Genomic DNA, 72,089 nt, shown 5'->3' with positions numbered 1-72,089 from the left:
TGGAGTGCTTTGAGCAGGATAAACTTATAATATACAGTGTTACAGTTATACAGTTACAGTATATAATATACAAATATAAAAATACTGCCATAAAAAAAACATAAAAAAAAAAATATATATATATATATATATATATATATATATATATATATATTAGAGCTGGGCCGTTAACGGCGTTAACGTGCTGCGTTAACGCTATACTAGTATCGCGCGATAATATAATTAACGCATTAATCTTTACCTTTATTTACCCAGGGTAGGTTCGCTGAGCACAGATGCTCTTTTTCAGGAACGCCCTGCTTCACATTCACACAGTTCCATTCACACCTGGGAGCTGCCCAGTACAACCACAGTTGACACCATTGGCCACTGAGCAACTCCACAGGAGCAGTTGATTCAAGCCATGTCACATAGTTCAAGTTTGAAATGATTCTTTCTGTTTTGCTCCTGAGAGTGCTAGATACTGTACTGTACTGGTAATATTATTTATTTGTGTTAACTTCTGAATAAAACAACTTATTAAACACAAGTACATCTTATTGAACATTATTTTGATATTTCATTACCAATTATCATAGCAAAACAGCTTTTTCAAACAGTCTGTAATGCATTTTGGAAACGGGAGATGGGCTCATGGTGTAATGGGCCACCTGGCCTGAGAAACATAAGGAGGAAAGAAAAAGTAAGGACTTACTTCTGGTCATTATTTGGGTAGAACACACATATTTTGAATGCCTTCGGCAGGTTTTTCTTTTTTTTTTTGAGCCATTTTAATCTAGATTAATCTAGATTAAATCCAGGATTGCAGATAGATTAATCTAGATTAAAAAAATTAATCTATGCCCACCTCTAATATATATATTTTGCAATAACTGAGGGGGGGTGCTGCAGCACCCCCCACACCCCCCCTTCCAACGTGCCTGGGTGTAGGTGTTCAGAGCAGGACAGAAGGAACAGAGCTGAGGCCCTGTCCCCCTGGGTGTAGGTGTTCAGAGCAGGACAGAAGGAACAGAGCTGAGGCCCTGTCCCCCTGGGTGTAGGTGTTCAGAGGACAGAAGGAACAGAGCTGAGGCCCTGTCCCCCTGGGTGTAGGTGTTCAGAGGACAGAAGGAACAGAGCTGAGGCCCTGTCCCCCTGGGTGTAGGTGTTCAGAGGACAGAAGGAACAGAGCTGAGGCCCTGTCCCCCTGGGTGTAGGTGTTCAGAGGACAGAAGGAACAGAGCTGAGGCCCTGTCCCCCTGGGTGTAGGTGTTCAGAGGACAGAAGGAACAGAGCTGAGGCCCTGTCCCCCTGGGTGTAGGTGTTCAGAGGACAGAAGGAACAGAGCTGAGGCCCTGTCCCCCTGGGTGTAGGTGTTCAGAGGACAGAAGGAACAGAGCTGAGGCCCTGTCCCCCTGGGTGTAGGTGTTCAGAGCAGGACAGAAGGAACAGAGCTGAGGCCCTGTCCCCCTGGGTGTAGGTGTTCAGAGGACAGAAGGAACAGAGCTGAGGCCCTGTCCCCCTGGGTGTAGGTGTTCAGAGGACAGAAGGAACAGAGCTGAGGCCCTGTCCCCCTGGGTGTAGGTGTTCAGAGGACAGAAGGAACAGAGCTGAGGCCCTGTCCCCCTGGGTGTAGGTGTTCAGAGCAGGACAGAAGGAACAGAGCTGAGGCCCTGTCCCCCTGGGTGTAGGTGTTCAGAGCAGGACAGAAGGAACAGAGCTGAGGCCCTGTCCCCCTGGGTGTAGGTGTTCAGAGGACAGAAGGAACAGAGCTGAGGCCCTGTCCCCCTGGGTGTAGGTGTTCAGAGGACAGAAGGAACAGAGCTGAGGCCCTGTCCCCCTGGGTGTAGGTGTTCAGAGGACAGAAGGAACAGAGCTGAGGCCCTGTCCCCCTGGGTGTAGGTGTTCAGAGGACAGAAGGAACAGAGATGAGGCCCTGTCCCCCTGGGTGTAGGTGTTCAGAGGACAGAAGGGAACAGAGCTGAGGCCCTGTCCCCCTGGGTGTAGGTGTTCAGAGGACAGAAGAAACAGAGCTGAGGCCCTGTCCCCCTGGGTGTAGGTGTTCAGAGCAGGACAGAAGGAACAGAGCTGAGGCCCTGTCCCCCTGGGTGTAGGTGTTCAGAGGACAGAAGGGAACAGAGCTGAGGCCCTGTCCCCCTGGGTGCAGGTGTTCAGAGGACAGAAGGAACAGAGCTGAGGCCCTGTCCCCCTGGGTGCAGGTGTTCAGAGGACAGAAGGAACAGAGCTGAGGCCCTGTCCCCCTGGGTGTAGGTGTTCAGAGGACAGAAGGAACAGAGCTGAGGCCCTGTCCCCCTGGGTGTAGGTGTTCAGAGCAGGACAGAAGGAACAGAGCTGAGGCCCTGTCCCCCTGGGTGTAGGTGTTCAGAGGACAGAAGGAACAGAGCTGAGGCCCTGTCCCCCTGGGTGTAGGTGTTCAGAGGACAGAAGGAACAGAGCTGAGGCCCTGTCCCCCTGGGTGTAGGTGTTCAGAGGACAGAAGGAACAGAGCTGAGGCCCTGTCCCCCTGGGTGTAGGTGTTCAGAGGACAGAAGGAACAGAGCTGAGGCCCTGTCCCCCTGGGTGTAGGTGTTCAGAGGACAGAAGGAACAGAGCTGAGGCCCTGTCCCCCTGGGTGCAGGTGTTCAGAGCAGGACAGAAGGAACAGAGCTGAGGCCCTGTCCCCCTGGGTGTAGGTGTTCAGAGGACAGAAGGAACAGAGCTGAGGCCCTGTCCCCCTGGGTGTAGGTGTTCAGAGGACAGAAGGAACAGAGCTGAGGCCCTGTCCCCCTGGGTGCAGGTGTTCAGAGGACAGAAGGAACAGAGCTGAGGCCCTGTCCCCCTGGGTGTAGGTGTTCAGAGGACAGAAGGAACAGAGCTGAGGCCCTGTCCCCCTGGGTGTAGGTGTTCAGAGGACAGAAGGGAGAGCTGAGGCCCTGTCCCCCTGGGTGTAGGTGTTCAGAGCACAGAAGGAACAGAGCTGAGGCCCTGTCCCCCTGGGTGTAGGTGTTCAGAGGACAGAAGGAACAGAGCTGAGGCCCTGTCCCCCTGGGTGTAGGTGTTCAGAGGACAGAAGGAACAGAGCTGAGGCCCTGTCCCCCTGGGTGTAGGTGTTCAGAGGACAGAAGGAACAGAGATGAGGCCCTGTCCCCCTGGGTGTAGGTGTTCAGAGGACAGAAGGGAGAGCTGAGGCCCTGTCCCCCTGGGTGTAGGTGTTCAGAGGACAGAAGGAACAGAGATGAGGCCCTGTCCCCCTGGGTGTAGGTGTTCAGAGCAGGACAGAAGGAACAGAGCTGAGGCCCTGTCCCCCTGGGTGTAGGTGTTCAGAGGACAGAAGGAACAGAGCTGAGGCCCTGTCCCCCTGGGTGCAGGTGTTCAGAGGACAGAAGGAACAGAGCTGAGGCCCTGTCCCCCTGGGTGTAGGTGTTCAGAGGACAGAAGGAACAGAGCTGAGGCCCTGTCCCCCTGGGTGTAGGTGTTCAGAGGACAGAAGGAACAGAGCTGAGGCCCTGTCCCCCTGGGTGTAGGTGTTCAGAGCAGGACAGAAGGAACAGAGCTGAGGCCCTGTCCCCCTGGGTGTAGGTGTTCAGAGCAGGACAGAAGGAACAGAGCTGAGGCCCTGTCCCCCTGGGTGTAGGTGTTCAGAGGACAGAAGGAACAGAGCTGAGGCCCTGTCCCCCTGGGTGTAGGTGTTCAGAGGACAGAAGGAACAGAGCTGAGGCCCTGTCCCCCTGGGTGTAGGTGTTCAGAGGACAGAAGGAACAGAGCTGAGGCCCTGTCCCCCTGGGTGTAGGTGTTCAGAGGACAGAAGGAACAGAGCTGAGGCCCTGTCCCCCTGGGTGTAGGTGTTCAGAGGACAGAAGGAACAGAGCTGAGGCCCTGTCCCCCTGGGTGTAGGTGTTCAGAGCAGGACAGAAGGAACAGAGCTGAGGCCCTGTCCCCCTGGGTGTAGGTGTTCAGAGGACAGAAGGAACAGAGCTGAGGCCCTGTCCCCCTGGGTGTAGGTGTTCAGAGGACAGAAGGAACAGAGCTGAGGCCCTGTCCCCCTGGGTGCAGGTGTTCAGAGGACAGAAGGAACAGAGCTGAGGCCCTGTCCCCCTGGGTGTAGGTGTTCAGAGGACAGAAGGAACAGAGCTGAGGCCCTGTCCCCCTGGGTGTAGGTGTTCAGAGGACAGAAGGAACAGAGCTGAGGCCCTGTCCCCCTGGGTGTAGGTGTTCAGAGGACAGAAGGAACAGAGCTGAGGCCCTGTCGCCCTGGGTGTAGGTGTTCAGAGCAGGACAGAAGGAACAGAGCTGAGGCCCTGTCCCCCTGGGTGTAGGTGTTCAGAGCAGGACAGAAGGAACAGAGCTGAGGCCCTGTCCCCCTGGGTGTAGGTGTTCAGAGGACAGAAGGAACAGAGCTGAGGCCCTGTCCCCCTGGGTGTAGGTGTTCAGAGGACAGAAGGAACAGAGCTGAGGCCCTGTCCCCCTGGGTGTAGGTGTTCAGAGGACAGAAGGAACAGAGCTGAGGCCCTGTCCCCCTGGGTGTAGGTGTTCAGAGGACAGAAGGAACAGAGATGAGGCCCTGTCCCCCTGGGTGTAGGTGTTCAGAGGACAGAAGGGAACAGAGCTGAGGCCCTGTCCCCCTGGGTGTAGGTGTTCAGAGGACAGAAGGAACAGAGCTGAGGCCCTGTCCCCCTGGGTGTAGGTGTTCAGAGGACAGAAGGAACAGAGCTGAGGCCCTGTCCCCCTGGGTGTAGGTGTTCAGAGGACAGAAGGAACAGAGCTGAGGCCCTGTCCCCCTGGGTGCAGGTGTTCAGAGGACAGAAGGAACAGAGCTGAGGCCCTGTCCCCCTGGGTGCAGGTGTTCAGAGGACAGAAGGAACAGAGCTGAGGCCCTGTCCCCCTGGGTGTAGGTGTTCAGAGGACAGAAGAAACAGAGCTGAGGCCCTGTCCCCCTGGGTGTAGGTGTTCAGAGGACAGAAGGAACAGAGCTGAGGCCCTGTCCCCCTGGGTGTAGGTGTTCAGAGGACAGAAGGAACAGAGCTGAGGCCCTGTCCCCCTGGGTGTAGGTGTTCAGAGGACAGAAGGAACAGAGCTGAGGCCCTGTCCCCCTGGGTGTAGGTGTTCAGAGGACAGAAGGAACAGAGCTGAGGCCCTGTCCCCCTGGGTGTAGGTGTTCAGAGGACAGAAGGAACAGAGCTGAGGCCCTGTCCCCCTGGGTGCAGGTGTTCAGAGGACAGAAGGAACAGAGCTGAGGCCCTGTCCCCCTGGGTGTAGGTGTTCAGAGGACAGAAGGAACAGAGCTGAGGCCCTGTCCCCCTGGGTGTAGGTGTTCAGAGGACAGAAGGAACAGAGCTGAGGCCCTGTCCCCCTGGGTGTAGGTGTTCAGAGGACAGAAGGAACAGAGCTGAGGCCCTGTCCCCCTGGGTGTAGGTGTTCAGAGGACAGAAGGGAACAGAGCTGAGGCCCTGTCCCCCTGGGTGCAGGTGTTCAGAGGACAGAAGGAACAGAGCTGAGGCCCTGTCCCCCTGGGTGCAGGTGTTCAGAGGACAGAAGGAACAGAGCTGAGGCCCTGTCCCCCTGGGTGTAGGTGTTCAGAGGACAGAAGGAACAGAGCTGAGGCCCTGTCCCCCTGGGTGTAGGTGTTCAGAGCAGGACAGAAGGAACAGAGCTGAGGCCCTGTCCCCCTGGGTGTAGGTGTTCAGAGGACAGAAGGAACAGAGCTGAGGCCCTGTCCCCCTGGGTGTAGGTGTTCAGAGGACAGAAGGAACAGAGCTGAGGCCCTGTCCCCCTGGGTGTAGGTGTTCAGAGGACAGAAGGAACAGAGCTGAGGCCCTGTCCCCCTGGGTGCAGGTGTTCAGAGCAGGACAGAAGGAACAGAGCTGAGGCCCTGTCCCCCTGGGTGTAGGTGTTCAGAGGACAGAAGGAACAGAGCTGAGGCCCTGTCCCCCTGGGTGTAGGTGTTCAGAGGACAGAAGGGAGAGCTGAGGCCCTGTCCCCCTGGGTGTAGGTGTTCAGAGCACAGAAGGAACAGAGCTGAGGCCCTGTCCCCCTGGGTGCAGGTGTTCAGAGGACAGAAGGGAGAGCTGAGGCCCTGTCCCCCTGGGTGTAGGTGTTCAGAGGACAGAAGGAACAGAGCTGAGGCCCTGTCCCCCTGGGTGTAGGTGTTCAGAGGACAGAAGGAACAGAGCTGAGGCCCTGTCCCCCTGGGTGTAGGTGTTCAGAGGACAGAAGGAACAGAGCTGAGGCCCTGTCCCCCTGGGTGTAGGTGTTCAGAGGACAGAAGGAACAGAGCTGAGGCCCTGTCCCCCTGGGTGTAGGTGTTCAGAGCAGGACAGAAGGAACAGAGCTGAGGCCCTGTCCCCCTGGGTGTAGGTGTTCAGAGGACAGAAGGAACAGAGCTGAGGCCCTGTCCCCCTGGGTGTAGGTGTTCAGAGGACAGAAGGAACAGAGCTGAGGCCCTGTCCCCCTGGGTGTAGGTGTTCAGAGGACAGAAGGAACAGAGCTGAGGCCCTGTCCCCCTGGGTGTAGGTGTTCAGAGCAGGACAGAAGGAACAGAGCTGAGGCCCTGTCCCCCTGGGTGTAGGTGTTCAGAGGACAGAAGGAACAGAGCTGAGGCCCTGTCCCCCTGGGTGTAGGTGTTCAGAGGACAGAAGGGAACAGAGCTGAGGCCCTGTCCCCCTGGGTGTAGGTGTTCAGAGGACAGAAGGAACAGAGCTGAGGCCCTGTCCCCCTGGGTGTAGGTGTTCAGAGGACAGAAGGAACAGAGCTGAGGCCCTGTCCCCCTGGGTGCAGGTGTTCAGAGGACAGAAGGAACAGAGCTGAGGCCCTGTCCCCCTGGGTGTAGGTGTTCAGAGGACAGAAGGAACAGAGCTGAGGCCCTGTCCCCCTGGGTGTAGGTGTTCAGAGCAGGGCAGAAGGAACAGAGCTGAGGCCCTGTCCCCCTGGGTGTAGGTGTTCAGAGGACAGAAGGAACAGAGCTGAGGCCCTGTCCCCCTGGGTGTAGGTGTTCAGAGGACAGAAGGAACAGAGCTGAGGCCCTGTCCCCCTGGGTGTAGGTGTTCAGAGGACAGAAGGAACAGAGCTGAGGCCCTGTCCCCCTGGGTGTAGGTGTTCAGAGGACAGAAGGAACAGAGATGAGGCCCTGTCCCCCTGGGTGTAGGTGTTCAGAGGACAGAAGGGAACAGAGCTGAGGCCCTGTCCCCCTGGGTGTAGGTGTTCAGAGGACAGAAGGAACAGAGCTGAGGCCCTGTCCCCCTGGGTGCAGGTGTTCAGAGCAGGACAGAAGGAACAGAGCTGAGGCCCTGTCCCCCTGGGTGTAGGTGTTCAGAGGACAGAAGGAACAGAGCTGAGGCCCTGTCCCCCTGGGTGTAGGTGTTCAGAGGACAGAAGGAACAGAGCTGAGGCCCTGTCCCCCTGGGTGTAGGTGTTCAGAGGACAGAAGGAACAGAGCTGAGGCCCTGTCCCCCTGGGTGTAGGTGTTCAGAGGACAGAAGGAACAGAGCTGAGGCCCTGTCCCCCTGGGTGTAGGTGTTCAGAGGACAGAAGGAACAGAGCTGAGGCCCTGTCCCCCTGGGTGTAGGTGTTCAGAGGACAGAAGGAACAGAGCTGAGGCCCTGTCCCCCTGGGTGTAGGTGTTCAGAGCAGGACAGAAGGAACAGAGCTGAGGCCCTGTCCCCCTGGGTGTAGGTGTTCAGAGGACAGAAGGAACAGAGCTGAGGCCCTGTCCCCCTGGGTGTAGGTGTTCAGAGGACAGAAGGAACAGAGCTGAGGCCCTGTCCCCCTGGGTGTAGGTGTTCAGAGGACAGAAGGAACAGAGCTGAGGCCCTGTCCCCCTGGGTGTAGGTGTTCAGAGGACAGAAGGAACAGAGCTGAGGCCCTGTCCCCCTGGGTGTAGGTGTTCAGAGGACAGAAGGAACAGAGCTGAGGCCCTGTCCCCCTGGGTGTAGGTGTTCAGAGGACAGAAGGAACAGAGCTGAGGCCCTGTCCCCCTGGGTGTAGGTGTTCAGAGGACAGAAGGGAGAGCTGAGGCCCTGTCCCCCTGGGTGTAGGTGTTCAGAGGACAGAAGGAACAGAGCTGAGGCCCTGTCCCCCTGGGTGTAGGTGTTCAGAGCAGGACAGAAGGAACAGAGCTGAGGCCCCGTCCCCCTGGGTGTAGGTGTTCAGAGCAGGACAGAAGGAACAGAGCTGAGGCCCTGTCCCCCTGGGTGTAGGTGTTCAGAGCAGGACAGAAGGAACAGAGCTGAGGCCCTGTCCCCCTGGGTGCAGGTGTTCAGAGGACAGAAGGAACAGAGCTGAGGCCCTGTCCCCCTGGGTGTAGGTGTTCAGAGCAGGACAGAAGGAACAGAGCTGAGGCCCTGTCCCCCTGGGTGTAGGTGTTCAGAGGACAGAAGGAACAGAGCTGAGGCCCTGTCCCCCTGGGTGTAGGTGTTCAGAGGACAGAAGGAACAGAGCTGAGGCCCTGTCCCCCTGGGTGTAGGTGTTCAGAGCAGGACAGAAGGAACAGAGCTGAGGCCCTGTCCCCCTGGGTGTAGGTGTTCAGAGGACAGAAGGAACAGAGCTGAGGCCCTGTCCCCCTGGGTGTAGGTGTTCAGAGGACAGAAGGAACAGAGCTGAGGCCCTGTCCCCCTGGGTGTAGGTGTTCAGAGGACAGAAGGAACAGAGCTGAGGCCCTGTCCCCCTGGGTGTAGGTGTTCAGAGGACAGAAGGAACAGAGCTGAGGCCCTGTCCCCCTGGGTGTAGGTGTTCAGAGCAGGACAGAAGGAACAGAGCTGAGGCCCTGTCCCCCTGGGTGTAGGTGTTCAGAGGACAGAAGGAACAGAGCTGAGGCCCTGTCCCCCTGGGTGTAGGTGTTCAGAGGACAGAAGGAACAGAGCTGAGGCCCTGTCCCCCTGGGTGTAGGTGTTCAGAGGACAGAAGGAACAGAGCTGAGGCCCTGTCCCCCTGGGTGTAGGTGTTCAGAGGACAGAAGGGAACAGAGCTGAGGCCCTGTCCCCCTGGGTGCAGGTGTTCAGAGGACAGAAGGAACAGAGCTGAGGCCCTGTCCCCCTGGGTGTAGGTGTTCAGAGGACAGAAGGAACAGAGCTGAGGCCCTGTCCCCCTGGGTGTAGGTGTTCAGAGGACAGAAGGAACAGAGCTGAGGCCCTGTCCCCCTGGGTGTAGGTGTTCAGAGGACAGAAGGAACAGAGCTGAGGCCCTGTCCCCCTGGGTGTAGGTGTTCAGAGGACAGAAGGAACAGAGCTGAGGCCCTGTCCCCCTGGGTGTAGGTGTTCAGAGGACAGAAGGAACAGAGCTGAGGCCCTGTCCCCCTGGGTGTAGGTGTTCAGAGGACAGAAGGAACAGAGCTGAGGCCCTGTCCCCCTGGGTGTAGGTGTTCAGAGGACAGAAGGAACAGAGCTGAGGCCCTGTCCCCCTGGGTGCAGGTGTTCAGAGGACAGAAGGGAGAGCTGAGGCCCTGTCCCCCTGGGTGTAGGTGTTCAGAGCAGGACAGAAGGAACAGAGCTGAGGCCCCGTCCCCCTGGGTGTAGGTGTTCAGAGGACAGAAGGAACAGAGCTGAGGCCCTGTCCCCCTGGGTGTAGGTGTTCAGAGGACAGAAGGAACAGAGCTGAGGCCCTGTCCCCCTGGGTGTAGGTGTTCAGAGGACAGAAGGAACAGAGCTGAGGCCCTGTCCCCCTGGGTGTAGGTGTTCAGAGGACAGAAGGAACAGAGCTGAGGCCCTGTCCCCCTGGGTGTAGGTGTTCAGAGGACAGAAGGAACAGAGCTGAGGCCCTGTCCCCCTGGGTGTAGGTGTTCAGAGGACAGAAGGAACAGAGCTGAGGCCCTGTCCCCCTGGGTGTAGGTGTTCAGAGGACAGAAGGAACAGAGCTGAGGCCCTGTCCCCCTGGGTGCAGGTGTTCAGAGGACAGAAGGAACAGAGCTGAGGCCCTGTCCCCCTGGGTGTAGGTGTTCAGAGGACAGAAGGAACAGAGCTGAGGCCCTGTCCCCCTGGGTGTAGGTGTTCAGAGGACAGAAGGAACAGAGCTGAGGCCCTGTCCCCCTGGGTGTAGGTGTTCAGAGGACAGAAGGAACAGAGCTGAGGCCCTGTCCCCCTGGGTGTAGGTGTTCAGAGGACAGAAGGAACAGAGCTGAGGCCCTGTCCCCCTGGGTGTAGGTGTTCAGAGGACAGAAGGAACAGAGCTGAGGCCCTGTCCCCCTGGGTGTAGGTGTTCAGAGCAGGACAGAAGGAACAGAGCTGAGGCCCTGTCCCCCTGGGTGTAGGTGTTCAGAGGACAGAAGGAACAGAGCTGAGGCCCTGTCCCCCTGGGTGTAGGTGTTCAGAGGACAGAAGGAACAGAGCTGAGGCCCTGTCCCCCTGGGTGTAGGTGTTCAGAGGACAGAAGGAACAGAGCTGAGGCCCTGTCCCCCTGGGTGTAGGTGTTCAGAGGACAGAAGGAACAGAGCTGAGGCCCTGTCCCCCTGGGTGTAGGTGTTCAGAGCAGGACAGAAGGAACAGAGCTGAGGCCCTGTCCCCCTGGGTGTAGGTGTTCAGAGGACAGAAGGAACAGAGCTGAGGCCCTGTCCCCCTGGGTGTAGGTGTTCAGAGGACAGAAGGAACAGAGCTGAGGCCCTGTCCCCCTGGGTGTAGGTGTTCAGAGGACAGAAGGAACAGAGCTGAGGCCCTGTCCCCCTGGGTGCAGGTGTTCAGAGCAGGACAGAAGGAACAGAGCTGAGGCCCTGTCCCCCTGGGTGTAGGTGTTCAGAGGACAGAAGGAACAGAGCTGAGGCCCTGTCCCCCTGGGTGTAGGTGTTCAGAGGACAGAAGGAACAGAGCTGAGGCCCTGTCCCCCTGGGTGTAGGTGTTCAGAGGACAGAAGGAACAGAGCTGAGGCCCTGTCCCCCTGGGTGTAGGTGTTCAGAGGACAGAAGGGAGAGCTGAGGCCCTGTCCCCCTGGGTGTAGGTGTTCAGAGGACAGAAGGAACAGAGCTGAGGCCCTGTCCCCCTGGGTGTAGGTGTTCAGAGGACAGAAGGAACAGAGCTGAGGCCCTGTCCCCCTGGGTGTAGGTGTTCAGAGGACAGAAGGAACAGAGCTGAGGCCCTGTCCCCCTGGGTGTAGGTGTTCAGAGGACAGAAGGAACAGAGCTGAGGCCCTGTCCCCCTGGGTGTAGGTGTTCAGAGGACAGAAGGAACAGAGCTGAGGCCCTGTCCCCCTGGGTGTAGGTGTTCAGAGGACAGAAGGGAACAGAGCTGAGGCCCTGTCCCCCTGGGTGTAGGTGTTCAGAGCAGAACAGAGTGAGTGCAGTTTATGCATGTAACTATGGTTATATGAAACAAGAGATACAATTAACCAGGTTTAAAGCTGCACTTTGTAAGTTTGAAAATAAAATTAAATAACGTGTGCACAAAAAGAGCACAAAAAAAGAGGGCCCTAGCCATATTTTCTGAAAATCTGCCTACAAGTACAGTACATACCCAAGTAAATGGAAGATTGCTCCACTTCTACAAGGCCCATTTGCATGGTTTTGGTATATTGGGACATCTATGGACCTCGGGGAATGTATTCCAAGTGCCAGGAATATTGTGTCTGTTACTATGCTTGAGTAAATTGTAATGAACAAAGGAGAATATCAATTATAATTATTATTTCTTAATTTTTTTTTATCATTGACAGTGAATAACACCATGCTAACATTGACCTGACGTGAATAATTGCCACTGAGCTCATTGAGCACCTTCTTGGGATCAAGTGTACAAAAGAAATCGAAGCAAATTAATGAAGGGCAGATGATTTACAGGAGGTTTTGTAGATACAGTAATGAATTTTGACATCCAATTTGAAATATGAATATAGAATATAGAATATCAGGCCTATAAATTACATTATTATGGCCAAGTCCTACATCTATGGATCGGGCCAAATCTCCTCTTGAGCAGTCGAGACCTCCAAATAAATAACATCCAGCAACGTCAGGGACCAGTTAGTTACTGTGAGCTTCTCAGGTTCTTTCCATCTCATAGCAATAGCTGCTGTAACGCCTGCCAGAATAATTATTTTCTGTTGCATGGATGTTGGTAGTAAAGATATAATGTTTAGAAGTAATTTTGCTGCAGTGAGTGGAATTGATATATTACAGAGAGTTTAGCTGCTATAGATTTCCAAAAATGGGCCACTGGTGGGCAATCGCAGACCATATGCATAATACGTGCCGGTGGCTCTTAGAGAGCATAAAGTGCACCGGGAGTCAGCCACCAGACATGACGGCTGATTCCTACGGTAAAGGGAGAGAAGAAGACGAAGAAGTTGTTTGTTTGGAGAATTTCTCACTCGCCGTCCAAATAAATGAGCGGTCGGCCATTTTGGACGAATTATTACCGATACAAGGATTACAAAAACATCTGTAAAACACACATTTTCCATGGGACTCTTATAAATGTTGGACCTGTACTGTAGATAAGACTTCAGGCTATGGAGCCGTTATGTTTACCAGCTCCTACCTCTCAGCTGGAACTCAAACAGGCATCTGGCAACAAGTCAACAAAACGTGAGTAAGCAAAACTTTAATTTTAGTGTGTTCAAACCTCAAACTCTATTACATCTAGAGCTGCCGCGGTATTGATGTTTTCCTTACCGCACAAATTTGCGAAATATTTGCGGTTATTACCGCACACACAAAAATTTGAATGCATTAAAAAAAAAATGTATATGTGTAAAATGTGTAGTCTATTCTTTATAGCATATAGCCTGCCTCTAGTCTAAATGTCTATCTTTAGAGGATGACTTTGCAGCATTAATATTGTTTGAGATTCGGCAAGCACGCATTCGTTATTGAAAGTGAAACACGGATTCGAAGTCTCCCCTCTGGTCGTGCACCGTTCACTCGGTGTCGCGGGCAGGGGTGGTAGTAGCGCCCGGCGGTTACCCCCCCCGACCCTTTCCTCTTATTATTATTATTATAACGTGTTAACAGATTCGGCAATGGGGCGACAATAATGTATACAAGAGGCATGGTATTCTATCTTTGGCCTTGCTCTGCTGGCAGCGGTTTATTTATCATGTAGTCTCATAATACAGCAGCACATATGATCTCCTCTCAGAAGTGAGAAGAAGGAACAGTAGGAGGGAACCAAGGTCTATATAGTCCCAACCTGGTGTAGACAGTAGACGCTCCGCCTACAGCGCCCTCTAGTGGATACAGATATACATGCAGTCATGAGGGCAGTAGAGAGCAATTACAGTCAGTTACAACCATACATACACCCTCTATGTTCAACACTCCCACTTGTGGTTGCTTAACATTCTGTATGGACTCTTCAAAACAATTGACAAAGGAAATAACACAGTCTTAGAACATCAAAAAGAGTATGGCATTCAATATTTACACACCAAACATAACCTCTGCAAATCTTTTACAATTTCAGTTTGGAAGCAGGTTTCGTCATAGCGTCTGCTACCATGTCATCTGTTGGACAATAAATCAGTGTTATTCTTTCTTCTCTGATGAACAGATCTGATGAAATGGTACTTTATGTCCATATGCTTACACCTCTGTCGGCACACAGGGTTTCTCGCAATCAGGGCTGCCTGGGAGAAATGCGAGGCCCTGTGCGAGATTTACGTGCAAGCTTTTTTTTTTTTTCATACAGTCAACATATTCTTAAATAATAGCGCTGCCCGAGGCTGGGCATGATACAGTCAACATATAGCAAGAGAGAGAGCGAGAGAGAGCTCCCGTTCTACAGTCAATATACAGTGTACAGAGAGAGAGAGAGAGAGAGAGAGAGAGAGAGACACATTGGAAAGAAATTGAAATGCTATTTGGCCCTAAACAGAGAGTACACAGTGGCAGAATACCTGAGCACTGTGACTGAAGATCCTTGACTAGGTACAGATTCAGCGAGCACAGCCTAGCCATCGAGAAAGGCCGCCATAGGCAGACTGTGTGTGTTAGAAAGAGAGAGAGAGAGAGAGAGAGAGAGAGAGAGAGAGAGAGAGAGAGAGAGAGAGAGAGAGAGAGAGAGAGAGAGAGAGAGAGAGCATGTGTGTTTGTCGTGTGTGTGTGTTAGAGAGAGAGCATGTATGAGAGAGATAAGCAAATATGAGCCCCTAAAAGATATTCAACTTTTAATGGAAGAACAAAACAGAAGGAAAAGATAACTTCACAAAGGCAACATGAATATACATAGATCCAAAAGGACAAAGATCAACACTTAAATCCAAAGAGAAGAGGGTCTATACCAGAGAAAACAAAGTAGCAAGGACTCGGAGCCAATGGCCGACATCAGCTAAATAGGCTAGCCAGGTACTGACACCAGGCCACACACAGCTTTGGCCAACGGCCCAACGCTACCGAAGCTACACAAACGACCAAGACAATTCACACACAGCACATGTCCTATCTCCAAATGTTGTGAAGTAACATATGTTTTGCCTGGAAAAAAACATTGTTATTAACAAAACATTCGGGAGGGGAAGGAAGGAAGAGTGGGGTAATGTCATGACATCTCTTACCTGCACCAAGGAACGCAGGGCGAAAGGCTGCAACACAGGTCTCCACGTTGACGAAAGGCCTCTTGCTGGCGGGACAAAAAGAAGCTATGGCCGGAGCCTTGTCATGGTGCAGGCCCAACTACATCTTCTGTCAAAGATGATGTCGTAGTCAGAGTGCCAGAACCCCCTGCTATTCTCACGGCTAATGTCAATGGTCGTAGCACAAGCTAACAGCTAACTCTAGGCTAACTGATAGCATCAAACTAACGTTCCCAGCCGAGCGCAGCCGGCAGCTAACGTCGTAGCTAAACAGCTAACTGGCTAACAGTTAGCTCAACCCGGCTATCGCTAACCATTAGCTAACGCAGAAGCAAGCTATGCGGCTACCACTGAAAAACTGTACAACGTGAGAAAAGCAATACAGGTGCTGACACCAGGCCACACACCGTTAGCTACTAGTACTACAACAGCTAGTCTGCCAGTTTGGCTCCAGAGAGAGAGAGAGAGAGAGAGAGAGAGAGATATCCACGGCGGGAATAGAATAGAGTGCATTAAAAACTCACCAAACGTCCAAGAGGATAGAGACAACCGCGTGGAGTTGACGAAGTTCATCTGCCGAACGACCATCCTCTTCATCTTGGCATAACAATGCTGCACGCGCTGTCTCTAGGTTAGCTAACGCTAGTTAGCCTTTAGCTAAGCTAGCTACTAGCCGACATCATCATGGCTATATCCCGACTGAACCACACTTAATATTATAACTAGTGCTGTCAGGCGATTAAAAAAATTAATCTAATTAATTACAGGATTTGTAATTAATTAATCTAATTAATCGCATTTTAATCGCATAACCATTTTATGCCTGATATTCTATATTATATAATCATATTTCAAATTGCATGTGTCCGGATGGCAGAATTCAGTACTGTATCTACAAAACCTTCTGTTTAATCATCTTCCATCTATTAATTTGCTTAGATTTTTCAGGTCTGGTCAATTTGAGCATGGTGTTATTCACAGTCAAAGATACAAACAAATTTATTGATATTCTCATTTGGTTCATTACAATTTACTCAAAATAAAATTTTCATTCAATCAATCACCGCGCAGATTGATTGAATGAAAATGTTATTAACAGATTGCAGAATGGGTACAATACAGTACGGCACACAATTGTTAAGGGGATGCAGACCAGGGTGCAACTTGCACCGTGCAATCCATTCTTTGTGGATCTAGCCCACAGTATTTCTGACACTGGGAATACATTCCCTGAGATTCATAGATGTCCCTAGAATCAGATACCAAGAACATGCAAATGGACCATATTAAAAAATAAAAAAGTCTGTAAATGTGTATTCTACATTCTTATGGAATGAATGAGATACAAAAAAAATATTATTAAAAAAAAAAAAAAAAAAACTTTTTTTTTGTAATTAATTTTGAGTTAATTTTCATAACGCGATAATTTGCTGTGTAATTAATTAATCTAATTAACGCGATAAACTGACAGCCCTAATTATAACGTAGCTAAAGCTAACTAGCTGTCCCTGTCTTTAGCCGGGATGGCTAGCCTGACTGAACTGTCTAACATGCAACAACTTTCATCTTCAGTCCATCTGCCGAACGATGTCCTCTTCATCTTGGCTGGCATAACCTCCAATGCTGCACGCGCGAAATAGTCAGACGCTAGTGATGGGTCGGTCATGAGCGACTCGTTCATAAGAGCCGATTCATTGCCGTGAGCGTGAGTCGAATCGCTCACGTCTGGCAATGAGTCGGTTCACGCCCCCCCCCCCCCCCCCCGGCACGCACACAGACACACACAATGAACTCAACAGACGCTACCTTACCTGTAACTCCTCCCCTCATTGAAACCAATTCTGCTGCCTGCAGAGCCTCAGAGCCAGGAACGTGTCTAATGTGAAATATATAAGCATATAAGCAAAACTAGATTTTAGGTCTGTGATGAAAAAGGGCCTCGCGGGAAGGGGGTCCTCGCAAAAAAATAAAAAAAAAATAAAAAAAAATAAAAGAAATAATAAATAAAATTTTTTTTTTTTTTTTTTTTGTGCGAGGCCCCCCTTCCCGCGAGGCCCTGTGCGACCGCACTGCTCGCACACCCCCTGAGGCGGCCCTGCTCGCAATGGCAATAGTACCTTGGTTGTCCTCATAAACAACAGTTTTCTTATATACATAGTTATCCATCCCTCCGAGCAGTTGTTCTAGGTAAATACACTCCTGTATCGTCATGGCCAGAGCCATGTACTCGGCTTCACAAGTTGACAGTGCTACTGTGGGCTGCTTCTTTGTTTTCCATGAAACCAGTGAGCTGTTTGTGTTTAAACTAACACAGTATCCAGTTGTACTCCTTCTATCTGTGGTGTCAGCAGCCCAATCTGCATCACTGTAGGCTTTAAAGGGGCTATGCGTTATAAATGTCATTTTTCAGTCTCTAGCATTGTATTATAGTAATAGGAGTTCGTATCAATGTGTTTTTGGGCCTAAATACTATATTGACGAATTCCTCAGCTACAGCCCATCCCCTGTTTGCCTCTAGTAAATCAGGTCATGTTGATTTGACGAGCTGGGCAACGTCACAGGGCGCTGTTTATAGCGCACGGTGATGTGATTGGCTCTGTGGTTTTAGTAATGCCCGCCTCCATTCTTCGACAGACAGACCGGCGTTAGCTCTCGGGACTCGGGAGCGATCGCTAGCTTGTTAGCACCAGCCGGGGCCGGCGTTAGCAACCGGGGGCGTCGCGGAGCATTCAGCCTGCTGGCTACCTAGATCCACTTCAACCAGCGTCGCGGAGCATTCAGCCTGCTGGCTACACAGCTTGTCGGTGTGCTAATAGCCTCTGCAAGCTAACGGTAGCTGGCTCCAGGCTATTAGCACATCGACAAGCTGCTGGAGCTCCCGACGCTCGGCTGGTTGAAGTGGATCTAGGAATGCTCCGCGACGCTCCCGGTTGCTATCATGTGCAGGTCCTCTTCTCAGACCTGTGTACTGCACACGCATCATGCAAGCTACACATCGCTGCATGTTGATCAATGGTGGCCCACTCGGTGCATCACAGTGGGTTACTATTGTGCTAACAACAACCGCGGTGTCCGGCTTGTCGGCCGGCATGAGTGCTCGATTTAAAATGGTTCTCTCCTCTTTGTATACCTTTGTCCTCACAAGTATTCTGCCAGGGAACTTATGGATACGACAATAGTAGTAGTTATAAGGTGTTTGATCATTGTGTCGTTGTACATATTGTGTATACACCGTTAGAAGCTAACGTAGCTTAGCTTGGTAGCTATTGTGCTAACAACATACCCCGACGTCTAGCTTGTTAGCCGGCATGAATGCCCGATTTAAAATGGTTCTCTCCTCTTCGTATACCTTTTTCCTCACAATTATTCTGCCAGGGAACTTATGGACACGACAATAGTAGTAGTTATAAGGTGTTTGAGCTTGTAACGTTAGTTAGCTCATAGCTATCGTTTGAGCTTGTAACGTTAGTTAGCTCATAGCTCTCGTGTACCACGATAGCTATGAGCTAACTAACGTTACAAGCTCAAACACCTTATAACTACTACTATTGTCGTGTCCATAAGTTCCCTGGCAGAATACTTGTGAGGACAAAGGTATACAAAGAGGAGAGAACCATTTTAAATCGGGTATTCATGCCGGCTAACAAGCTAGACGTCGCAGCATGTTGTTAGCACAATAGTAGCCCACTGTGATGCACCGAGTGGGCTACTATTGATCAACATGCAGCGACATGTAGCTTGCATGGTGCAGTGCTTTGCCCCACAGGTCTGAGAAGAGGACCTGTGGTACCCTTGACTGAGATTTCATAATCAAAACTGTTAGATCAACCCTGAAAACTGAAAATATCTGTGGTAATAGTTCATAACATGGACTCTCAGAGTGATGGAACCTATGTTAGCTTCTAACGGTGTATACACAATATGTACAACGACACAATGATTTACATTATTACAAATATGGTAACGTGGTTGTGGCTTTTACAAATAGTGGTAACATATATATATATAGATAGACAGTACTGCTACATCTCTATATTTATGACATACCATATTTGTATGTAACCTGAAACCTAAGGGGGGACCCTGATGTAAACAAGACGAAAGTCTTTCTCTGGTCTGCATCCCCTTAACAATTGTGTGTATTGAGCTGTACTGTATTGTACCCATTCTACAATCTGTTAATAAAGTTTTCAATCAATCAATCAATCAATCAATCAATAAGACCTCCACCTGGATGGAATGACGGGGAGATGGGCGGAGATATTTGGTGGGTGGCTGTCACTCAAAGTGTGGGTGGAGCCAAGCCACTTTGAGTGACAGCCACCTGCTTGAATAGCCTGCTTTCATGATGCTGAAAAATGCTGGTTTTGAGTACAAGATTAGAAATATAAAACAATGATTATTTTTGGAATAAAAATTACACATGTGTTACATAGACTCACAGGAAGTGTGTAAAGTTGCCCAAATAGTGCTAGGAATAGCACTGCATGACACCTTTAAGCCCTAGGCCTTCGCTGCTCTTTCAACCTCCACCCTCCTCTCAGCCCTTGCAACCTCCTTCGACAAGCTCTGTCCCCTCGTTGAGAAACCTGCCCGCCGTTCCCCACCCAGTCCATGGCTGACGGATGCAGTGAGAGAACAAAGACAGGTCCTGAGAGCGGCTGAGAGGAAGTATAGAAAGTCACGCCTCACTGCTGACATCGACACATATCACAACCTCTTGTTAACATTCTCCAAAACCATTACTAATGCCAAAGCTTCTTTCTTTCACCATAGGATCGAGGCCTCTGCCAAGAATCTTCGCAAACTGCATGCTACCATGTCCTCCCTCCTCACTCCCCCCCCACCTCCTCCTCCCTCATCTTTTTCTGCCGAAGACTTTGCGATCTTCTTTGAGGAAAAAGTGGAGAACATCCGCAGCTCCTTCTCCCAACCCCCACCCATTCCAAACGCTGAATCGAGAACCTCATCCTTCACTCTGTCATCTTTCTCTCCCATTACAGAAGCCGAGACCCTGACACTGGTAACGTCGAACCGTCCGACTACATGCCAGCTGGACCAGCTACCCTCCCCACTCCTCCAGACCATAGCACCGGACATCCTCCCATTCCTAACTGCAACCATCAACTCCTCACTCAACTCGGGGGTGGTCCCCACCTCCCTAAAACAAGCCAGAGTCACGCCCCTCATAAAAAAACCAACCCTGAACCCCACCGTCATAGCCAACTATCGCCCTGTCTCTCTTCTCTCCTTCCTTTCTAAAACACTTGAACGTGCTGTATCCAACCAACTTACTGCTTATCTCTTACAGAATGACCTCCTAGACCCCAATCAGTCTGGCTTCCGGACTGGCCACTCCACAGAAACGGCCCTCATTGCGGTCACAGAGGCACTTCACTTAGCAAAAGCGAAAGGCCTCTCCTCTGTCCTGATTCTCCTAGATCTATCTGCAGCCTTCGACACAGTCAACCATCAGATCCTCCTCGCGGCCCTCGCAGGAATGGGAGTGGCTGGATCTGCGCTGACATGGCTGACATCATACCTCAATGACCGCTCCTACCAAGTGTCATGGAGAGGGACTCTGTCGGCCACCCGCCCCCTCCGGACGGGTGTCCCCCAGGGCTCGGTCCTAGGACCCCTTCTCTTCTCCCTCTACACTAAATCACTGGGTAACATTATCACATCTCATGGCTTCTCATATCATTGTTATGCCGATGATACTCAACTCTTCCTCTCCTTCCCTCCCTCAGATATCCACGTCTCTGAGCGGATCTCGGCCTGTCTGTCCGACATCTCCGCCTGGATGACGACCAACCACCTCAAACTGAACCTAAGCAAAACAGAATTGCTCCACCTGCCGGCCAAATCCTCCCCCCTGACCGACCTCTCCATCACAGTCGAGAATGCAGCTGTGACCGCGTCGCCGACCGCCAAGAACCTTGGTGTTGTCCTCGACGACCAGTTGAACTTCTCTGCTCACATCGCAGCGACAACCAGAACCTGCAGATTCCTCCTGAGCAACGTCAGAAGGATACGCCCCTTCCTGACAAAAGAAGCCACCCAACTCCTCGTCCAATCAACAGTCATCTCCCGCCTCGACTACTGCAACGCACTGCTAGCTGGCCTCCCGGCCACTGCCACCAAGCCTCTTCAACTCATTCAAAATGCAGCGGCCCGCCTGATCTCAAACCTACCGAAGTCAGCCCATGTCACCCCACTTCTTAGGGACCTGCACTGGCTCCCCATTGCTGCACGTATCCGCTTCAAGGCCCTCGACCTAGCATACCGTGCGGCAAAGGGAACCGCTCCCGCCTACCTCCGGTCAATGGTCTCTAACTACACACCCTCAAGACCCCTACGCTCTGCGTCTTCTGGCCGCCTCAGATCTACTCCTATCCAAGCTCCCGGAGGGTCATCAAAGAGAAGCCGCCTATTCTCAGTCCTTGCCCCACAATGGTGGAATGAACTACCCATCCCAGTTAGGACAGCCGAATCCCGTCCAATCTTTCGCCGTCGACTAAAGACTCACTTCTTCAACCATTATCTGAAATGATAAAAAAAAAAAAAAAAAAAAAAAAAAAAAAATCTAACCCCGACTAACCTTAATGTCATGCACTTGTCCTAATAAACTAACCTACACTGTAACACGCAACACTTTGATGAACATTGTTACTCAGCACTGTAACACGCAACACTTTGATGAACATTGTTACTCAGCTGATAGAGTTATACCCTTCTTGCTGTCTTGTCGCACAGAACTTGTAAGTCGCTTTGGATAAAAGCGTCAGCTAAATGACTAAATGTAAATGTAAATGTGAAACAAAGTAGTTTATCTACTGTACCTTTTAGATAACGAAAAACATGTTTCACTGTGATCCAGTGTTCCTCTGTGGGATCAGCGAAATGCTGTGACAACTTACTCACTACAAAACACAGGTCAGGGCGGGTACATGTTGTTAAGTAGATGAGGCTACCCACGGCTTCCCTGTACATTTTTACATCTGTCAGTTTCTGAGCATCCTCTTGGTAATCAAGTTTCTGATCACATGGTGTTTCCCTTGTTCTACATTCCTGCATGTCAAAACGTTTCAGGATTTTTTCCACATATCTCTTCTGGGATACTGTTACACAATTTTCCGACTGCTCAAAGTCCATACCTAGGAAATGCTTTAACCTGCCAAGGTCTTTGATTTTGAATCTGGTGAAGAGCATACCTTTCACCTGATCTAGGTTCCTGGTGTTGTCTGCTGCGATGATCAAATCATCCACCCAAATGACGATTATCACATTCCCTGACTCTTTTGACTCCCTTGAGTAAACACAGGGGTCTACTGGATTCTGTATCAAGTGATCCTTGATGAGGCATGTGTGGAGCATCTTGTTCCAATTTCACCCAGACTGTTTCAGGCCGTAAATGGATTTTTCTAGCCTGCACACTAGCTTTTCCCCTTTCTTTTCATAACCTTTAGGTTGTTCCATATATATCTCCCTATCTATGGGTGCGTGCAGATAGGCTGTCTTCACATCCATCTGATGTAGAATCAGATTGTCTTCAGCTGCTTTCTGAACCACTACCCTTACACTGGTCAGGTTGGCGGTGGGGGAAAATGTTTCACCATAGTCTATCCCCTCCCTCTGGCTGAAACCTTTAGCTACAAATCTCGCTTTGTACTTTTCGTGGCCTTCGATCCCTTCCTTGATTGAGTACACCCATTTTCCTCCCACTGTCTGTCTGCCCTCTGGCAATTGTGTGAGAGTAAAAGTGTGGTTGTCCTCTAAGGACCTCATCTCCTCGTCTATCGCTCTCTCCCACTTACTCGACTCTGGGGACACTATGGCTTCCTTAAAGGACTGAGGCACGCCACACACCACTCTGTAGCAGTAGTCAATATCGGCGAGTGTACTGTCATCCTCGTCACTCCCTCTCCGGGCATAATCTATCAGATATTTTGGGGGTTTGTGTTCCCTTGAGGGATACCTTCCACTGTTTGGGGCACTTGACGTCACCCTCGGGTGCTCCTCGTCATCGCCCTCTGGGGGTGGCTGGCTGTCTGCTTGCACGCCTGTGCTCAGTACGCTAGGCGGGGGTGTCTCTGTCCCCTCATACCTTACCCCGGAGTCCAGCCATGGCTCCTCTGTCTGTGTCTTGATTTCGCACGTTGTCTTGGTGACAAATTTCACTAGCCTGTGCTTTTGCACCTTCCCTTTACCGGAATAGTAGACTAGGAGTGCTGGGCTCCCTCTGTCGTGTCCTACAAAGAACCCTTTTTCACATCTGGACTCAAGCTTGCCTCTGTCCTGCTGGTAAGTATAGCACACTGATCCGAATTTGTGCATTCTGGCTAGATTACATCTTTTCCCAGTCATTGCTGTATATGGGGTGGTGCCTGTGTGTTTATTAAAACACCTGTTTCTGGTGTAAGCAGCTTCTTGTACCGCATAATGCCACAGGCTCTTCGGTATGTTACTATCGTCTAGCTTACACCTGGCCATTTCAAAAAGGGTGCGCCATTCCCTCTCTGCTACTCCGTTCTGATGTGGGGAGTAGGGACATGACGTCTCGTGTCTGATCCTGTTCTTTCTTAGCAGTGATTGGAACTCTCTGTTCGTAAACTCGGTCCCGTTGTCTGATCTCAAACATTTTACTTCCCCATAGGGGGCTACATCGGCAAGGAACTTTTCCGTGGCTTGGAGCGCATCACTCTTTGCTTTGAGGAAATAGACGAACACTACGCCTGTACCCACATCTGTAAAGGACAGTACGTAGTTAAAGCCACCTATGGACTCGTTCCTTACTGGACCGGCTAGGTCGGTGTTAACTAGCTCCAGCGGTCTCTTTACTTTCTCCGTGGGGCCCCTGTTCCTTGTTTGAGTAAACTTCCCTCTTATGCAAACTTCACATTCTTTGTCAGGTCTATGCCTCTCACCTTTAATGTGCATACCATCTGTCACTGCTTGTAGCTTTAGCAAATCCTTGTGATTACAATGACCCATAATTTCATGCCACGTCTGGATGTCATGGCTAACAGTCACATTACATTTGTCATTATTATTGCACTCCGTTTGTAAGTAATACATTCTCCCATATACGTTGATATTAAACCGCGTACCATCTCGTTCTACAAGAACATCTTTACCTTCACTGAAGAACACTTCGGCGCCGTTAGCAGTAGCAGATTTGACTGAGAATAGTTCTTGTGGGAACGAGGGTATGTATAAAGCATTCTTTAATGTCACTGTACACCGGCGTCCCTTACTGTCTATAAGGTGTACCTGTGCGTCTCCTCTCCCTTGCGCCAACCCGTAGGTGCGCTTCCCGTCTGCCAGCTCCATGCTGTGTCCCTCTGGCTTGAAGGATTTATCGAAGTTCTTGAAACTGCTCCTGTCGTTGATGATGTGGGACGACGCACCTGTGTCTACGATCAACCCCCTCCTCGGGAGCTGCCAGTGCTGTGTTGGCCGGGTGACGCCTGTAGTCCGCGCCCCAAAGACGAAATCCTCTCGTCCCGCCGCTCTTCGTGCGTCATCTCGACCCGTCACACGATCTCTGTCGCCGCCATCTTGTCTGTAGTTGCCATCTCGTCCACAGTCGCCATCTTGGCCGCGGCCGCGATCTCGTCCATCGCCGCCATCTTGTTTGTAGTCGCGGTCTTGTCCGTCGCCGCCATCTTGTCCATGTGCGCCGCCTCAACTCTGGCCGACATCTTGCCCATGTGCGTATCGGGCGCTCTGGTCTCGTTTCTTTCGGCACTCTTTGTCTGTGTGCCCCGATGATCTGCAGAAGTTGCACCAGACTGTCCTGTTGCAGTTATCTCTCCGATGCCCGTTCTCTCCGCATCGCCAACACGTCAGCTCCATCGTGGGCCTGGCCCTTTCCCTCTGTGTTGCTCTGGCTTTCAGTGCTATCCCCCGCGGCTTTCAGTGCTATTCCGCGACGTCTGGGTGGATATCCTCTGAAGCCTCAAAGTTCCGCAGCTTGGCTTTGAACTGCCCCAATGTCATGTCCGTTGAACCGTGGGTAACCAGTAGCGCGAACGGCCTGTATAACTCCGGCAGTCCTCTCATCACCATTGCCATCATTAGCCCCTCTCCTGGTGCCTCTCCTGCACTCTTGAGCGCCGTCATGATCTGCTCAGCTCGGATGATGTATTCTGTCATCGTCTCTGTGTGCCCCTTCTTCAGGGCCGTTAACATTATGTAGAGGGACACTACTCTGGGCCTTCCCCGTCCGATGTAATGCTCCCTCAACACTCCCAGGCTTTCTCGGCCTTTGTCCTTCGTGTCGCGGAATATTAGTCCCAAGCTCGTATCGTCGAGCAGCGGCGCCAACTCACAGTATGCGTCCGCGTTTAGTTTGTCGTCTTGTGTTTGGTCCTCCGCCGTCAGTGGCCCTGCGGGGGCCGCCAGGATCACCGCCTTGAGTCCCGCGCTGTGCATGCAACATAGCATGCGCTCTTCCCAGAGCTCATATCCTTCCGCTTTCCCGTTAAATGTGGGCCACTTGCTTCTTCCCTTGGTCGCCATCCTCTTTCTTGGTGGTAGGTGGTTGGTGTAGCTTAAGCTCCGTTGGCCTAGTATCTAGCCACGCGGTACTCCCGGTGCTGCTCTGGCCTACACGTCAGCTAAGCTAACTACCTTTATTATTTCGCCCCTGCGAGATCTGGGCCCATAACCTGTTAACAGATTCGGCAATGGGGCGACAATAATGTATACAAGAGGCATGGTATTCTATCTTTGGCCTGCGGTGGGCGTTATGTAACAGCAATACTGCGGTAATGCAATAACCGCGGCAGCTCTAATTATTATTATTATTATTATTATTATTATTATTATTATTATTATTATTATTATTACATTAGCACACGATTCTTCTCCTATTGTGGAAGAATGTTCAGAAGGTTTCCTTTCAAAAGAGACCAGACTCATGCATAAGTGCTATAAGTGGTTCAAGTAATAAATCGCAAATTACTTTCGGTATGCAATCATCAAAATGTGCCCTAAGCATAAGGGGTTAAAGGCATTTTTCTCAGTTTCACTGTTTGCATAGTAGTAGTAGTTAGCATCTGCAGGGCAGTGTAGTCGAAGTGCAAAGTATTAGGTCGGAGTTCCAGCCAGATTCCAGCCAGCGCCCCCTGTCGACATGCTTCAGGACCCACATGGTGTCTTTTCTTCTCCTTCTTCTTCTGCTTCTTCTTCTGCTGCTTCTTCTTCTTCTTCTTCTTCTTCTTCTTCTTCTTCTTCTTCTTCTTCTTCTTCTTCTTCTTCTTCTTCTTCTTCTTCTTCTTCTTCTTCTTCTTCTTCTTCTTCTTCTTCTTCTTCTTCTTCTTCTTCTTCTTCTTCTGCTTCTGCTTCTGCTTCTTCTGCTGCTGCTGCTTTGAAGTACCCCGCCCTGTGTGCGTAGGAGACACACACAGCTCCCAGCCCCTGGTCCCAATGAAGGAAACACACAGTGAGACCGCGGCCTGTTTTCTAAGTGAACTAGTTTTCCGGCGACTTTGATCTCCTAGAGAGGCTCCAGAAGAGGAGAAGCTGCTGTGGGAAGAAGCATTTTAGATCAGAGTATTTAGATCAACTCTGACACACACACACACACACACACACACACACACACACACACACACACACACACACACACACACACACACACACACACACACACACACACACACACACACACACACACACACACACGCACATACACACATACACACACAGTGGCGGCCGGCCGATAGTGGGCGCTAGAGCGCCGCCCTCCCTGGTTAAAAGAGAGAAGAAAAAGAAAATATATATAACTATATATTTTTTTGAGCCCTAGAAATAAAATAAACATGTTTAAAATGAATAATATTTACTCATTTTAAGTATGTTTGTGTTTCCAATGCACAATATAACGTTAATATATCAAATATAAATAATAGTTTTTCATTCACAGGAAGTGACTAGTAACTACCTCTCAGGCCGGGGCGAGACATATCGCGCACAGCAGGGCGTGCACTGGTTTCATCGCTGTATCCTCGCAGCCAATCAAATAGGTCAACGCACGTAACGCACTGTGCGTTGAAATATGATGTAATATGATGGAAGCCGGGCGCGTTTTTAAGCGATCTATATCATCTAAGCCAGTGGTTCCCAAAGTCGGGGTCGCGACCCAAAGGTGGGCCGCGAGCAGCCACGGGTGGGCCACAAGATGATTAAAAAAAAAAAAAAAAAAAAAAGGGGGGTTTTTGGGGTTTTTTGTCAGGCCACTGAACTTAGAAGCAGGCCAGGACAGTGTTTCTAGTTGTATTCTAAAATTATATTCTATTGTATTCTAAAATGTGACTATATGGTTTTATATTAACTTAATAAATAAACAAAAATGAAAAATCTACTTATTTCAACGAACATTTCAAACTAAATAACAGATTATGCACATAAAACGCTGAAAACAACCGAAGCAACAATAGTATTTTAATGAGGCTATTATTATTATCATTATTATTTTGCAACAAGTTAGCCCTCTCATAAATAGCACATATAAATGAATAACTAACTTGAACTAACTTAAAGGGGAACTATCTTATAAATGGCCTTTGGGTGTTTAGCATTGTTTCATAGCTATGTGGACTTATATTAATATGATCTATGTCTCTAATTCTCATATTGGCGCATTCTTCCAATTCTCCTCTCACAATATTCACCCTCACTGAACTGAGTCATCTGAAAATGTGCTGATCTGTGATGTCAGAGAGACTCAGCTGCATAATAATGTGCACGGTTGGCCCCTTGCAGCACCACCGTGGCCTCCCAGGCTCAAAACGGCTTAAAGGTCAACCTCCACGTTGTATTTTTGTTCAATAAACAATGTGGACTAGGCCAACAGTGACTTTCATGAAGAATTGGAAAAAAAAGTATTGAAATTGACCCAGTTTTAGCGTTTTTATCAAAACATTTTGTCTGCCCAACACAATCACCACGCACGTGCATATTTTAATCAATGGTTCATAACGTGCGCATGTAATGTCGTCACAACAGGTGTTGGTCACCAGGGGGCTCTGTGAGTCACAGGCAGTAGCAAGGAGGCGGAGCATTATTTCCGGCGTTGGGTGCATGATGCGCATGCGCTGTGATCACACCAGGCAGCCAACGCCGGAAATAATGCCGTTTTGAGCAGTTTATAAAAAATATTTAAAATGTTTATTAGCAACGCAGAGCTTTCAAACCATCCCGTATCTCTGTCCGAAACCCTCGTGCAACTGTGAGTACATTTGAAATGTCTCTGTGATACTTGTATAACGAACGGTTCGGCCAGAACCAGTCCTTCATGGTAAATCTAGGTTGGTTTCCTATTAAGGAGCAAGTGACTGTGGATTCACTCGGTGCATCAGTCACGAAAGGGGCTATGATGAGCTTGGCAAGCCAGAGTAAAACACAGTTTTCATTCAATCAATAACAACATTAACCAGACTCTTGTTGTGTCTATTATGCTAACGCTAACGTTACCTCATTGTGTCTATTCTACAAGCTTTAACGTTACCTAGCCTCTCGTGTCTATCTGCTAACGTTAGCATTAGGCTAACTAACGTTACCACTCGTCCCTAACCCCAACAACAAGCGTAACTAATCAGCAATCTTTTTGTCAGACTAAACTCTCCGCTCGGTGGCAAATTGTGTTGATGTCGGTTTTGTTTCATCAATAAATGAGGCAGAATACACAGTGACTGTATCCTTTTTTATTGCACTTGTTTCGTGCTGCAAACATACATAAGACATCCTACGCGAGACATTAAAGATGGCGGCGTTCTGTTTTCGTTCAGACTCTCCAGACAGTGACGCGTCTCTCTTCTGACCAATCAGTGGTCTGCAGTTTTTCACGTGACATTTCTGGAGCTCTCATGCTGATCACCAGCAGCCCCGCCTCCCCACACGGAGACAAACTGAGTACTTTATTTTAGTGGAAAAGCAACATTAGATTCGGCTCATTAATATGCACCTGTGTCCTGTTGTGACGTCGGCGTTTGATACGCTTTTTTGATTCGCGCGTGCATGTTATTCGTGCATGGACCTTTTTAACTCTTTCAGAGTGGCATTTCCGGTGTCAAATGGAAAAAAATAAATAATGAAATTATATACCAATGATGTAAACTACCCATAATTGATCAGTAGGGTTTAAGCTGGAGGTTGGCCTTTAAGATCTTGAGGTAGAAAAGTTTGTATGCCTCTGGGGAGTGAGTTTTACACCCGTTACATTCACCCCCCCTAAACTCACACCACCCAAGGCATCCGGGTCTACGGCACCAGTGTAACAGAGGCAACTCGCCCCTGCCACGAATTCGACCATGCCTTGAGTGGGAGTCGAACCCCAGGCGTCCGCACTGCGGGCAACATAACAAACCGCTGCGCCAAGAAAGGAATTCCCTTCTAAGCGCTCAGTTTGTATGCCTCTGGGGAGTGAGTTTTACACCCGTTACACGAGCACGGGGAGAACATGCAAACTCCACACAGAAAGGCCTGGGAGATACCCCACCTGGGTAACTGGCATCATGGAAACCTGGTCCCCAAGCGGGAATCGAACCCTGGACCTTCTTGCTGTGAGGCGACAGTGTTAACCACTACACCACCGTGCCGGGTCACACCGGCCGCCACTGCACACACACACACACACACGCACGCTCATGCACACGCACGCACACACACATACTCACACACACACGCACACGCACACGCACGCACATGCACACGCACACACACTATTTAGATAAACTCTGACAGACTGAGCTCCAGCTGAGGGCTCCCTCAACACAACACGGCCCCCCTGTAGTGCTGACACACACACGCGCGCATGCACACGCACACGCACGCACATGCACACGCACACACACTATTTAGATAAACTCTGACAGACTGAGCTCCAGCTGAGAGCTGACGGCTCCCTCAACACGACACGCCCCCCCCCCCCCCCCCCCCTGACACACACACACACACACACACACACACACACACACACACACACACACACACACACACACACACACACACACACACACACAAACACACAAACACACACACGCACACACACTGATAACAACTGATAACAAACTATCATTACACATGGGCAAAACAGAGTCCATTCTCTTCGGTTCAAATAACAAACTCAGCAAGACCGACGGATTCTCAGTTACAGTGGGTGACAATATTGTCACAAGGAAAGACGAAATTACCTACCTGGGTTCCATCCTAGAGGCAAATCTTTCCTGTGACAAAATGGCATCCAATGTAATAAAAAAAGTCAACCAACGAACTAGATTCTTGTACCGGATCTCCTCTCTGGTAAACAAGAATACCCTGAAGACTCTGGCAGGAGCACTCATTCAAGGGTACTATGACTATGCGTGCACCTCATGGTACCAAAGCACCTCAAAGGCGCTTAAAACAAAATTACAAACATCACAAAACAAACTGGTCAGACTACTACTTGACCTGAACCCCAGAACCCACCTCACCCCTGCCCACTTTGCCAACCTAGGATGGCTTAGAGTAGACGACAGAGTACAGCAACTTGCAATGGGCCTGGTCTACAAGATACACTATACGACCGGGGTGCCCATGTACATGTCAAAATACTTCCCAAAGGTCAGTGAATACCACAACCACTACACCAGAGGAAGCTCAACAAATCATGTTAAACCCAGATTCGGCTCAAACAAGGGACTAAACACGTTTCGCAATTATGCCACAACAATGTGGAACGCCCTACCCAAAGCTGTAAAGGAATGTGAATCCCTGCCCACATTCAAAACCGCCCTTAAAGAGCACCTACGGGAGGCTGCAATTCGAAACTGGCCACCGTAAATGCCCAAAACCCCCACCACCTCCTAATAGACAGTCTCCTCCCCACCGCATGTATATATTCCCTCCCCGCCGTATGTATATTTCCCTCCCACCCACCCACCCCCTCCTAATGTACAGTCCCCTCCCCATCATATGTATATACTCTGTCAGGATCTAGGGGTAACAGTACTGTATATTTGAATACCGCCTATGTCACAAATGTATCAGTACTAAATACCTATATGTCCCTATGCCATAAATGTCATGTATGTTGTGTATGTCATAAATGTCTATATGAATTGAAAATGGGGGACCCTGATGGAAACAAGACAAACGTCTTTCTCAGGTCTGCATCCCCTTAACAATTGTATGTATTGAGCCGTACTGTATTGTACCCATTCTGCAATCTGTTAAATAAAGTTTTCATTCATTCATTCATTCATTCATTCATTCACACAGGGGCGTAGCTGGGGGGGGAGGATTAGGATTATTCCAAGGGCCCAGCACTGGGGGGGGGGGGGGCCCAGAGAACACTATTATTATCTTTTTATTAATATGGTTTTATTATTATCCTAAAGTAAGTTAATGTAGTTGACGCAAAAGCATAATTGCCTGTATTAAAGAAAAACGTCACAAAAGAAACAAACAGGTGCTTGTTACTTTGTTTGACAATATCAGCACCCCTCCCTTCTTTCATTGCATGGTTCAGTCCACATACACAGCAGCGCGCCAGCAGCTTGAACAGAGTCGACTTCCAGGCCAGTAGATGGCGCTCCTGCGCTCCTGCGCTTCTGAGAGTGATAGAGGAGGGAAGGAGGAAACCAGTACAGTCTGGCTCTGGCTCCAGAGTCCCGAGCACCGCCATGTTCTATACTGTAGATATCTATGAGCACCGCGCAGTCAGAGCAGCCATCTTTGCGTCATTCACAGGTAATACAATACTTATCTAAAACATTCTTAAAGATGTTTAAAAACGAATGTGAACTGCCAGTGACATGCTATGTAACGTTTCGAGTGTACATGAACATGTTTGCACGTTTGGACGAGTCGTTTTAACTTTTAATTGGTCGAGTTGAATAATGGATAACTGCTAGCTAGCTGTGTTCATAGACTGCGGTCAAGTGAGCCGTCTTTTGCTTTTGCGTGGTCAAGTGAGCCGCTCTTGTTTTTCGAGTGCGCGATTAGTTCCAGGTTTACGGTAATGCATTCAAACAACCCTGGGAGGCTGTTGTAATGAACCGACGTGACTTTTGAACACAGTCTCGCAAGTAGATCTTACAGAAATACTTAATATGACATTGAATGCGCATCGAATCAATAGGACGTTTAGTCTAATCAATAGGACGTTTCGTATGTGCAGTATTATTGAACATCGAATCAATAGGACGCGCAGTATATTCGATCACTAAACTAAAGCTACAGACAATTCCACAGAGGAACACTTCCGGTGAGGATTTCAAAGTAAAGGATGGCATGTGGTTCATTTCTATTATTTCATAAGTAGTTTATTACACTGCCATGTTTGTACTTAATACTTCTCAAGACTACTTGCACAAATAATATTAACTACTTTTACTGTGTACTTTGAGTAATTTGAGTTTCAAAGTCCTTTTTATAGAACAATGAGTATTTTCGACTAACTTTGATGTGGGATAAAAAAAAAGATTTTCCCATAAGCACTTTATGAAACTGCCATGGTTGTACTTAGTACCCCTTAGACTACTTGTACAAATTATATGAAATATTTTTACTGTGTACTTTTTGAGTAATTTCAGTTTTAAAGTCCTCAGAATCAGCATTTTCAACTAACTTTGATGTGGGATAAAAAAAGATTTTCCCATAAGCACCTTATGAAACTGCCATGGTTGTACTTAGTACCTCTTAGACTACCTGTACAAATTATATGAAATATTTTTACTGTGTACTTTTTGAGTAATTTCAGTTTCAAAGTCCCCAGAATCAGCATTTTCGACTAACTTTGATGTGGGATAAAAAAAGATTTTCCCATAAGCACCTTATGAAACTGCCATGGTTGTACTTAGTACCTCTTAGACTACCTGTACAAATTATATGAAATATTTTTACTGTGTACTTTTTGAGTAATTTGAGTTTCAAAGTCCCCAGAATCAGCATTTTCGACTAACTTTGATGTGGGATAAAAAAAGATTTTCCCATAAGCACCTTATGAAACTGCCATGGTTGTACTTAGTACCTCTTAGACTACCTGTACAAATTATATGAAATATTTTTACTGTGTACTTTTTGAGTAATTTCAGTTTCAAAGTCCCCAGAATCAGCATTTTCGACTAACTTTGATGTGGGATAAAAAAAGATTTTCCCATAAGCACCTTATGAAACTGCCATGGTTGTACTTAGTACCTCTTAGACTACCTGTACAAATTATATGAAATATTTTTACTGTGTACTTTTTGAGTAATTTCAGTTTCAAAGTCCCCAGAATCAGCATTTTCGACTAACTTTGATGTGGGATAAAAAAAGATTTTCCCATAAGCACCTTATGAAACTGCCATGGTTGTACTTAGTACCTCTTAGACTACCTGTACAAATTATATGAAATATTTTTACTGTGTACTTTTTGAGTAATTTCAGTTTCAAAGTCCCCAGAATCAGCATTTTCGACTAACTTTGATGTGGGATAAAAAAAGATTTTCCCATAAGCACCTTATGAAACTGCCATGGTTGTACTTAGTACCTCTTAGACTACTTGTACAAATTATATGAAATATTTTTACTGTGTACTTTTTGAGTAATTTCAGTTTTAAAGTCCCCAGAATCAGCATTTTCGACTAACTTTGATGTGGGATAAAAAAAGATTTTCCCATAAGCACCTTATGAAACTGCCATGGTTGTACTTAGTACCTCTTAGACTACTTGTACAAATTATATGAAATATTTTTACTGTGTACTTTTTGAGTAATTTGAGTTTCAAAGTCCCCAGAATCAGCATTTTCGACTAACTTTGATGTGGGATAAAAAAAGATTTCCCCATAAGCACCCTATGAAACTGCCATGGTTGTACTTAGTACCTCTTAGACTACCTGTACAAATTATATGAAATATTTTTACTGTGTACTTTTTGAGTAATTTCAGTTTCAAAGTCCCCAGAATCAGCATTTTCGACTAACTTTGATGTGGGATAAAAAAAGATTTTCCCATAAGCACCTTATGAAACTGCCATGGTTGTACTTAGTACCTCTTAGACTACGTGTACAAATTATATGAAATATTTTTACTGTGTACTTTTTGAGTAATTTGAGTTTCAAAGTCCCCAGAATCAGCATTTTCGACTAACTTTGATGTGGGATAAAAAAAGATTTTCCCATAAGCACCTTATGAAACTGCCATGGTTGTACTTAGTACCTCTTAGACTACCTGTACAAATTATATGAAATATTTTTACTGTGTACTTTTTGAGTAATTTGAGTTTCAAAGTCCTCAGAATCAGCATTTTCGACTAACTTTGATGTTGGATAAAAACAATTCTTCCCATAAGCACTTTATGAAACTGCCATGGTTGTACTTAGTACCTCTTAGACTACCTGTACAAATTATATGAAATATTTTTACTGTGTACTTTTTGAGTAATTTCAGTTTCAAAGTCCCCAGAATCAGCATTTTCGACTAACTTTGATGTGGGATAAAAAAAGATTTTCCCATAAGCACCTTATGAAACTGCCATGGTTGTACTTAGTACCTCTTAGACTACCTGTACAAATTATATGAAATATTTTTACTGTGTACTTTTTGAGTAATTTCAGTTTCAAAGTCCCCAGAATCAGCATTTTCGACTAACTTTGATGTGGGATAAAAAAAGATTTTCCCATAAGCACCTTATGAAACTGCCATGGTTGTACTTAGTACCTCTTAGACTACCTGTACAAATTATATGAAATATTTTTACTGTGTACTTTTTGAGTAATTTCAGTTTCAAAGTCCCCAGAATCAGCATTTTCGACTAACTTTGATGTGGGATAAAAAAAGATTTTCCCATAAGCACCTTATGAAACTGCCATGGTTGTACTTAGTACCTCTTAGACTACGTGTACAAATTATATGAAATATTTTTACTGTGTACTTTTTGAGTAATTTGAGTTTCAAAGTCCCCAGAATCAGCATTTTCGACTAACTTTGATGTGGGATAAAAAAAGATTTTCCCATAAGCACCTTATGAAACTGCCATGGTTGTACTTAGTACCTCTTAGACTACCTGTACAAATTATATGAAATATTTTTACTGTGTACTTTTTGAGTAATTTCAGTTTCAAAGTCCCCAGAATCAGCATTTTCGACTAACTTTGATGTGGGATAAAAAAAGATTTTCCCATAAGCACCTTATGAAACTGCCATGGTTGTACTTAGTACCTCTTAGACTACGTGTACAAATTATATGAAATATTTTTACTGTGTACTTTTTGAGTAATTTGAGTTTCAAAGTCCCCAGAATCAGCATTTTCGACTAACTTTGATGTGGGATAAAAAAAGATTTTCCCATAAGCACCTTATGAAACTGCCATGGTTGTACTTAGTACCTCTTAGACTACCTGTACAAATTATATGAAATATTTTTACTGTGTACTTTTTGAGTAATTTCAGTTTCAAAGTCCCCAGAATCAGCATTTTCGACTAACTTTGATGTGGGATAAAAAAAGATTTTCCCATAAGCACCTTATGAAACTGCCATGGTTGTACTTAGTACCTCTTAGACTACGTGTACAAATTATATGAAATATTTTTACTGTGTACTTTTTGAGTAATTTGAGTTTCAAAGTCCCCAGAATCAGCATTTTCGACTAACTTTGATGTGGGATAAAAAAAGATTTTCCCATAAGCACCTTATGAAACTGCCATGGTTGTACTTAGTACCTCTTAGACTACGTGTACAAATTATATTAAATATTTTTACTGTGTACTTTTTGAGTAATTTGAGTTTCAAAGTCCCCAGAATCAGCATTTTCGACTAACTTTGATGTGGGATAAAAAAAGATTTTCCCATAAGCACCTTATGAAACTGCCATGGTTGTACTTAGTACCTCTTAGACTACCTGTACAAATTATATGAAATATTTTTACTGTGTACTTTTTGAGTAATTTCAGTTTCAAAGTCCCCAGAATCAGCATTTTCGACTAACTTTGATGTGGGATAAAAAAAGATTTTCCCATAAGCACCTTATGAAACTGCCATGGTTGTACTTAGTACCTCTTAGACTACCTGTACAAATTATATGAAATATTTTTACTGTGTACTTTTTGAGTAATTTCAGTTTCAAAGTCCCCAGAATCAGCATTTTCGACTAACTTTGATGTGGGATAAAAAAAGATTTTCCCATAAGCACCTTATGAAACTGCCATGGTTGTACTTAGTACCTCTTAGACTACCTGTACAAATTATATGAAATATTTTTACTGTGTACTTTTTGAGTAATTTGAGTTTCAAAGTCCCCAGAATCAGGTACTAGAGGTACTAAGTACAACCATGGCAGTTTCATAAGGTGCTTATGGGAAAATCTTTTTTTATCCCACATCAAAGTTAGTCGAAAATGCTGATTCTGGGGACTTTGAAACTCAAATTACTCAAAAAGTACGCAGTAAAAATATTTCATATAATTTGTACACGTAGTCTAAGAGGTACTAAGTACAACCATGGCAGTTTCATAAGGTGCTTATGGGAAAATCTTTTTTTATCCCACATCAAAGTTAGTCGAAAATGCTGATTCTGGGGACTTTGAAACTCAAATTACTCAAAGTACACAGTAAAAATATTTCATATAATTTGTACAGGTAGTCTAAGAGGTACTAAGTACAACCATGGCAGTTTCATAAGGTGCTTATGGGAAAATCTTTTTTTATCCCACATCAAAGTTAGTCAAATGCTGATTCTGGGGACTTTGAAACTGAAATTACTCAAAAAGTACACAGTAAAAATATTTCATATAATTTGTACAGGTAGTCTAAGAGGTACTAAGTACAACCATGGCAGTTTCATAAGGTGCTTATGGGAAAATCTTTTTTTATCCCACATCAAAGTTAGTCGAAAATGCTGATTCTGGGGACTTTGAAACTCAAATTACTAAAAAAGTACACAGTAAAAATATTTCATATAATTTGTACACGTAGTCTAAGAGGTACTAAGTACAACCATGGCAGTTTCATAAGGTGCTTATGGGAAAATCTTTTTTTATCCCACATCAAAGTTAGTCGAAAATGCTGATTCTGGGGACTTTGAAACTGAAATTACTCAAAAAGTACACAGTAAAAATATTTCATATAATTTGTACAGGTAGTCTAAGAGGTACTAAGTACAACCATGGCAGTTTCATAAGGTGCTTATGGGAAAATCTTTTTTTATCCCACATCAAAGTTAGTCGAAAATGCTGATTCTGGGGACTTTGAAACTCAAATTACTCAAAAAGTACACAGTAAGAATATTTCATATAATTTGTACACGTAGTCTAAGAGGTACTAAGTACAACCATGGCAGTTTCATAAGGTGCTTATGGGAAAATCTTTTTTTATCCCACATCAAAGTTAGTTGAAAATGCTGATTCTGGGGACTTTGAAACTGAAATTACTCAAAAAGTACACAGTAAAAATATTTCATATAATTTGTACAGGTAGTCTAAGAGGTACTAAGTACAACCATGGCAGTTTCATAAGGTGCTTATGGGAAAATCTTTTTTTATCCCACATCAAAGTTAGTCGAAAATGCTGATTCTGGGGACTTTGAAACTCAAATTACTCAAAAAGTACACAGTAAAAATATTTCATATAATTTGTACACGTAGTCTAAGAGGTACTAAGTACAACCATGGCAGTTTCATAAGGTGCTTATGGGAAAATCTTTTTTTATCCCACATCAAAGTTAGTCGAAAATGCTGATTCTGGGGACTTTGAAACTCAAATTACTCAAAAAGTACACAGTAAAAATATTTCATATAATTTGTACAGGTAGTCTAAGAGGTACTAAGTACAACCATGGCAGGTTCATAAGGTGCTTATGGGAAAATCTTTTTTTATCCCACATCAAAGTTAGTCGAAAATGCTGATTCTGGGGACTTTGAAACTGAAATTACTCAAAAAGTACACAGTAAAAATATTTCATATAATTTGTACAGGTAGTCTAAGAGGTACTAAGTACAACCATGGCAGTTTCATCAGGTGCTTATGGGAAAATCTTTTTTTATCCCACATCAAAGTTAGTCGAAAATGCTGATTCTGAGGACTTTAAAACTGAAATTACTCAAAAAGTACACAGTAAAAATATTTCATATAATTTGTACAGGTAGTCTAAGAGGTACTAAGTACAACCATGGCAGGTTCATAAGGTGCTTATGGGAAAATCTTTTTTTATCCCACATCAAAGTTAGTCGAAAATGCTGATTCTGGGGACTTTGAAACTGAAATTACTCAAAAAGTACACAGTAAAAATATTTCATATAATTTGTACAGGTAGTCTAAGAGGTACTAAGTACAACCATGGCAGTTTCATCAGGTGCTTATGGGAAAATCTTTTTTTATCCCACATCAAAGTTAGTCGAAAATGCTGATTCTGGGGACTTTGAAACTGAAATTACTCAAAAAGTACACAGTAAAAATATTTCATATAATTTGTACAGGTAGTCTAAGAGGTACTAAGTACAACCATGGCAGTTTCATAAAGTGCTTATGGGAAGAATTGTTTTTATCCAACATCAAAGTTAGTCGAAAATGCTGATTCTGAGGACTTTGAAACTCAAATTACTCAAAAAGTACACAGTAAAAATATTTCATATAATTTGTACAGGTAGTCTAAGAGGTACTAAGTACAACCATGGCAGTTTCATAAGGTGCTTATGGGAAAATCTTTTTTTATCCCACATCAAAGTTAGTCGAAAATGCTGATTCTGGGGACTTTGAAACTCAAATTACTCAAAAAGTACACAGTAAAAATATTTCATATAATTTGTACACGCAGTCTAAGAGGTACTAAGTACAACCATGGCAGTTTCATAAGGTGCTTATGGGAAAATCTTTTTTTATCCCACATCAAAGTTAGTCGAAAATGCTGATTCTGGGGACTTTGAAACTGAAATTACTCAAAAAGTACACAGTAAAAATATTTCATATAATTTGTACAGGTAGTCTAAGAGGTACTAAGTACAACCATGGCAGTTTCATCAAGTGCTTATGGGAAAATCTTTTTTTATCCCACATCAAAGTTAGTCGAAAATGCTGATTCTGAGGACTTTAAAACTGAAATTACTCAAAAAGTACACAGTAAAAATATTTCATATAATTTGTACACGTAGTCTAAGAGGTACTAAGTACAACCATGGCAGTTTCATAAGGTGCTTATGGGAAAATCTTTTTTTATCCCACATCAAAGTTAGTCGAAAATGCTGATTCTGGGGACTTTGAAACTCAAATTACTCAAAAAGTACACAGTAAAAATATTTCATATAATTTGTACACGTAGTCTAAGAGGTACTAAGTACAACCATGGCAGTTTCATAAGGTGCTTATGGGAAAATCTTTTTTTATCCCACATCAAAGTTAGTCGAAAATGCTGATTCTGGGGACTTTGAAACTCAAATTACTCAAAAAGTACACAGTAAAAATATTTCATATAATTTGTACACGTAGTCTAAGAGGTACTAAGTACAACCATGGCAGTTTCATAAGGTGCTTATGGGAAAATCTTTTTTTATCCCACATCAAAGTTAGTCGAAAATGCTGATTCTGGGGACTTTGAAACTCAAATTACTCAAAAAGTACACAGTAAAAATATTTCATATAATTTGTACAGGTAGTCTAAGAGGTACTAAGTACAACCATGGCAGTTTCATAAAGTGCTTATGGGAAAATCTTTTTTTATCCCACATCAAAGTTAGTCGAAAATGCTGATTCTGAGGACTTTAAAGCTGAAATTACTCAAAAAGTACACAGTAAAAATATTTCATATAATTTGTACAAGTAGTCTAAGAGGTACTAAGTACAACCATGGCAGTTTCATAAAGTGCTTATGGGAAAATCTTTTTTTATCCCACATCAAAGTTAGTCGAAAATGCTGATTCTGGGGACTTTGAAACTCAAATTACTCAAAAAGTACACAGTAAAAATATTTCATATAATTTGTACACGTAGTCTAAGAGGTACTAAGTACAACCATGGCAGTTTCATAAGGTGCTTATGGGAAAATCTTTTTTTATCCAACATCAAAGTTAGTCGAAAATGCTGATTCTGAGGACTTTAAAACTGAAATTACTCAAAAAGTACACAGTAAAAATATTTCATATAATTTGTACAAGTAGTCTAAGAGGTACTAAGTACAACCATGGCAGTTTCATAAAGTGCTTATGGGAAAATCTTTTTTTATCCCACATCAAAGTTAGTCGAAAATGCTGATTCTGGGGACTTTAAAACTGAAATTACTCAAAAAGTACACAGTAAAAATATTTCATATAATTTGTACAGGTAGTCTAAGAGGTACTAAGTACAACCATGGCAGTTTCATAAAGTGCTTATGGGAAGAATTGTTTTTATCCAACATCAAAGTTAGTCGAAAATGCTGATTCTGAGGACTTTAAAACTGAAATTACTCAAAAAGTACACAGTAAAAATATTTCATATAATTTGTACAAGTAGTCTAAGAGGTACTAAGTACAACCATGGAAGTTTCATAAAGTGCTTATGGGAAAATCTTTTTTTATACCACATCAAAGTTAGTCGAAAATGCTGATTCTGAGGACTTTGAAACTCAAATTACTCAAAAAGTACACAGTAAAAATATTTCATATAATTTGTACAAGTAGTCTAAGAGGTACTAAGTACAACCATGGCAGTTTCATAAAGTGCTTATGGGAAAATCTTTTTTTATCCCACATCAAAGTTAGTCGAAAATACTCATTGTTCTATAAAAAGGACTTTGAAACTCAAATTACTCAAAGTACACAGTAAAAGTAGTTAATATTATTTGTGCAAGTAGTCTTGAGAAGTATTAAGTACAAACATGGCAGTGTAATAAACTACTTATGAAATAATAGAAATGAACCACATGCCATCCTTTACTTTGAAATCCTCACCGGAAGTGTTCCTCTGTGGAATTGTCTGTAGCTTTAGTTTAGTGATCGAATATACTGCGCGTCCTATTGATTCGATGTTCAATAATACTGCACATACGAAACGTCCTATTGATTAGACTAAACGTCCTATTGATTCGATGCGCATTCAATGTCATATTAAGTATTTCTGTAAGATCTACTTGTGAGACTGTGTTCAAAAGTCACGTCGGTTCATTACAACAGCGTCCCAGGCTTGTTTTAATGCATTACCGTAAACCTGGAACTAATCGCGCACTCGAAAAACAAGAGCGGCTCACTTGACCACGCAAAAGCAAAAGACGGCTCACTTGACCGCAGTGTTCATAGTGTTACACCTGCTGTTGCTAAGATGAGCTCAACTCAAGCTAAGGTTATGAATAATCATATTCAATTTAAGATATGTACTCTTGGTTTTTTGGTACATTGAATGTGATTGTTCTGACTACAGGATTGGATATGAACTAAGTTTGTATTTGTAAGTAAGAATATAGATGGAATTTATGCCAAAAGGTGAATGATGAATGAAAACTTTATTTAACAGATTGCAGAATGGGTACAATACAATACAGTACGGCTCAATACACACAATTGTTAAGAGGATGCACACCAGAGAAAGACGTTTGTCTTGTTTACATCAGGGTCCCCCATTTTCAATTCATAGTGACATTTATGACATTACACAACATACATGACATCATTTATGGCATAGGGACATACATGACATACAGGTATATAGTACTGTTACATTTGTGACATATATGATATGCAAATATACAGTACTGTTACCCATAGATAGATCCTGACAGAGTATATGATGGGGAGGAGACTGTACATTAGGAGGGGGTGGGTGGGTGGGAGAGAAATATACATACGGTGGGGAGAGAATATATATATACGGAGGGGAGGAGACTGTATTAAGAGGGGGTGGGTGGGTGGGAGAGAAATATACATACGGTGGGGAGAGAATATATACAAAGGCAAAATCTGCATTTGGCTCGCCGACAACAAACTATCATTACACATGGGCAAAACAGAGTCCATTCTCTTCGGTTCAAATAACAAACTCAGCAAGACCGACGGCTTCTCGGTTACAGTGGGTGACAATATTGTCACAAGGAAAGATGAAATTACCTACCTGTGTTCCATCCTAGAGGCTAATCTTTCCTGTTACAAAATGGCATCCAATGTAATAAAAAAAGTCAACCAACGAACGCGTTTCTTGTACCGGATCTCCTCACTGGTAAACAAGAATACCCTGAAGACTCTGGCAGGAGCACTCATTCAAGGGTACTACGACTATGCTTGCACCTCATGGTACCAAAGCACCTCAAAGGCACTAAAAAACAAATTACAAACATCTCAAAACAAGCTAGTCAGACTACTACTTGACCTTACTCCTAGAACCCACCTCACGCCTGCCCACTTTGACAACCTAGGATGGCTTAGAGTAGACGACAGAGTACAGCAACTTGCAATGGGCCTGGTCTACAAGATACACTACGCGACCAAGGTACCCATGTACATGTCAAAATACTTCCCAAAGGTCAGTGAATACCACGATCACAACACCAGAGGGAGCTCCACAAATCATGTAAAACCCAGATTCGGCTCAAACAAGGGACTAAACACGTTTCGCAATTATGCCACATCAATGTGGAACGCCCTACCTAAAGCTGTAAAGGAATGTGAATCACTACCCACTTTCAAAAACACTCTCAAAAAACACCTACGTGAAACTGCAATTCGAAACTGGCCCCTACAAATGTCCTAACCTAGTTGTACAGTAAATTACCAAGTAAGGCTTTGTCAGTATTCCAATGTACAGTGTAAAATGTGTGTGTGTCCCCCAACCCCCCCCACCTCCAATGTACAGCACTCACCCAACCCACCCAACCCCACCCCACCCATCCAACCTCCTCCAATGTACAGTTTCTACGCCAAATGTATATACACTCCTTTTCTGGTCACTTTTGTATCACAAACAGTTAGAGCTGCCGCGGTATTGATTATTTCCTTACCGCACAAATTTGCAAAATATTTCCTACCGCCGCGGTTTTTACCGCACGCACACAAAAAATGTAAAAAAAAAGTTTGAATGCATTTTTTTTTTAGTAGCATATAGCCTGCCTCTAGTCTAAATGTCTATCTTTAGAGGATGACTTTGCAGCATGAATATTGTTTGGGATTCGGCAAGCACGCATTAGTTATTGAAAGTGAAACACGGATGCGCAGTTCACTCGGTGTCGCGGGCAGGGGTGGTTACCCCTAACCCCCCCGACCCTTTCTTCTTATTATTACTATAAAGTTACTACTTTATAATAAAGGCATTCGTTTTGTGGCATTGACATTATATAGTTATACGTTCAATAACATCAGCGTATTTACCGGACCATAGCAAGCAATACTCTATTCATATCTCAGTTCCTTTCTTTGCTCAGAGCGTGCTGAGTTGTCCCATTCTGCGGTCTGTTAATAAAGTTTTCAATCAGACAAGTGTATAGAACGAAGGGCTTTTATTATAACGGTCACACAGATGACGCTCTTGAGTGTAACAATGGAAATGGCATCAAAGGAAGGGCACAGACAATTACGATAAATCTGGTTTTAAAAGAAACACTGGAAATTACAAAAAGAAGAGACAATCGCAATAAGCGATATTATTGCGACCGGTTAGAGAATTTTTTTTTGAGAAATTTATTTCCCAAAACTTTTATTTTGAAGCCCACCGCTCCGTCTTTTCCGGTTTTAGACTTTTATTTTGAAGCCCACCGACCGGAGCGGAAGTATTGTTGTTATTATCCTAGCAGCATCTCGTCCGGTTCTGTGTTTTTGAGCTAATGATAAAACAAATGTTGAGATTGTTGGTGAGCAACTAACTTTAGGTTAGTTTTAACGTTAGCTACTAACGTTAGATGCAGCTACTACAGGCAATCAACGATGAGGAGGAAGCGTCAAAGCCGTATAGAATAGAATAGCCCTGTGGTGCGTAGGCACGGGAGCGCAACTCGATTACCTGTTATAATAAATTTATTCATGTTTAACTTGTCCCCGTGTCCAGTCCTTTGACTAGTCCCACCCGTTCATTGTAAACAATGATGCATGTAATTGTATTAACGTTATTCTGTGTTGTAGCTATGCTATACGTTGTATTTCGTTTGTTAGCTATTTAGCTAATGTTGTTGGCATTGAATGAGCATCAACACTAGATCTTTAATCTTTATTTAGCAGTCCAGTTTCTCCGAGCAGTAGCGAGTAACTACTTGGGTCTAAAAATAGCTAACGTTACACTACAAAGAACGCTATTTGGTTAAAAGGAGCAACACTATTGAGAAATGTAGTTAAGCTATATGTGGCGTTGCTAGTGCCCCACGGAGCTCCCGTGCTGTGCTCTGTAGTCCCCACACGGAGTGACTGACGAGGGGTACTACTGGTTCCGCCTCATTAAAACAAACGCGCAAATAGCAATTAATCGCGCCCGTCAAAATCATTGCATTAATTTTTATTATCGCGGCAATTAATCGATTTATTGCTTATCGCGGCAGGCCTACATGTTCATGCTGTTGAACAAGGAGATAGAACAGCTAGTGACTCCTCAGATGAAGAGGAGAGGATAAATCTCCTCCTCTGGTCATTATTTGGGTAGAACACACATATTTTGAATGCCTTCGGCAGATTTTTCAATTTTTTTTTGCCATTTTAATCTAGATTAACTCCAGGATTGCAGATTAATCTAGATTTAAAAAAATCTATGCCCACCTCTAATCCTAATATTTTGAAGAGTAGAGGGTGACACTTATTAATGTTTTATGGTAATACATATTTTAAAGAGTAAAGACACGGTGTGATTATTACTATGATTGAAAATCAATTTAGACGAAGACAAAGAAGTAATTATCACAATTAGCGATGTATTTATGGCTGGTAAAAAATCTGTTTGGCTGGTAAAAAAAATCATATACTCACCAGTTGGCTGGTAAGCCAAAAAGTTAGTTTCCTCCCCTGTCTGGGGGGGTATACAACTGGCGTTGCCGCTGGATCTATGCTGATACTGCATTCCCCTGGGAATAGCCCAATACCCTGAAACACATCTGAAAACTCATGTCTGACGTCAACAGGGCTCTCTGCCTGTTTATGGTTATCTAACTGTGCATCCACAACGTGTATCATTTTTACTAAGTTCAGATCTAGGTATGCTCTTAAACTCAATACAGGGTTTGCAGGATTTTTGGAGAAGGCATGGCACCTGAGACAAAACACACTGTATCCTATATAATTGTATCTGAATTCACCTTGTTTTTCTGTTTATTTACATTGAGTACAGCTTGTGTTATATTACGTTTTATTGTATTTTCTTGTATTTTTTTTTGTATTTTTTTTTTTATGGCCATCTTGGTCTATGTCATTTGTTAAGTAATTGGTAAAGTATATTATTATATACTTATTGTTATGTGTCTTGTAAGCCCATATGGGCTGGGCATACATCTGTATGTAAGACACGAAAATAAAAAATATCAAATCAAATCAAAAAACAGGGGGGGGAATCAGTGGTTACAACATCAAAATCCAACATTTGTATTTTTTCTTTATGCTTACATGTGAGTTTGCATGACTCCTCTACCTTGAGTGCATGGCCACCATATCCTGAGAGTCGGCTGGATGGTGGGCCTAGTGCCACTTTTCCGTACATCTGGCGGAAGGTTGCTGTTGGCATTACATTCGCTTGGGCCCCGTACAGAATTAGTAGCAAACACAATTCTATCCCTGACCATCTCCTCACTATTGGGGTAATTACAGTCTTTCACAAACAAGCTCTGTAACAAACTGGTCAACACTTTCGCTAGGTCCTTGGAATTTCTCCTGGAATTTGTACCTTGCAAAGATGGGGTTTGCCTTTGGCATAACATACTCTCAGGGCTCTACGCTAACCTTTTTCCCAAGGAGCACATGTGCTCCTAAATGAAAAAAATTAGGAGCACACAAAGAAATTTAGGAGCACACAAAAATATTTAGGAGCAGAGTGAAAATATTTCAAGTAACATTTTTTTTTTTTTTTTTTTTTATTAAATGTATTTGTACTATGCGTGCATGTGCAAACAGGAATGGGCAGGGCTCTACGCTAACCTTTTTCACTAGGGGCACAGGTGCTCCTAAATGAAAAAATGTAGGAGCACACAAAGAAATTTAGGAGCACCCAAAAATATTTAGGAGCACAGTGAAAATATGTCAAGTAACAGAGTTTATTTTTTTTTCAAAAATAAATGTATATTTGTACTGTGCGTGCATGTGCAAACGGGACACATCTGTGCAATAGCACATACCACCAAAGTCACTGGCCCACTGTGTGCGTGTGTGTGTATCATCTGCGTGTGCAAACGGGAATGGGACAGACATTTGAACTATTAATTAAGTGATTAATGCCTACTATGGCAAAGTTGTAGCCAACAACTAGGCCTAATAAGAAAGGCAGTGATATTGAACAAAAAGGAGACACTGGCTTTACAACCAGGGCCATCAGTAGAGGGGGGAGCTAGTGTTGCTCTTTTAGAAAAATAATCCTTTCAGGGTTGCCTATTGAAATACTGTACACCTCCAGTACAGTAGTTTGCGTGTCAGGTAGACCATTGATTGACAGTCGATTCTGCCAATTACGACATCACACCGTTGCAGGCGTTGCACTCTGGCCGTCCGGCGCTGCAGCTGGACCCTATTGCCACACCGCTTGCACTCTGGCCGTCCGGCGCTACAGCTGGACCCATTGCCCACCTCTGCGGTTGATAACGCTAGCCAAGTTAGCTGTACACACATACACAGTGGGCCAGTTGTAGGGGTGTAACAATGCATCGCAATGCATCGATCCTACTTTGCAATATTTACAAAACATGACATTGTTTTTGAACTCTAGCCATGGGGAAATGTTTAGCCAATTCACGTTAAATTTGTATGTCTTCCCTCCGGCTCCAGTGGGTGTAGCTTCGCTAGCTACAGTGGCTACATTGGGTGCTACAGTGGGTGTAGCCTCGCTAGCTTGGCCAACTTCGCTAGCATGCTGACTAGCGTCAGTATCTTGGTTAACGTTAACCATCACCTCTGTAACATGAGCTGCCTCGCCTGACTTCTCATTCTCCGGTATCTTTCGCGCAAAATAAAAATGAATGGGCTTCGACATGGCTGTATTATTGTTTGACTCAGACAGTGACGCAGCCGCTGATCATTACTTTCGGTTTCCAGTCGCGTGACCACAGGAAACTACTGTGATTGGAACGTTTATGCGGCTGTGAACTGTGGGACTTGTAGTTTTTTAACGATTCTCGCAGCGGAGAAAAAAAAGGACGAATGAGAGGCTGTACTCTGCACTCGCTGGCCCCACTCGCACGCCGTGCGAGTACTTGATTTTGCATGTTCGCACGCACATATTTTTAGGGGCATATGCGAGCAATATGGTCGCACTGTAGAGCCCTGATGGGACACACATCTGTGCAATAGCACATACAGGGGGCGAAACTAGAGAGCGCCACCCGCCATTTGCGCTCAGTTTATACGTTTGGCGCCTCCCACTATGATGTCTGCCCGCCGTGTGGCGACCAATCAAATGGTCATGTGAAAACCATGATCATGATCCAATTCTGAGCGGAGTTCTCACTCGCTGTCTGAGCACAGACACGCAGCACCGCGCACTGCTGCTGCTGCTGTTCCTATACTCCCCACCTGTTTCTGTATGCTGCATGTAAACACACAGTCACCGTGACTGACGTTAGTCTAGTCAGAGAGACCTCCGTGAGCTGATGTTAGCTACTGTTACAAAATGACCCAGTCAACTATTCACTTTTAGTTTAATACATGAGGCATTGTGTAACGTTATCCAGCTGGCTAGCTACTGCTCCGAGCGTCCAGTAGTTAGTAGTATATTATCAATACCAGCCATTGGATTACTGTTTTCTAAATTGGGGAGGCTTTTAATCATCAAGGTAAGAGGATTTTAAGTCATGGTATCCATAAACTTCAATCGGTTCAGATCCTTTGAAGGAATGAGAATATCAACAAACCTGTAGGGAACGTCAGGGTACTGTCCTGACTAGGGCTGGGCGATATGACGATATTATATAAATATCGGGTACAGCTCATTAACGATACACTTTTTAAACGTATCGTCGATATCGTGATGTTTTGCCCTCACGTTAGGCGCCGCCGCGCTGAAATGAGACAAGCGCAGCACTAAAGGTATAATGCTTTCCTCCTCTCGCCTCTCTGCCTGGGAGAAAAAAAAGTCAGTCACACACACATTTGCGCAAATTACGTCACCTAGTACACGCCCACACTGCACACAGACAGAGAGGCATGTTGCTCGGTGAAGATGAGTGACCCAGGCGAAAGCGAGGACTCGCAATTAATTCCAAAAAAGGGTTCGACGTCTGTGATATGGACCTGGTTCGGCTACACGCGAACAGACGTGAGTCAAACCACCATCCTGTGCAAACTGTGTAAAATTTAAGTCGGGGCAACGGGAGGAAACACGACCAACCTCTTCACACACCTGAAAAGAAAACATCCCAAAGAATATGCCGAAAGCAGTAAGTTGCGCGGTAGCCCCAGTACCTCCAGTGTTTTGAAACCACCACAGCCTAAACAGACGACGTTAAAGGGGAACTCCAACATTTTGGGAAATTAGCTTATTTAACATCTTCCCTGGAGTTAGACAAGAAGATACATACCTTTTTTGTCTCTGTGCGTGCATTTTAGCTTTGGGAATAGACGCTCCGTTAGCATAGCTTAGCTTCATCACTGGAAGTGAGGCAGGACAGTAGCCTTACAGTGCCTTACAGTGTATTGCAAGGTCTGACATTGACCAAATTTGATATGCATGACCTTGGTGGGCTCTAGGTCAACTCCTGAAAAGGGGGTCAATGTCAGACCTTGCAATCAAAAGTTAGGGGGCGCACTGAAATTATGGCAAGGGTTATTAGCCCCCTAACTTTTGATTGCAAAGTCTGACATTGACCCCCTTTTCAGGAGTTGACCTAGAGCCCACCAAGGTCATGCATATCACGTTTGGTCAATGTCAGACCTTGCAATACACTGTAAGGCACTGTAAGGCTACTGTCCTGCCTCACTTCCAGTGATGAAGCTAAGCTATGCTAACGGAGCGTCTATTCCCAAAGCACGCACAGAGACAAAAAAGGTATGTATCTTCTTGTCTAACTCCAGGGAAGATGTTAAATAAGCTAATTTCCCAAAATGTTGGAGTTCCCCTTTAAATACATAATTTTCCAGCGGCATCCCCTATGAAAAGAGCAGCAAGCGATGGAGAGAGATAACAGAGGCTATAGCGTTCCACATAGGAAAGGACATGGTTTCATTATCAACCGTGGAAAAAATGGGGTTCAAGAGGCTGTTAAAAACAGTGGACGCTAGGTACGAGATGCCTGGCCGAAAATATTTTTCACAGAATATTTTACCACGCATGTACACCGAATTGCGTGCTAACATAGCTGGCCAGCTGCAAAACGTGGCTTATTTTTCAACCACGACGGATTTGTGGTCAAGCCGAACGTCGGAGCCATACTTAAGCCTAACGGTGCATTACGTTAATGGTGAATGGAAGTTGTGCAGCACATGCCTGCAGACATCATACTTCCCAGATGACCACACAGCTGAAGTAATCGCCGAAGGTCTGAAGGAGGCGCTGCAAGCCTGGGGGCTGAGAGAAGAACGCCATGTCTGCATGACAACAGACAGTGGAGCCAACGTCGTCAAAGCCTTGCGTTTAAACAAGTGGACCAGACTCCAGTGTTTTGGGCACAGGCTTCACCTGGCCATTGGTAAGTGTAATAGTTCATATAAATGTATACACAAGCATTCGATTAGCAGTTATAAGCTACTAGTCTCTATAGATTTACATAAAAAATATCAGTATTTATATCTAATGTAACAATTAAATAAATAACTAGTCATGTACAGTGAGTGTGGTGGTTCATTTATTTTTAAACAGTCAAACGTTTCAGTAAACAATCAACTTTAAATAAACATTACAATTCTGACAATGTGGTTTGACATTTTCATGATTTGCTAATCAATGCTTTGTTTTTTAATAAGATAAGTACCATACTATGTATGCCATCTCTGTTATATTTGCCCTACAATAAATAGTTACAATATATAATCTAATCTAATATATAATCTAAAAAAAACGAAATGCTAAAATGCTAAATATATGCAATATATAATCTAATACTCTAAATCTAATATATAATATAAAAATGCTAAATGCATGTGATGAATATCATCTTATTTTATGCACTGTTGTAATGTTATAATAACATGAGACTACTAATGCATTATGCCATCTACTGAAAATGGTGCTATTCTAAAACACCTCTTCTTTTTCTTCTTTTTTTCCAGAGAAGAGTGTGAAAGACCCCCGGATTGATCGAGCCATTGCTGTATGCAAGAAAGTGGTTGCTGCCTTTTCCTTCAGCTGGAAAAAAAAGAGGGATCTGGCTGCTGCCCAAGCTGAATTGAATTTGCCTCTACACAAACTCATCACTGAGTCACCTACCAGGTGGGGATCGAGGCAGAAGATGATCCAAAGAGTGCTGGAGCAGGAGAAAGCAATAACCCAGGTCCTGGCTGCTGACAAAAAAAGCAGGCACTTGGTGCCCACGTGGCAGGACATTGATGTCCTAGAATCGGTGAACAAGGCTCTAAGCCCACTGCAGGAATTCACTGACGCACTATCGGGTGAAGACTACGTGAGCGTAGGGCTGGGCGATATAACGACAACGATAAATATCGCGATATATTTTAATAATCGATATCGAATATCGAAATTAAAAAAAAATCGTTTTTTTCTTTTTTTTTTTTTTTTTTTTTACACCTGCAACAGGGCAGTTTTAAAACCAGAGACAGTGGACAGACTTGTCTTTCTTGCCTGCAACTTAAAGTAATGGCTTTGCTTGTCCAAATGACAATACTGACCAAATTCAGATTTCTTTTTCTCTTGTCCATTTATTTTGTTTGCTTTCTAATTTAAAATACATTTTGAAACCGTCTGTACACAGTAGGCTATGTGTGCTAGCAGAACTAGACTCCAGTCACGAGTCACAGTGCACATGTGCGGTGGTTTGTCCACCAAAAAAGCGCCAAAAGATCGAAAATAAACTAGCAGAGCCAGAACTGTTCAACTCCTCTGGAGCCACAGCCAGCAGAGAAGCCGGTTTACTTTAGCTTTTAAACCAGCTGCAGCCTGAGAACTGGAGTGTGAGGGGATGTAACACTAAAGATGGCGGCAATGACAAAGAATTGCTGCAAAATAAACATACATCTGTTGTTAAAAAAAAGATTTTTTTTTTTTTTAATTTTTTTTTTACTTAACAATTCGATAATTATCGATATCTAGAAATAAAATAAAATTATCATATCGTTATCGTGATATGATTTTTTTCCATATCGCCCAGCCCTACGTGAGCGTATCCTACCTGAAGCCTGTCCTTCACCTCTTCAACTCCAATCTCCTAAATCCGGAGGAAGAGGACACAAATCTGACCACAACCATGAAGATGACCGTTATGGGTTATCTCAATGACAAATACGCAGACCTCGCCACAGATGACCTGCTGGACATGGCATCACTTCTTGAACCACGATTTAAAACCCACTACATCAGCAAGGAGAAGATTGAAAATGTAAAAGTCAGGGCGGTTTCCGAAATGCAGTCTGCAGAGCTCATCACAGGCTGGCGCAACCGTGTCTGCATCCCAAGAAGGAGCAGAAGCTGACCCAGCAGCACCAGCGAAGAAAGCCAAGAAGACACTTGGAAGTTTCTTCAAAAAAACAGCCGATGTCTCTTCCTGTTCTGAGAAAGAACTAATTGAAGGTGAACTGACAAGTTACCTCCAGACGCCTGAAGCAGATAGCGAGACAGATCCACTGGCATGGTGGAAAATTTACGAGGGTAACTTTCCAAAGGTTGGCCAACTCGCCAAAAAGTACCTCTGCATTCCTGCCACCAGTTCTCCATCAGAGAGGGCATTCAGCACTGGTGGCAACATTGTCACATGCCACAGGGCAGCTCTGAAGCCTGACGCTGTTGATAGGCTCGTTTTCCTCGCTCATAACCTGTGAAGTTATTTATTAGGTTTTTTTTGTATTTTTTTTGTACTTGTTTATTTTCATTCAGCACTGAGCCCGCCAGATTGAAAAGTAAGAACTTTGTTATCGTTATATTTTCAATAACCTTGAATAAATACATTTATTTATTTTAGAGGTTAATTATCTTCTATTCATTTTTCTCAGGACATGTGAAGTTCACACACTGCACTAATTGAAAAGCAAGAACGTTGTTATTTTGAAAAGTTACACATTTGGCACGTGTATTTGAATGCCACAGGGCAGCTCTGAAGCCTGACGCTGTTGATAGGCTCGGCTCGTTTTCCTCGCTCATAACTTGTGAAGTTATTTATTAGGTTTTTTTAGTATTTTTTTGTACTTGTTTATTTTCATTCAGCACTGAGCCCGCCAGATTGAAAAGTAAGAACTTTGTTATCGTTATATTTTCAATAACCTTGAATAAATAAATAAATTTATTTATTTTAGAGGTTAATTATCTTTTATTCATTTTTCTCAGGACATGTGAAGTTCACACACTGCACTAATTGAAAAGCAATAACGTTGTTATTTTGAAAAGTTACACATTTGGCATGTGTATTTTCTTAAATTTGTTAAATTTATTTATTTTAGAGGTTAAGTTAAGAATTTACTGTGTGTGTCAAAGTCTGACTCAGAATTGCAAGTTGCACTGTATATGTTGCATTTGTTTGATTTATTTTGGAGGTTAAGAAACAATAAAGACTTTATTTGAATACCACCGGGTCTTTTGTCTTTAATGTTAGCTTGAAAACTCAAATACTGTCTTGGTAAGCCTCATAAAGAATTGTTTGGGGAAAAAAGGGAAAACATCGTGATGCGTATCGTGTATCGCCGAAAGGTAAAAAAAATAGTCCTGACCCACTTCCAGTGATGAAGCTAAGCTATGCTAACGGAGCGTCTGTTCCCTAAGCCTAATGCATGCACAGAGACAAAAAAGGTATGTATCTTCTTGTCTAACTCCAGGGAAGATGTTAAATAAGCAAATTTCCCAAAATGTTGGAGTTATCCTTTAACATGTGCTGTCCCTATCAAATAAACTATCAAATCAAACTACTGCTACAAAAGTAACCGTCACTTAACTTTAGCTTTTGCCCCTTTTATGCATACAATGCCAATGTTTTGGCTAGTGTTGCTCTTCTAGAAAAATATTCCTTTCAGGGTTGCCTATTGAAATACTGTACACCTTCAGTTAGAGCTGCCGCGGTATTGATGTTTTCCTTACCGCACGGATTTGCAAAATATTTCCTACCGCGCGGTTATTACCGCACACACACAAAAAAAAAAAAAAAAAAGTTTGAATGCATTTTTTTTTTAGTAGTAGTCTACTTTTTATAGCATATAGCCTGCCTCTAGTCTAAATGTCGATCTTTAGAGGATGACTTTGCAGCATGAATATTGTTTGGGATTTGGCAAGCACGCATTAGTTATTGAAAGTGAAACACGGATTCGAAGTTTCCCTCTGGCCGTGCGCCGTTCACTCGGTGTCGCGGGCAGGGGTGGTTACCCCCCCGACCCTTTCTTATTATTATTACTATAAAGTTACTACTTTATAATAAAGGCATTCGTTTTGTGGCATTACCATTATATAGTTATACGTTCAATAACATCAGCGTATTTACCGGACCATCTCAGTTCCTTTCTTTGCTCAGAGCGTGCTGAGTTGTCCCATTCTGCGGTCTGTTAATAAAGTTTTCAATCAGACAAGTGTATAGAACGAAGGGCTTTTATTATAACATTCGTTGCAGACAGTAAAATCATTATGTCTCGTTTAGTACTCCTGAGGAGCGATGGTAGTCCACTCCGGCGGGGAGCTAAAGCTAACGTTATTAGCCGTATTGTGATGAGCTCTGATCAATGGCTGACATTCAGGATGTAAAAAACTGCAGGCCGCTCCCAACGTGTGACGCGTCTCTCTTCTGACCAATCAGTGGTCTGCAATGTTTCACGTGACTTTTCTGGTACCCAATAGGGTCGCTTGGAACCTCGATAGAGAAGTAGGGTATATCTGCAGAGCCGCAAGCCCAACGAGAGGAGGGTACTTCATTATTATTATTATAAAAAACAGCAGTGATGCGGTATTCAGCCTACTCTGCGGTGGCCGTGATGTAACAGCGATACCGCGGTAATGCGGTAATCGCGGCAGCTCTACCTTCAGTACAGAAACATTGTTTATGAGTTTGCGTGTCAGGTAGACCATTGATTGACAGTCGATTCTGCCAATTACGTCACACCACTTGCACTCCGGCGCTGCAGCTGGACCCTATTGCCCACCTCTGCTGTTGATAACGCTAGCCAAGTTAGCATATACACATATATACACACACGCACAGTGGGCCAGTGACTTTGGTGTAGGGGTGTAACAATGCATCGCAATGCATCGATCCTAAGGGGAAAATTCAACTGCATCGATTTGAAAATGTTAGATTCGATTATCGCAATTTTAATGTGTACACAGTGTTGCTATTCTCATGTCAGTTACAGCCAACACAACGACATACGCTACTGCATCAACGTTATGATTAACAAAGCAAGGCATTCGTTTTGTTGCATTAACGTTATATTACTATTGCTATCGATAAATCTAGGTGTTCTCAAATCTATTGCTATTGGTAAGACTAGAATAAGTTACTGTCTCGGAAAATGCTAGCATATTGCAATGGCGGACTTTCAGGAAGTAAAAAAGAAAATGAGAGCTTCCGATTGGTAATTTCCTTTTTTTCTCTTGAAACCAGTCACGTCACTCTACTGTGATTGGACCGTTGGCTTGAGTGCAATGTGGGACTTGTAGTTTTTGAACGATTATCAGTGGAGAAAAAAGCACGACTGAGGCTGTAATCTTCACTCGCACACCGTGCGAGTAATTGATTTTTCCGGTTCGCACACACATATTTCTAGGGGCATATGCAAGCAATATGGTCGCACTGTAGAGCCCTGACTCTTCATATTTGTTGTAGTAGCTTTTTAGCTTTTTCCTGTCGTTGTCGGAAAGCTGCCATGTGTTTAAAAATGTCTCTTCCCTTTTCCCCGATCCATAGTAGGAGATAGCTGCATTTGATTTCCTCTGTCTTGCCGTTGAACGGTCCACTAAACATTAGCTCGACGTGTTGGCGAAACTTTTTCCATGCGTCGGGTAGGTTTGAGGATTCCCAGTCCATCGTCGGCATTGGTACTGCTGCAGCCTCCATATTATCTTTCTTTCTTTTTCTCTTCCTTGGCATGAGTTCGAAATTATCCGGCTTCTGGCACCATGTAATATTCCGTGTATTGTCACTCTTAGTGTCGAAGGAATGATAGAATCGGGCAACTACTTTATGGGTTACCGTTTATTCTCACGTCCCGGGCAGCAATGACAACACATTAAACAGTGCCTGCATATCAAATGACTGGAATACGTAACACGTCATCACGTACGCATCATTGCTGTGCTGTGGTAGGCTATAGGCTACCCTAGGATATTACAGTATCTTTGTATGATTTTGTTTATTGCATTTTCTACAATAAGTAGTACAACATAATGGAATATTAAAGCACTACTTTGTATATATTTTTGTCAGAATAAACCACTGCCAGTAGAGTAAGGCTGAATGAGTATGGAGGTGGTGTCTGTGTGTATATTCACAAAGATACCAAATTCATCAACCGTACTGACCTTAACCATGACGAAATTGAAACTGTTTGGATTGAAATATTATTCGAAAGGGCGAAATCAGTACTAGTAGGCACAATCTATAGACCGCCAGAACAGAGTGGCTTCTATGACACACTTGATGGGTGTTTAGCTGGGGTGGAGGGTGTAGAAAAGATTATTATTGGCAGGGAACAAAATAACTGCACGCCATTCGCCAAATGCGTGTAGATTTACCGTCTGGCGGCTAAAAATAATAGTCGGAAGACGGTAACGTTACACGCTAAAACCCAGTCTCCGCGCGCCGTTGGGCGATCATCGTAGAGTAGAAATTTTATCATTATGGGATGTAGATTTACCCGGTCCATCTCCAGCTTGTATAATGGTATATACGTCCAAATCATGTTGTTTATCGAGTTATTGGCAATCGATCACTGTGTATTGTGACGAGCTAGAATGCCGGGACCTATAGCGAGTGCCCGGAAGTAATACGGCCGTCCAGCACAACCTCTATGCCACTTCCTGTTAAGCGATTGCGCCGATCGGCCACCAGATGGCGCTCCTGAACCGCCAGAGAGCTCAGTGGGTCCTCCTGGTGGATCTCAGGCCAGCGGAGGGGACATATGAATCCGATCGCAGATTTTTGAAATATTGATATAAGGACGCTGTAAAGCGTCCTCCGGCAACTTGAGCATGGCCGGGAATGACGCTTTAACACGGCTCCTGGCAGCCAAAGTGTTAATGCCATCGTCCCGAGTAGAGCAGTGTGACGGGGAGCTCTTTTATTAGCATTAGCTGAAGAGCTATTTGAAAAGCTAGTTTTAGCTTAACGTTACCTTGGCTAAAGTTGGGACTATTCATAATCCAGCTGCAGACCTGCAAGCAAAGTACAGCAAGTGGGCAAAGGAGTATTCCAAAGTAAATCACTTTGTCACCAGTAACGTTACATTGTTTCCATAGAGAGAGAGAGAGAGAGCTGCTAATTAAACACTAACGTTAGCTAGCTAACAGAGGAACGACTAGCTAACGTTAGCTAATAGCTGTAACGTTACTAACAACGAATCAGCTGTTTATATTATGCGCCATCAGTAGACAACGTATCATGTATTAAACTAGAGTTAATGGTTTAATGCTTCAGTCACAGTGATGTTGAAAGAGCAGGTGTCACGAACCTCTTTCATTTCTTTATGGAGATCCGCGTGCCTTCAGGTGTTTTGCCATATTTGTGGTGTTTGCACCTTTCGTTGGCACTGCTCTGTAACACCGCTTGCAAATGGGCATCGTGGCATCTTTAACTTTTCCTTCGTTGTTTACTTCAAGCCCGAAGTACTTCCAAACAGCACTTCTGCTGTTTTCTTTATCCACAAGGACAAGTTGCGGACGCTCTGCATTTGCCATCTTCGGAGCTAAAATCTTTATTTACAAACTGAAGACGGGTCTGAGGGGGAGGGGGCTGCAGCAGCGTGCGTCTGTCGGTCAACAACTGCGGTAGAACACTGCGAGCAAGCCAGCTGGTATCGATACTGCAGAAAGTATCGATATTTCGGGAAATGAGTATCGAAACCGTTTTAAATATTCAGAATCGATATGTATTGATTTTTCCATATTTTTGACCACTACTTTCTAGTTATTACTAAAAAACAGTATATATAAAACAGTAGCTGTAAAACCACCTCTAACTCTAACCCCTAACCAGACCTAGACCACCTCTTACTCTGACCCCTAAGTTACGGTTGTGACTTAGAGTCCAGATAGGGGTTAAGAGTTGGTCTAGCCCTTTACATCCATCTATCTAAATAATAATAATATCTAAATAATAATAATAAATTATAATGAATGCTTAACTACCCCTAAGTAGGGCTGGGCGATATGGCCTAAATATGATATCACGATATTTTCTGACCTTTCGGCGATACACGATACACATCACGATGTTTTTCTTTTTTACCCCAAACAATTCATTATGAGGCTTACCAAGACAGTATTTGAGTTTGCAAGCTAACATTAAAGACAAAATAAAATACCCATGCATTTAGCATTTTTATATTAGATTTAGATTATTAGATTATATATTGCATATGAGATATTATATGATTTAGATATGAAATATGATGAATTGAAAATGGGGGACCCTGATGTAAACAAGACTAAAGTCTTTCTCTGGTCTGCATCCCCTTAACAATTGTATGTATTGAGCTGTACTGTACCCATTCTGCAATATGTTAAAGTTTTAAATCAATCAATCAATAAATAGCATTTTAGCATTTTTATGAAACTACTGTATATATGTATGTCTCTAAATGTTTTGATGAATTGAAAATGGAGGACCCTTATGTAAAAAAGCCGAAAGTCTTTTTCTGGTCTTCATCCTCCTGTACTGTATTGTACCCATTCTGCAACCTTTTAATACAGTTTTCATTCATTCATTCTGACGGAAACATAATCATTTTGATTGACAGTCGAGTCTGCCAATGACGTCACACCGCTTGCACCCGCCCTGCTGTTCTTAGCACCAATCGGCAAGCGTTATGACTTCCTGAATGTCCCGTGTGCTGAAGTGAACACTGAACATCAACAAAGCTACTAACGTTAGCTCCCCGCGGCCGTCGAGTAGGAGACCAGTGCTTCACAGGATGCTAAATGAGGCATAATGATTTTACTACAACGAATGTTATAATAAAAGCCTTTCCATACATCTGTCTGATTGAAAACTTTATTAACAGACCGCGGAATGGGCATATCTCAGCACAGGCTGAGATATGAACGAGTAACGTGTGGACAGATTGACGCGACACAATCCTCTTGGGCAAAACATCACGATATCCACGATACGTTGAAAAAGTGTATCGTTAATGAACTGTACCCGATATTTATATAATATCGTCATATCGCCCAGCCCTACCCCTAAGTTACCCTAACCAGACCTAGACCACCTCTAACTCTAACCACTAACCAGACCTCTTCCATGTGGCACTTTAACACTGACCTCAGAATGTGATTTTATATAATGTTTTTATGCAAGCAAATTGCAATCAGTGTGTACTACTACTAGTACTACTGTGTGTTCTGTTTACTTAGTTTACAGTATCCTGTTATAGAATAAACCGCTGCCAGACACAGCAGAGAGAGAGAGGACAGACATGACAGAGGACAGACACAGCAGAGAGAGGACAGACATGGCAGAGAGAAAGGAAAGACACAGCAAACAGAAGACAGACAAGAGTTCAGCGTCGTCTCTCTGGTCAGAAACAACGTCACCACATATACTGTAGGAGCAACAATACATTGGACCATGTCTACACCAACATATATACTTCCTGTGTATCACTTGTGCTGCAGACTCAGATTCCCCTAGGTTAAAAAATAAATACGCAATTTAAATCAGAACATTTTCCATTTTGACTATTTCTGACTTCTGACAAGTTTTTTTCCATTAACTAAAAATAGATAAAAATGTCATCCGTTTTTGTCGACTAAATCTAGACTAAAACAAAAAAGACAAAATTGAGACAAAAACTGACAGACTAAAATGCTCAGACATTTAGTTGACTAAAACTGACTAAACGAAAAATAAATGAAGATGACTAAATATGATAAACGAAAAAGGAGCACTTGACACATGACTAAGACTAAAACTAAAATGAAAATAGCTGCCAAAATTAACACTGATTGCAGGTAACTGCCTGTTGGGTTTTATCTCAGTATTTTATTAATGTTGGCCAGTTTTCAATAACTGCCCTTGGAGCAGATTCACGTTTAAATCACAACAACTAAATTTGGAGGATAAAACATTTTTAGAACTTGAGAAATACAAACTGAACGAATGCAAAACACACACACAATCTGAACTCTTCATTGGTGTACTTCTCTCTTCTCCAGGTACAATTGCTGCATTGCTGCCCAACAACAAGCAGAGATATGAACGAGTCAAGGCCTCACTGCTGTGACCAGTGTGGAAAGAGATTCATCAATAAGTCCACTTTTCGAATACACCAACGCATTCATACAGGAGAGAAGCCCTATAACTGTGACCAGTGTGAGAAGAGCTTCAGTACCTCTGATGGCTTAAAGGAACACCAGCGCATTCATACAGGAGAGAAGCCCTATAACTGTGACCAATGTGGAACATGCTTCAGTCAGTCTGGACACTTAACGAAACACCAGCGCATTCATACAGGAGCGAAGCCTTACTACTGTGACCAATGTGGAACACGCTGCAGGACCTCTGGAGACTTAAAGGGACACCAGCGCATTCATACAGGAGAGAAGCCCTATAACTGTGACCAATGTGGAACACTCTTCAGGACCTCTGATGGCTTAAAGGAACACCAGCGCATTCATACAGGAGAGAAGCCCTATAACTGTGACCAATGTGGAACATGCTTCAGGACCTCTGGACACTTAACGAGACACCAGCGCATTCATACAGGAGAGAAGCCTTACCACTGTGACCAATGTGGAACACGTTTCAGGACCTCTGATGGCTTAAAGGAACACCAGCGCATTCATACAGGAGAGAAGCCCTATAACTGTGACCAATGTGGAACATGCTTCAGGACCTCTGGACACTTAACGAGACACCAGCGCATTCATACAGGAGAGAAGCCTTACCACTGTGACCAATGTGGAACATGCTTCAGGACCTCTGGAGACTTAGAGAGACACCAGCGTATTCATACAGGAGAGAAGTGTTACTACTGTGACCAGTGTGAGAAGAGCTTCAGTCAGTCTGGAGACTTAAATAGACACCAGCGCATTCATACAGGAGAGAAGTGTTACTACTGTCATCAGTGTGAGAAGAGCTTCAGTACCTCTGGAGGCTTAACGGTTCATCTGCGCATTCATACAGGAGAGAAGCCTTACCACTGTGACCAATGTGGAACACTCTTCAGGACCTCTGGAGACTTAAAGAGACACCAGCGCATTCATACAGGAGAGAAGTGTTACTACTGTCATCAGTGTGAGAAGAGCTTCAGTAGATATGACAGCTTAAAGGTTCACCAGCGTATTCATACAGGAGAGAAGCCTTAAAGACAGTGGAGGAAACATTTAATTTGATGATTCAATTTAAAGACACACCAGCACATTCATACAGGACAGAGTCTCACCAGTGAATTTATACAGGAGAGAAACCCTACCACTGTGACCAGCATGGGATGAGCTTCAGACAATCAAGATTTAAAGAACCACCAATATATTCCTGTATATTCCTTCAGGTGTCAAACCCTAAAATTGTGTAGAAATCTGTACTGTTATACTGAGTACTATTATACTGAGTAATGTTATACTGAGTAATGTTATAATTTCTTTTTGTTTATTTTCTATTGAAATTCTATCATATGTGCTAAATATAGATGCAACAATGCATTTTTAAGCTTTGAAAGATTGCGTCCCTCCCAACTATTCTTTGACATCTGTAAGCTTTGCAACAGGACTCACTAGGAAATACTGCCTGTGGTTTAGGAGGGCTGGCTCCTAGGTAGAGCAGGGCAGGACGCAGAAAGAGACGATATCTCCTCCTGTGTATGAAGATCATCATTTAAATATCTATTTAAAATATTTCTTGTTGTACCCGACATCGCTGCGAATGAGGGCAATCTGAACTTTTTTCTAGTTAAAATAAAGGTTTGAAATGAAATGAATTAGGGTTCATCAATGGTATTCAATACAGTGTGAAATAAGCAAAAAACAAGATTTTACATGCAGCATGTGTGAAAGGGTCTTTAGTGTGTTTACATTGCATACTGCATTTTTTCATAACCTGCACCCTCATACATTATAAGACCAGTGTTTAGCGGTGCTCCCTGCTGCAAGAGAGATTAAAGCATAACGTTTCATGTTGCTCCATGTGAGTAGACCTTTAGGCCGTGGTGGGACATCTTAAATCCAAATGAAAACCTTATAGCGAACTGAAAGGTCCCACTCTATCCGTCCTCATCATAACTATATGGCTGAACACAGCTCTTCTGTTCAATGTTGACGCCCTGGCCCTCCAGATGTGTTCTGCACATTTACCACTAGAGGGCAGAATGTCACCATGTATAACCTGAATTTACATTATATACTTTTTTTTATCCAGCAGAGGGCAGTACACTCACAAACCAACAACAAACCAGGTAACAGGCTGCTCTACAGTTTTAATGGACAGATCTGCTGTTGCAGGGATTTACCAGAACAACGGTAATTTGTCAAACAATTTGTGCTGCTGCTGTGAATGACATGTTGTTAACACTTTCACTGCCACGCTGTTTCCCCATCTTTGTACTTAGTTGGCCAGCGCTGTAAAGTATAGGGGTTTTCACTTTGGTGTTTGCAGGGCTATATCTATATTCTATATTATAGCTATGGAGACAATACTATGGCTCATTTGACATCAACTATCTATCGTTCAACACGTGAAAAAGAATAATTGTTTTCATGCATCCGTTCGCGTGTTATACCGTGGTGAATATTGTATAGTTTCTGAGTGATCCTGGCTAATTCCTGGTAACTGTTATGGAGCATTACGCGAATTCTGCTAATAGCGTTGGCGTTGCTCGCCTGGACACGCTACTATTTCCAATTCAAAGGTATATAATAGGTATTATGTTTCATCATGAATGCATGAAAGGGGGGGGGGGGGGGGGGGTCGTTTTTTGATACTTTGATCGCCAGTAACGGCATTCGTTTTGAACACCACACATGTTGATCGGCTGGATCGATATGAAAACATTGTAGGATCAAGCTGAAATTTGAAATTGATGCCATAGTCCTTACCTTTACTAGGAAGTATCCCGAAAATAATATTCCAATTGTCTGATCGCGATTATAATCCGGCACACACATGCATGGAGGGTCATTGGACGTGTTTCAATGTGATCGGGTGAACCACTAGACTCGCCTGACCCAAAATATAGCGCCCGGAGGGATTTAAGCACCCGGTGTGAAGGAGGGTTTCAAATGTTGGGCGATACTGCCACCTTGCATGATGCGGCCGGTATTGCCCTCTGGCGATCTCAGAATGATTCCCTATGGTAACCCTGAGGTCCGTGTGCCTGAAATGAATCAAAATATAGAATAAAAGAAATAACAACCAAAACCCGAGAAATCTCAGGTCTGGCAGCCAAGTTAACCTGAGATATCTCGGGTCTGGCCATTAATGTGTTAAGAAGCTCCTTCCTGCAGGAGACAAACAACACAACATTAGATTAGATTCAAATGCATTGTCATTGTTGTGAAGGGCCAGATTAAACCGAATATATATATTTATTTATATATATATATTTAATTGTATTTGTATATTCTCTAATATTCCCTGATATCCCTTGTATATTCCTTGTACAATATGCATTGAATATCCATTCTAGCCTACTGAACATCCCATAATAGTCTCCATTCTACTATTGGTCGAGACCTTGGTGCCAGGCTGCCATACCCCTCAGACCCAGTTCAAACGTACCGCTCGACATGTACGAACAAGTCCTAGTTCCGCGTAGGAATTTGGCTACCGCACCACTAATGGGACTATTTGTTCATAGTGCGTATATATACTGCGCTACTAAAGTAGGACTTTCTTTTCAGTCCAGTTTCTTACCCTCCAATAGAGTCACAGACGTAAAGCCTCCCCGCGATGCCACGTGTGGGAGTAAGGCCAAGTTCGGCCTACCATCGGTATTGAGACATCGTGTATATTAATATTTGAATAGTCATATTTGGCACTATATCGTCGAGTTGGACGTAGTCTATTAAGCTAATAATAGTCTGTTAATATATAGTGCTTCGTGCGGTGAGAATACTACCGTAGTCAGTACCCCATCGTTTCGGGCAGAGAACTGGCTGCTTACCCAGGGTGGTTGACCCTATGTGAAGCTGCACCCGAGGAGCCCCAGAGCCGACGAGCGAGTGGACCTGTATACCGGATTATTCTACCGACGACAGCCCGCCTTCCCAGGCACGGATTATGCTTTGGATACTTTGATTATTCTATGGATAAAGACCCCCGACACTACCGTGTGTTGGAACCCCCCCCCCTGGAGAGGACGCAAGGTGAGGAGACGCTCTGCAAGACGAGGTCTCTCCACATCTCTCCCCCGTGGACCGGAGAGAGCCGGCCCACAAAGAGTCCACCTGCTTTCATCTGTGGTCCAAGGATCGCCGGCGCATTGAACGGCACTACAGTGGGTTCACCTGGGATACCCTTGGCCGGACGAGGCAGCTGGATTCTACCCCCCCCCCCCCCCTCCTACTCCTGTCGGCTTACAAGCGACCGGATTAACCCCCTCTAGTGTATCCAGCCTATAATCATTAAAGTATCATTGCTGTTATTCCTTAACTATTCCAGGTCGTATATTTACCACCTGCGCCTTCAGAGATTGGACATTATCTATTGATATACCGACGAATACTCCTTGCCATAAAAGTGCATACTATTTCAATTCATAAATGTAATTAAGTGATTAAGTGCTTATTCTACACACCATCGCTGTGTAGGAAATAAAGACCTGTTTCTAATTCGTACATTTGTGTTGGATCCGTTTCATCTACGTGAGAGTGTTCATGATAATATATTTATGCCGTGTACTGGGTGGCCGAATATTAAGTACAAAGGTAGTGGTAGTAAGTATCATATCTAGTAATACAGTCAGGGAATTGTACCCCTCAGTTACAATTGGTCCTTCGAGCCGGATGGTAATTAGTGTAATATTAATATAGTGTTATTAATATTGAAATGGCCTATGATGAACACTCCACGAAACGATCCTCCTAACCAACGCCCGCAGCGCGAACGACGGCTCCCTCAGTACTTAGAGGCTTACGCTGTCAGTCAACAACCTAGTCTTCTACTAACAGTAAACGCGGTAAAACTAGAAAGTAAAAGTATGTCTAACCCCAACGCCCAGACTACCCCGACCATAGAGGCCCCTACGGGCTCTAATGTAACTGACCAAGTTCACGGTGGGGACCAGTGGGAACCAGACATGACTTCACACCCCGCCAGTACTGAAGAAGTAGTCCCCGATGAGTCCCGGGAGGAATACAACGCTACCGAGAGAGAACTCGGCACGGAAGAAGACGGGGAGAGCACCGTGGAGATAGAGCTCCAAGGCTCCGCAAGGAGTACCCCGAGGGAAGGCTCCCCTATACAACCGCCTTCTCCCAGCGAGGCAGAGAGGACCCTACAGCAGGCATTCCTCGTCAGCCTGAAAGCCTCTACTGAACGCGATAGACTCCAGGGTGAACGCGATCGATTGCAGCTACAGCAACGGAGCGAAGAAGAGCACATACGCCTGGAAATAAGACGCATTCAGATGGAAGAGAATGTGGCCCGAGACCGAGCAGACAGCCAGCGAGCAGCTGCTGGTGCTCTACGGGACGCAGAGCGCGACAGACGGCAAGCGCAACTAATAGAACAGCTGATCAGACGGACAACACCCTCTCCCTCCGCCAGAGGCTCCAGGAACTCGTCTAGACACACCTCCAGGGCGGCATCCCCTAGCCGAGTAAACAACCCTGAACTTGACCAACAGACGAGGTCTATACCCCCCACAGACCACCTCCCCCCACCGGTCCAAGCGAGACCTAGCAACCGGGAAGGAGCAGCATATCCTGTGGAGAGGCTAAACCAGAGACTACAAGCACTGGATGACCTAACTGAAGACGAAGAGGAAGAGGAGGAGAACCGCGCCCGAAGACAGCACAGTACTCTACCGGACCAGGAGGTCCGGTACAGCCCAGGCTATACTCCCGCGGAGCTGCGCTACAGACCCCCGACTCTATACACGGGTGAGCACGACGCACGACCCGCACCGAGGAACAGCACCTGGACAAGCGGGCCATGGTACACTGCCGGTACCAGCCCATACCAAGGAGCGGGAGGAGACTCGCCTAGGAGGCCTCTCCCCCAACGCTCGCCGATGTATCCACAGTCAGCGTCATACATTGGCACGCCTATGGTACCCGACTTCACCCAAGAGAACCGGGCCCAGTATACAGAACTCCGCATGTGTCTGGAGACCATGTTGGTGGATGTATTGGATGAACGCCACAAATACGCCATCCTACTGCAGCACTTAAAGGTGCCCCGCGCACATAATATAGCGCTCGCCTACGCGACTTCCACCACCCCATACACAGCAGCGCTGGTAGCATTGGACCAGAGGTATGGGCGCATATGGGATTACGTGATCCAGGAGATCCGACACATCGACCGCTTACCCCCAGCAATAGACAATCGAGCACTGGACGACCTGTCCATCAGAGTGCAGTCCCTGGTAGGGATGTTGGGAGCGCAAAGAGAGAAGGGGAAGTATGAACTTTACGCCAACTCAAATGTGGAAAGGATCCTGGAGAAGCTGCCGCCCGCGCGTCAGGAGCGCTTTAGGCGGCAGAGGGACCACAGAGACCCGAATGGCCCCGAACCTCCTCGATCTAGCAGACTTCCTGGCGAGAGAAGTTAGCAGCCTACGGCTAGATACATTCGGACGGAGCACCCCTGGCTCCAGAGAAGGAACCAGACGACTAAATGATGGAAGAAGATCGGTGACTGTGATGCACCAATCGGAGTCAGTACCGAGCAGCAGGAGCCACAGTACCCCCTCCAGAACGGAGAAGTGGAAGATAGTGTGCCCCTACTGTGAGAAAGAACACTGGCTAGCGCAATGTGACTCCTTCCCCAAGCTGAACGCGGAGGAAGCAGGTCAATGGATAAAGTCCAACAAGCGCTGTTTTCGCTGTGCGCGCTCACACATGGCAGCCGAATGCCGCTTAAAGAAAAGGTGCACCAAGTGCGATGGAGCCCATCTGGACATACTTCACGACAGTAACAGACGGCGCCCTTCACCTGCACCATCCAGCCGCAAAGCGAGCGTCATGTACATCGATCCCGCCAGCAGCAGTGGAGCCCGAGTACTCCTAAAAGTAGTGCGTGTGACACTAAGCTACCAGAATAAAGTCCTGGACACTTACGCCGTCCTCGATGACGGGTCAGAGAAGACCCTGCTGCTCGCCTCCGCTGCGGCCCAGCTAGGGCTGCGGGGAAGCGAAACCCAAATGACAATTCGGACAATAAGACGAGATTTGAAGACGATAAAGGGCGAGAATGTCTCATTCTCTATCGCAGCAAGCGGCCAGCCTGAGCGACGGTACCAGATTGCAGACGCTTTCACCAGCCAAGAAATAGGACTGTCGCGGTACACATACCCCGTCGCCAAGCTGATGGAGAAATATGCACATCTGCGCAAGTTACCGATCCCGCTCATAGACAATGCTATGCCGACCCTGTTGATAGGCTCCGACCATGCAGACCTCATTGTCCCGATAGACCGGGTTCATACCGGACCCCGAGGCTGTCCTGCAGCAGTCGAGACCCGTTTGGGATGGACTCTCCAAGGCCCGCTCGCCAAATCTCTCAACCGAAGTACAGCCACTAGATGTCTCCACTCCCGAGTCACAGAGGGAGAAACCGCACTCCTGCAACACGTAGAGCGGCTATGGAGCTTGGAACAAATGCCCTTTAAGAATGGAAAGAAAGACATTCGCTCTAAAGATGACATTTACGCCATTCACCTCCTCGAGACAGGGACCAAGAGAGTCCCGGTCAACGGCGTGTTGAGATACGCCACGCCACTCCTGCGGCGAGAAGGAATGCCTACTTTCCACGCCAAGACAGACGCCATAGAACGGTACCTGCTGAACACGGAGCGGCGCTTAGCCAAGAACCCCGCCCAAGAGAGTGTATACCGCGCTGAGATTGAGAAGCTCATCACAGCGGGACACGTCACAAAGATGGACATTAAAGAGGCTGACCAGACCACTGAATCGTGGTACGTGCCCCACCACAAGGTCCATCACAACGGTAAAGACCGCATAGTATTTAACTGCAGCTACCAGATCGGATCCCAAAATCTGAATAAAGAGTTACTGCCCGGTCCCACACTCGGCCCCTCCCTACTCGGCGTTCTACTCCGCTTCCGCCAGGAAAAGGTGGCCATCAGCGGGGACATTAAAGGAATGTTCCTGCAGGTGAGATTAGTAGAGGCGGACAAGCCCCTGTTACGGTTCCTATGGAGAGAGAAGCCAGGAGATGAGCACCCAGCCATCTACCAATGGGAAGTCCTCTCCTTCGGAACGACGTGCAGCCCCTGCTGTGCGACATTTGCACTACAGAAACATGTAGCAGAGGACCCAGCAGCGGACGAAGAGGTCCGACACAGCGTAAAGAACAGCTTCTACGTAGACAACTGTCTACAAAGCCTTTCAACCCAGGAAGAAGCCGAGGCTCTCCTGATTAAACTCCGCGCCTCATTGATCAAAGGCGGCTTTGATCTCAGGCAGTGGGCCAGCAGCGATCCGCAAGTACTGCGCAGCCTCTCCTCCGAGGACAAGGCAGCCAGCAGCGAGACCTGGATGGCTACAATCCCGGGAGAAGCCCAGGAGATGACCCTGGGATTGGTGTGGCGATTCAAAACAGATTCGCTTCACTACAGACACAAGCCCCTGACTACGGAGCAGGGAAGGCCGGCGGCGGCGCCGACCACCAGACGGAGTGTGTACACAACACTCGCCCGACAATATGACCCGCTAGGATGTATTCTACCGTACACCACCAGGGCAAAAATGATTGTACGAGCATTGTGGGACAAGGACCAGGGCTGGGACGACCCCATTCCCGCACACCTTGCATCCACCTGGAGAGAGTGGGAGATGGAGCTCCACTCACTCCCAGGCGTTAATATGCGCCGAAGCTACTTCCCACCCACGGTGAGGCCAGAGACATGTAAAATGGACTTACACGTCTTCAGTGACGCCTCAGAGGTCGCATACGGATCAGTAGCCTACTTGCGGGCCCAAGACCAGGGGGGAGAGATCTACACAGCATTTGTCCTCGCCCGCTCGAGAATAGCCCCACGCAAGCAACAATCTATCCCACGTCTAGAGCTCTGCGCAGCCCTAGCCGGAGCGCACCTAGCCACGCTCATCCAACGTGAGCTCACCATACCGGTGTCTAGAACAATCCTGTGGTCAGATTCCACGACGGTACTCGCCTGGATCAAATCGGACTCATGCAAGTACAAAGTCTTCGTGGGAGTCAGAGTCACCGAGATTCAAGACTTAACCGAAGAGTTAACCGGAGAAACAGAGTGGCGCTACGTTGATACAAAACGGAACCCAGCTGACGTCATCACCCGGGGGATGCCCCTGGATGACCTCACCCGTCGCAATGTCTACAGTGACGGCCCCGCATTCCTAAGACTCCCGGAAGGACAGTGGCCCATGCCTATCCCGAGGGAAGCAAGTCCAGAGGAGGTGGAAATTAAGAAGTCTGTGTTCTGTGGATTGAGCACCGTAGCCTCCACCGACCCTAACATAAACGATTGCACGTCCATAGAGAGTGCACAACAAAGAACATTCCTGCGGTACCACCCGGAGTGCAAGTCCCCCGCTGATATGTCAGCAGCTAACTACGAGGAAGCAGAATTGCTTCTACTGCAGCGAGCCCAGAGAGACTCGTTCCCCGATGAATTGGCCTGTCTACAGGGAGGAAAGCCCGTCCCATCCGACAGCAGATTAATTCACCTGGCCCCCGAGAGCGACGCTCACACCCTCATCAGAGTGGGTGGTCGCCTACGCAGAGCCCCCAATCTACCGGATGACATTAAATACCCGATCGTATTGAACAGCCTACACAAGGTCACAGAGCTGATTATAAAGAAATACGATGAGGATGTACATCACGCAGGAGCAGAAAGAGTCTTCACGGAAATCAGACGTCGTTACTGGATCCTACAAGGAAGAGAGACGGTACGACGCTTCCAACGAACATGTCTAGACTGCCGCAAGTGGCGCGCGCAGCCCAGCATACCAAGGATGGCTGACCTTCCTCCATGTCGCCTCCGAATCGGTGACAAGCCATTCCACTCAACGGGTATGGACTGCTTTGGCCCGCTGCACATAAAGAAAGGAAGAGGAACCGAGAAGCGGTGGGGTATTGTATTCAAATGCATGACCACCAGAGCGATACACATCGAGCTTCTCCCGACCATGAGCACAGACTCATTCCTTATGGCCTTCCGTAGATTCATATCACGGAAAGGAAGACCGTCTACCCTATTGTCCGATCATGGGACAAACTTTAAAGGCGGCGAAAGAGAGCTGAGAGAGAGCTTCCAAGCTATGGGCCCAGAACTTAAGACCCACCTCGCTCCAGCACAGGTTGATTTCCAATTCAACCCCCCAAACGCACCCCACTTCGGTGGCACTTGGGAACGAGAAGTGCGCTCCATAAAGACAGCCCTGTACGCAGTACTTGGGGCCCAGACTGTGGCGGAAGAAGTCCTAATGACAGTCCTCACGGAGATTGAGGGAGTACTTAACTCGAAGCCCCTCGGATATGTCTCCAGTGATGTGGCGGATATCGACCCAGTTACCCCCAACACACTCCTGATGGGGCGGCTAGATCCCACATTACCCCAGACAATGTACCGGCCTGAAGAAGCGAACGGCCGACGAATGTGGAGGTACAGCCAAGTATTAGCCGACAAGTTTTGGAACAGTTTCCTACTGCACTACCTACCGTCTCTACAGACCCGCCAGAAGTGGGTAAAGGAGAGAGACAATTTGACAGAAGGAACAGTCGTCATGATTATTGATCAATCACTGCCCAGAGCTATGTGGCCGGCCGGCCGCGTAAGCAAAGTGATCACCGGTGCCGACGGCAAGGTCCGAGCAGCTGAAGTGCTCGTCCAGGGTCGCACTTACACCCGTCCCGTGGCAAGGCTCATAGAACTGCCTCGACTCCCAGACACAATCGATGATGACCATGACCCTACAACCCTATGACTTTGTGAAGTTGACTGACCCCTACAGCAAACCCTTATGTGTAAATAGACAACGCGATTAATCTGTCTCCGTTTAACTGATTAGGTCTGGGACCTATTCAGGGGGTGGCTGTTGTGAAGGGCCAGATTAAACCGAATATATATATTTATTTATATATATATATTTAATTGTATTTGTATATTCTCTAATATTCCCTGATATCCCTTGTATATTCCTTGTACAATATGCATTGAATATCCATTCTAGCCTACTGAACATCCCATAATAGTCTCCATTCTACTATTGGTCGAGACCTTGGTGCCAGGCTGCCATACCCCTCAGACCCAGTTCAAACGTACCGCTCGACATGTACGAACAAGTCCTAGTTCCGCGTAGGAATTTGGCTACCGCACCACTAATGGGACTATTTGTTCATAGTGCGTATATATACTGCGCTACTAAAGTAGGACTTTCTTTTCAGTCCAGTTTCTTACCCTCCAATAGAGTCACAGACGTAAAGCCTCCCCGCGATGCCACGTGTGGGAGTAAGGCCAAGTTCGGCCTACCATCGGTATTGAGACATCGTGTATATTAATATTTGAATAGTCATATTTGGCACTATATCGTCGAGTTGGACGTAGTCTATTAAGCTAATAATAGTCTGTTAATATATAGTGCTTCGTGCGGTGAGAATACTACCGTAGTCAGTACCCCATCGTTTCGGGCAGAGAACTGGCTGCTTACCCAGGGTGGTTGACCCTATGTGAAGCTGCACCCGAGGAGCCCCAGAGCCGACGAGCGAGTGGACCTGTATACCGGATTATTCTACCGACGACAGCCCGCCTTCCCAGGCACGGATTATGCTTTGGATACTTTGATTATTCTATGGATAAAGACCCCCGACACTACCGTGTGTTGGACCCCCCCCCCCTGGAGAGGACGCAAGGTGAGGAGACGCTCTGCAAGACGAGGTCTCTCCACATCTCTCCCCCGTGGACCGGAGAGAGCCGGCCCACAAAGAGTCCACCTGCTTTCATCTGTGGTCCAAGGATCGCCGGCGCATTGAACGGCACTACAGTGGGTTCACCTGGGATACCCTTGGCCGGACGAGGCAGCTGGATTCTACCCCCCCCCCCCCCTCCTACTCCTGTCGGCTTACAAGCGACCGGATTAACCCCCTCTAGTGTATCCAGCCTATAATCATTAAAGTATCATTGCTGTTATTCCTTAACTATTCCAGGTCGTATATTTACCACCTGCGCCTTCAGAGATTGGACATTATCTATTGATATACCGACGAATACTCCTTGCCATAAAAGTGCATACTATTTCAATTCATAAATGTAATTAAGTGATTAAGTGCTTATTCTACACACCATCGCTGTGTAGGAAATAAAGACCTGTTTCTAATTCGTACATTTGTGTTGGATCCGTTTCATCTACGTGAGAGTGTTCATGATAATATATTTATGCCGTGTACTGGGTGGCCGAATATTAAGTACAAAGGTAGTGGTAGTAAGTATCATATCTAGTAATACAGTCAGGGAATTGTACCCCTCAGTTACAGTCATCATACAGCACAAGTACAGTACGATATAAATAGGTTTGGTATCCAACCAGAGTGCAAATGTAACAGTAAAGTGCAGTAGTAATATACAATGCACAGGTTATTAAACTGGATATAAAATATATAAATTAATTAGTACTACGGGTGTAAAGGTACACGTATCCATACCGAACCGTTTCAGTGTGTACCGTACCGTACCGAACGGCTGTGTAGTGTACCGAACGAATACAACGGTATGTTAACCACTAACGACCGCCCACCGGGGGCTGTTTTTTTCACAATCTAATATAATTTTTTTTTTTTTTTTTTTCTTTTTGTTTACAAGTGGATTATTCATTTCAATATAGAATATTCGTTGACAGCCCTACAAGTACAATTAGTTACTGCACACTACATCACCCCTGAGTGGAACATGGAAAGACAAACGTTCCCCCACTGTACCGAAAACCCGTACCGAACCTTGACTTCAAAACCGAGGTACGTACTGTACCGTGGTTTTTGTGTACCGTTACACCCCTAATTAGTACTACTGAGTAATGGTGCTAATCAGTAAGTCATACTGGCCAGCAGTGTACAGGTAACTAGCGAG

At 45.4% G+C, this 72,089-nt stretch overlaps 1 protein-coding gene across 1 annotated transcript; it reads left to right on the top strand.

Moving 5' to 3' along the window:
• The first annotated feature begins 31,154 nt into the window (after positions 1 to 31,154).
• LOC311246374 (uncharacterized protein) lies at positions 31,155 to 60,621 on the top strand. Its single transcript, XM_084338487.1, has 2 exons — positions 31,155 to 31,203; positions 59,017 to 60,621. The coding sequence occupies exons 1-2, from the start codon at positions 31,159 to 31,161 to the stop codon at positions 60,166 to 60,168; spliced, it is 1,197 nt and encodes a 398-aa protein (XP_084194613.1). The 5' UTR covers positions 31,155 to 31,158; the 3' UTR covers positions 60,169 to 60,621.
• Positions 60,622 to 72,089: the final 11,468 nt, after the last annotated feature.

Source organism: Notolepis coatsorum, assembly GCF_963971535.1.
Source record: "Notolepis coatsorum genome assembly, contig: SUPER_1_unloc_1, whole genome shotgun sequence".
Classification (NCBI taxonomy): domain Eukaryota; kingdom Metazoa; phylum Chordata; class Actinopteri; order Aulopiformes; family Paralepididae; genus Notolepis; species Notolepis coatsorum.
This window is presented reverse-complemented; position numbering and strand designations above follow the sequence as displayed.

Bases quoted from the DNA above. Each gene is read 5' to 3' on its own strand.
- LOC311246374 (XM_084338487.1), top strand. From the start codon at position 31,159: ATGAGCACCGCGCAGTCAGAGCAGCCATCTTTGCGTCATTCACAG. The intron at 31,204-59,016 runs GTAATACAATAC...TCTCTTCTCCAG, and splicing joins CATCTTTGCGTCATTCACAG to GTACAATTGCTGCATTGCTG.